The 72,089-nt window shown below is 34.0% G+C and overlaps 1 long non-coding RNA gene across 1 annotated transcript; it reads right to left on the bottom strand.

Moving 5' to 3' along the window:
- Positions 1–14,617: 14,617 nt before the first annotated feature.
- On the bottom strand, positions 14,618–50,366 carry LOC141576342 (uncharacterized). Its single transcript, XR_012504699.1, has 4 exons — positions 50,258–50,366; positions 30,794–30,854; positions 22,897–23,021; positions 14,618–17,317 (listed from the first exon to the last, which is right to left on the bottom strand). It is a non-coding gene; the product is annotated as an uncharacterized LOC141576342 (long non-coding RNA).
- Positions 50,367–72,089: the final 21,723 nt, after the last annotated feature.

Raw genomic sequence — 72,089 nt, forward strand, 5'->3', positions numbered from 1 at the left:
ATCACAACCAAAGTAATTTTTGCTCACATTTTATGTTGGTTGTAGGTAACATTGATCCCTATTTCTTTTTCCCACACTCAATGTGCCTGATCAGCCCCTATCTGGAAAATGTTTAGTAACATGTCATTATGGAAAATGGAAAATAAAAGGAAGCAGATCTGGCAAAAACATTCAGTGGCTTTTAAAGCAACTAGTTATACATCATGTCCGCTCATGTTTCATTGCTCAAACATCAATTAGGTGAGGAAACAGACTCCTCCCTCAGGAGTCATTGTAGTACCCATGGCAATGGATATAGATCCTCTAGATCCTCTTACAGGAAGAGAGATTACATAAAGTCTACTTGTTAGAAAAGCTTATGAAAACTAAGTATTTTTAATACAAAGAAGAGAAGAGTGAATCAACATCCACTTTAAAATTACTTCTATCTTCTTAAAGGTCCTTACTAACCTCTCATTTTGAATACAAAGGAGTGTCAATAGATGTAAGCATATCTTTGTCGATTTTAGATTTTGCATAAATTCAATAGGCTGTTGAGACCAATTGTCAACTCTTTCTGGCTATTGATGAAAATGTATAATATTGAAACGCGGGGTAGAGAACAAAGATTTTTTTTCACTAACTTGAACTAATTGGAAAACAAGATTCCAGAAGACTAGATAGTGAGATGGAGGAGGGAGAGTGTAAAGGAGACAGATAAAAGAAAGTAAATGTATCACAGGGAGTGAAACTGACAATCTGATCCTGCAGAAGGGGACTGACTAATATTGAATGCCTTACTCTATGCTAGTCACTGTACTTGGCATTTTGCATAATGCTTCTTAACCAATTCTCAAAGTAGGGTATAATTACTTCCAATCTGTCAATGATTGAAGTCATGATTGAAAAGTATAATTTGTACAATTTTGGAGCTAAGTTTCCAACCCAGGCTTGTCTCTTCTTCTCATATCTCCTGCTGTATATCTCAAGCATATTTTCATTGTGGGAATATTTGTGCTTTTATGGATATGGAAAGAATTTATTATGACATTTCTGGTGATCTTGAGTCACACTTGCCTTAATAATTTCCTGGATCTAGGGTATGGCAATCACCTCAGCACTATAAAAGAGCTCTGAACTAGAGATATCTTTCAAACCAGTAAGAGGGATTTACTGTGAAGACTGACAAGGGAGTTCCAGCTTTCAGTTCAATTTAACATGTATTATCTACTATATTATAGTTATTGATGAAATGAGTAAGACATAGTCTCTGACCTCAAGTTATTTAGAGACCTTGGAACAGAAAGAGAGAGAATTCTTCTTGGATATGTTGATGAACTTCCTAGTACTTACATAAAGACACAAAACTATCTAGCACATTGATTCATAATGGAAGCCTATAGAGTTAATCTCCAAAAGCCAACCACCATATCTACTTGAAATACTCAACTGTTTCATACTTTATCAGAACCTAGAGCATAAATTAAGAAACGTCTAAAAAAGGCATGAAAAGGCTAGTCTCATGTCATTTATGTTTCAATAAAAAAGGAAAATTAGTAATTAGTAAAGTTTTAAGGAACTGTAAATTCATTTATGTTAAGTCCAAAATAATATTATGCATGGGAGCATTTGGACTAGCTATAAGTAGCAGACATGCTTGACATAATTTTGTTCTAATGTTTAGTTTTTTTATAAAGCATTTCAAGTTAAAATATCAAAAATAGAGAAATTTCTGTATCAAATGAAAGACTGAGAATAAAAAAGCAGAAATCACAAAATTATTGTGTATACTTATAACAACAAAAAACTTTTAAAACATTTTATTACAAAACAAAAAGCTTTTTTTTTAAATAATAAGAAATTGCTTTGCTTGTTTCAGAACAATGGGCTCTAAAACTTCAGGTACTAAAATATTAACTATTAAAAAAAAAAAACTGAGGAAGCTGTAATCTCATGCTGAACCTGTCTGAAAAGAGAAACTGAAGCAGACCATAGGGTGTATGTAGTGGCTGGTGGGACTTTCTCCAACCTGAAGATAGGACAAAAAAAATAAGACAATTGGGTAAAATAATCCGAAAGATATTATGAGAAGAAATTGAGTAAGCATGGCCCTGACCTAATATATTGTAATTAATTGATGATATTTTAGTGCAAGCCTAAATCCCTGGAAATGTAAGAATGATAAGATTCATTTCACTGATCTAAATTCAGCATTCAGAATGATTTAGTCAATAATGGTTTTAGTCATTCCATTTCTCTATGGGCCATACAGAGTATGACTCTAAAGCACCAGTAACTTAGATGCTGTAAAGAAACTAGTTATTTCTTTATAGTCATACCTAACTACTGTGGGTAAGCGTTAGACACCCTACAGCTCACTCTCTTTATCAAACCTGTTGATTCATTTAATTACAAGAATATGTGGGTTGCAACTTTGAGCTTTAGCCAGTCACTAAGACCAGAAAGAGAATTCTCAGAATGGCTCATCCTAGCCACTGATAAAAATACATAATCTGCTCAGTTATATCTTGACTGTCATATATATAATAAATAGTATTTATAAATATCCCATTATAAAATAATTATCTCTTCCTTGGCTTTCATGTTAACACACTTTCCTGACTTTCCTCTTGTTTGTGGCTATTCCTTTAAGTTTCATTTTAGACTCAAGCATTGCTCTTTGGTCACGAAATGCTGGCATTCATTAAGTAAATTTATGTACATTTCTTCTTACTCTATATTTTTTCCCAAGCAAATCACATCCATGCAGTTGGCATCAATAACTATTGTTGACTCCCAAAATCATATCTCTAGCCTAGACCTCTCTTCTGATACTCCAGACCCTTATAATTCAACTACTTTTTTTAACACTTACATTTGGATAGCTCAAAAGAACCTGAAATTCAAAAGGCCCCAAATTGTACTCATAAGCAGACCGCCATCTGCATAGGGAGCAGAGGAACAGATCCTCTTCCAATGTTCCCTATCCCTACCACTATTCATCCAGTGTAAAACTCAGCACTAATTCTTGACACTTCCTTCCTCACTTCCTATATGTATATAATCCAGCAATAAATGGAATTGATTTTATTTCTTGTCTCTCATATCTATCTAGTTTCCTTTAAATATCCACTGTCTTTCTTTATCTGAAGCTACCACGAAGATTCTTGCCCTCTTCCAGGCTGTTTCAGATTCCGAAGCTAGCTAGGGCAAGCCATTTGAAACCTCTCTTCCTTAAATCATGATAGGGCACATGTCAAACAGAGCAAAGGCTGGTATAAAACCCATTTTTTTAAAGTGTCAGGACCACTGTTGCAAAAATTTTTTTATCTCCCTAGATTCATATTTTATTTTACTTTTCCCCTAGGCAAGACCACCCCATGTTACTGGTTAGCAGGACAAACTTATCAGAGAAGTAAGATGAAATAGTAAATAAAATCTTTTTTTTACAGTGTTGCACTGGCAATTTAATATGCAAATTCTGTTCACAACACCACTGCCCACTACCATGCCCCTTTAAATATTTCAATATTTCAACTTTAACTTCCTGAAATAGTATTGTAAATATTATTCCATTAGGATAATGACTAACATCTATAACATAGTCTATCAAAATTTGAATGTTCTGGCCTCTGCCTATCTTTCCAGCTTCATCTTGAACCATGATCACCCTCATTCTGTATTTTAGCCACACTCTCTTTCAGTTCTTCAAAGTTACCACATTCCTTTTGTAAAGAAGTTTTTATAGTGTTCCTATTGCCTGGAAGACTTAGCCTTTTTTGACATACCCCAGGATAATTTAACTATTTCTTCTCTTTATGATCTCAGTTCAAAAGTTACTTACTCAGGGAAGGAAGCCTTCTCTGACCACTTGATCTGGTAGACATTTTATTGCTATACAGTCACCAAGCACTGTGCACTATTTATCCCTAGAATTTATCAGAGTTGTAATTTAATATTTATTTGATTATTTGATTCATGTCAGCATCCCTTACTAACCTCTAAATTTCAAGACAGCATGGATTTTTTTCCTGTTTTGTCCACAGCTGTTTCCCAGGTACGTAGGATAGTACCTGGCAATACAGTAAACGTTCAACACAAATCTGTTGAATAAACGTTTGAAAAAAGTAGATATGAGACTAACGAGTTTCACATTTATAATACCTATAAAACTTGTTTTGTTTTATTTCATTTTTCTAAAAACTTTGTAATAATATTTCTTTTTAAAATGACTGTAAGGGTATAGCTGTAAAACCTTAACAGCATTAAACAAATCCAACATTGAACACATCTGGCTTTTCCAGTCATTCCACTTCTCTATGGACAGCACAAAGTATGACTTCAGAATACCACTAACATAGTTATTTCTTTATAGTCACACCTGATCTACTTTGTAAGTGATAGAGACCCACATCCTACCTTGCCCTATCAACACCAGAATGCACTATTCCTTACACATTCTTATCAACTTTAAGACCCATTATTATGGGGGAAAAAAGACAAAATCATTTAAGTGGTCTTTGCTGTCATTTCAACACTTTTTTTTAATGACTATGCTGATGGTTCCCAATCACAGTCTTCTATAAAAGGAAAATTATTCTAACATTTATTTTAAAAAATAAGGAAGACTTTATTCAAAACAATTGCAATAGGGGTCAAGACTACTGCAATAGAGGACACAGATTGAACTCAGCTCCAAATACAGCAAAGAGAGCTGTAGATTTATAGTTCAAGAACAGAGTGAGGGGGGCAGTGGATGGAAAATTACTAAAGAGAACTGGATTAGACATTGAGTAGAGGGAATCTTGCTAAATTTGTCTAGTAGGATTCTTGCAAAAAGAAGGCCAAGGGCTTAGATATTAAGGATGGAGGTGGTGAAGAATTTGGTCAGATATCTCACTAAACTGACTTAGCAGAATTTTTTGCTAAAACTGGGCTGACTCAGTTAAGATCAAGACCTAGTTGAGAAGAGGGCTCAGAGGAGCCCGAATAAAGATTGGTGACTAAAGATTGGTCAGGAATGGAGTCTGTTTTTCATAACAAATGTTCAGCTCACATATTCAAATCTCATTCCACACTAATTAATTGTATTACATTCATCTTATATTATGAAAACTTGCAGTCTTAGGAAAGTACATGAATGTACCTGAATATATTGTTTCTTGTTTAAAAATCTATTTTTAATTTTAGCCTTAAAATGTTTAATCATCCACTCATATAGATAAGTACAATAAAATAACCCAAAATGAAACTGATAAAAGGCTGCATTAGACCAGGATCTCTTGGAGGATCTGGTCAGAGGCAAGTCACACTATGTAAATTTTAAAATCTCCCAACATAATGATGGAATGGGTTGTTTCTTCATGTGGTTATATCATGTTTTGCATCATATATTTCAGTCTATGCAATTAAATGCATGCAAGTTCAATTATGATGTGTGTGTGTGTGTGTGTGTGTGTGTGTGTGTGTGTGTATGTTTGTGAATTATATCTTTATGTAGTATCTCCATCAATCTATTTTGGCCCTGAAGTCTATAAGTCTATATTGATTGATATTAAAATAAATGCATACACTTCTGTTTTGTTTATATATGCTTATTATACATATGTGATATATGTATGATGTATTTTTTCATCTACTTTTAATTTTTCTTTATTCTCATGTTTATTATGTGTCACTCGAACAGCATACAGCTGGATCTTGTTTTATTATGTTTTATTTTTATCCAGACTAACAAAGTTTGTCTTTTAATTGGAATATTTTGTCCACTTACACTTACTTGAATTACTGATATATTTTTATTTTGATTATCTGATTTTATGTTTTCTATTTATCCTGAACTATTTTTTCTATTACTTTCTTCTCTTCATTTAGATGACTTACCATTTTATTTTCTTTCTAATATGTAAAAAAATTTATTCACTGTAATTTTTTATTTTTTAAGCATTAACCCCAAAAGCCCTAACGCAGCTCCTTGAGTTAGTTTCTTTTTAACATCCTTTTTATTTGATTTATTAAATTATGTTACTTCCAGGTGTATGGCATAGTGATTCAGTATATTTGCAGATTATATTCCATTATAGGTTATTATAAGATAATGGCTATAATTACCTGTGCTACAGAGTATATTCTTATTGCTTATCTATTTTATATATACAAGTTTGTATCTGTTAGTCCCATACCCGAAATTTGTCTTTCTCTCCTTCCTGCTCCCCTTTTGTAATTGCAAGTTTATTTTCTGTATCTGTGAGTCTGTTTCTGTTTTGCATATACATTCATTATACTATTTTTAGATTCCACATATAAGTGATAGCATGCAGTATTTGTCTCTCTTTCTGACTTATTTCAGTAAGCATAATCTCTAAGTCCATCCACATTGCTGCAAATGGCAGTATTTCATTCATTTTTATAGATGAGCAATATTCTGTTGTATATATATATATATATAGTTGTATATATAAATATATATATATATTTCTTTTTAATCCACTTTGCTGTTGATGAGCACTTGGGTTGCCTCCATTTCTTGCCTATTCTAAATACTGATGCTATGAACATTGGGGTGCATGTCTATTTTTGAATAAGTGTTTCCATTTTTTTCCAGATATACACCCAGGAGTGGAATTGCTGGATCATATGGTAACTTCAATTTTTAGTATTTTGAGGAAACTCTATATTGTTTTCCAAGGTGGCTGTACCAGCTTACATTCCCAGAAACAGTGTACAAGGGTTCCCTTTTCTTCACATCCTCTTCAATATTTGTTATTTGTAGACTTTTTGATGATAGCCATTCCGCCAAGCGTGAGATACCTCACTTTTGTTTTAATTTGCATTTGTCTAATAATTAATGATGTTCAGCTTTTTTTTGTGTGCCTGTTAACCATCTGAATGTCTTCCTTGTAAAAATGTTTATTCAGGTCTTCTTCCCATAAATTTATTGGGTTTTTTTTTTTTGATATTGAGTTGTATGAGCTATTTGTATATTTTGGATATTAACTCTTTTTCAGTCACATCATTTGCAAATACTTTCTCCCATTCCCTAGGTTGTCTTCTTGTTTTCTCAAAAGTTTTCCTTGATGTGTAAAAGCTTTTAAATTTAATTAGGTCCCATTTGTTAATTTTTAACTTTCTTTCTTTTGCCTTAGAAGACTGATTCAAGAAAATATTGCTATGACTTATGTAAAAGAGTGTTCTACCTATGTTCTCTTGTAGTTTTATGGTTTCCATCTGTATATTTAGATCATTAAGTTGTTTTGAATTTATTTTTATATATGGTGTGAGGGAATGTTCTTATTTCAGTTTCACATGTGACTGTGCAGTTTTCCTAGCACCATCTGTTGAAAAGACTGTCTTTTCTGCATTGTATATTCCTGCCTCTTTTGTTGTAGACTAGTTGACCATGGATGTGTCGGTTTATTTCTGGGCTCTCTATTCTGTTCCATTGATCTATATGTCTGCTTCTGTGCCAATACCATACTGTTTTGAGTGCAGTAGCTTTGGAGTATAGTCTGAAGTCAGGGCACATGATACTCCCAGCATTGTTTTTTGTTTTTTGCTTTTTTTTTTTTAAATTAGAATTCCTTTGGCATTTGGAAGTCTTTTGTGGTTCCATATGAATAATAGAATTATCCATTCTGGTTCTTTTAAAAATATCAAAATACTTTGATAAGGGTTGCATTAAATCTGTAGGTCGCTTTGTGTGGTATGGCCATTTTAGCAATATATAATTCTTCCATTCTAAGAGTATGGGATATCTTTCTATTTCTTTGTTATCATCTTCAATTTTCTTCATCAGTGTTTTATAGTTTCCATAGTATAAGACTTTCCCCTCTTTGGTTAAGTTTATGCCTGGGTATTTTATTCTTTTTTGATGCCATTTGAAATAGTTTTTGTTTTTACTTTATCTTTCTAATGTTTATTATTAGTATATGGAAACACAACAGATTTCTGTATACTAATCTTTTATCCTGCAACTTACTGAATTCATTTATTAATTCTAATAGTTTTGGGGTAGATATTTTAGGGTTTTCTATATAAAGTATCATGTCATCTGCAAATAGTGAGTTTTACTTCTTCCCTTCCAATTTGGATACCTTTTATTTCTTTTTCTTTTCTGATTACTGTGTCTAGGACTAATTTTTGTTGAATAAAAGTGGCAAGAGTGCATCCTTGTCTTGTTCCTGAATTTAGAGGAAAGGCTTTCAGCTTTTCACCTTTGAGTATCATGTTGGCTCTGGGTTTGTTGTAAATGTCATATATCATATTGAGATTATGTTCCCCCTATACCCACTTTGATAACTGTATCATGAATGGATGTTGAATCTTGTCAAACAGTTTTTCTGCTCCTGTTGAGATGATCATGTGATTTTTATCCTTCTGTTTGTTAATGTGGTTTATTATATTGATTGATTTGTGAGTGTCAAACCACCCTTCTGACCCTAGAATAAATCCAGCTTGATCATAGTGTATGATCCTTTTTATATATTGTTGGATTCAGTTTACTAATATTTTGAGGATTTTTGCATCTATAGTAATCAAAGATACTGACATGTACTTTTTTTTCTTTGGTAGTGTTTTTGTCTGGTTTTGGTATCAGGGTAATGGTGGCACCATATCACTGTAAAGAGTTGGAGTTTTATTCTAAAACCTCTTACAAATAATTATACGTATATTACTTAAATATCCTCAAAGCAAGAAATTCTTAGTTCTTATGTATTGAAATTATCCATAGAGATAGCAGAAACCAGTGGTCACAAATCTGTCACTGAAACTCAGCTGTTCTAAATGTCACTCCTTGTATACTATTAAAGTAGAAACTTTTGATGGGGTAATTTTGATGGGCTGTGCATTTTAAATTAATACCCAGCATAAGATATCAGCAGCAATGAAATGGTCTATTCTTCAACTATTATTTTAAGAAGACAAAGCGGGACATTGACTGTGATGTTTATTCTGATCTAATTTTTGTTCTAGGAAGCAAACCTTGAATTAAAACTTAAGATAGAAGGATTCAAATTGCAGCATATTTCCCAGATAATACATTAAAGTACGCTCACACAGCCCACTGCTGCCACCACTTATCCACAAGGTGGCATTGCAGGCCTTCAAATCAACCAGCTTCATCCACTAGGACATAAGTGATTGTGTTGAGATTTTGATCAGATTCTAAAGGGAGAGAGAGATGGATATAAAGGAAGGTCTACTTGCTCCTTCACAAATTTTCTCAGAAGTGGTCGGTCAATTACAAGAAATACTAAGGAATGAAACTGTAAGTTGTGAAATCATTGTAAGAACCAAGGGAACAGTAAGGCAGATCATCTCAAGTCATTTAGATTCCTTTTTAAAAAAAATGTTTAGATGACCCCCTTCCTGATTATATTTGGCAAAATGTTATCTTATGGGCATTTCCTGTGTAGATAGTAGTGGCAACTAACTGAAAATACTATGATGTATCAAGGAGGTTAGCCAATCTGGGATTTGCAAGCATGCATTTGATAATACACAAATCCTGACCCTACAGGGTATAATTATGAGAATCTCTCAAGGGACTGTTGACAAATAAGAATTTATTTTCTCATTCTCAATTTGTCTAGGGGCTTAATTTCTTTGCCTACACTGAAAGGAGAAGCAGAACCTTAACAGGATTTTAGAACTGAAAGATTCTTAAAGACTACATAATCCAACATTTTCTTTTTACAATTTAGAGAACTGAAATCAACATAGGTTAACTAACTTTTTCAAGATGACATGCCTTATCAGGATTATAGTTGTTCCCTCAGCTGTGGCATTTAGTAAACACAAATTCTCAAAGAAAGCACAATGGTGATGTGAGACTTTTGAGAAAAACAATCAGTTATTGCACCCAGGGATTAAAAATAAAGCTATGTCTAAATGACGCTAGAAAAATAACTGATTGTAACCTTCCAAAATCACACAGCTATTAATTGGCATAACAGGCACTCAAACAATAAAGCTGGTGGTCTTAACTAAGCTGAGATAGCTTTTATTTCCAATGCTTAAATAAGGGCCTGGGTAGTAAATAGTAGGCACACATTAAGTATTTGTCAAACTGGAAACTTAAACAGAATAGACATTATTTCCAAAAGCTTTTGTGGAAGTGGTTAGAGCCAGAGTGCAGAACTAAATTTGGTTCCCCCATACCTGGCCTCCAAGAAAATAGAAGTTGTCAAGGGAAATCTGGGCTATAAGGACAAGATTATCAGATATCAGACATAATGGATAGGTGGATTGTTATTATTATTATTATTACACAAATAATACACAAGCAGATCTTTAGGATAACTAGATATCTAATTATGTAAAAATACATAAAATGGGAGTGTAAGAAAACCACAAACTCTTCACATAGAAATAACCAGGTGATATTTGAGATTGCTCCTGACTTTGTCTATGAATCCATATACTTTTTTTAAGAATTAGTATAATATTGTACATAACTTTGTTACCTGCTTTTCTCAATAAAATATAAGCATTTTTCTATGTCAATCAATATACCCTTGCATATATGTTTAGTGACTTTAACTCAACCTTTTCTCTATTGTTGGATGTTTAGATTAGCTTTTTGCCATTTTAAACATTGTAATAAATCTTACATAAAAAAAGAAGAAAAGTGGTTGATGAAGCAATGCAGAAGATGAACCTCCCATGGGGGGCAAAAATCAAGCTAGTTGCCTAGTACGGAATTAATCACTGGTTGATTGATACAATTTGTAAAATTAATCTTTGGCATTGCTTCTCACTGAATAAACACAGGTTACCTATCTTTGACTCAGGTTCTATCTACTTTTTCAACCTGCTTGTTTATGAACTCTTTAATGACAGCTCTGTATTCGCATCATAGCACATGCTAGCACATAGTAGGTGCATTTCATATTATTAAATTTGTATATTTCCTATTAACTTGTGAAATAATTGACTGATTTTGACCAAAATGTGGCATTACTAAAGAACATCAACTATTGATTGTATCTGCTTTGTAGTTAGTATAACCAGAAATAAAAGGTTGCATTATACAGTGTTCAAATGTATTAATATTTGGTTTTTACTTAATTGAGACCTATGTCTTATAGAACCACTAATCTTATTAGGCCTAGGCGAGTTTACAAATAATTCTTACCTCCTTCTTTGTCTATTATACCACAGTTACTCTGTCAAAAAATTCTCTTGAAAAATCAACTTATTTGTTGACAGTATTTGTTTAACACCTCCAGTTGCAGGGTGAAAATCTGCAAAGGTTGTAGAAAACATCATGTTCCTTTTAAGAGATGTACAGTTTAGCATGGGAGGCAGCAATGGAATTGATAGGCTAGACTATGCTGCGATACCAAACAAGTCCCCAAACTCAGTGCGCTAACACTGTAAGTGTTTATTGTTCACTCATGCTACATGTCTATTGGGTAGCAGCAGTCACATGCTGTTCATGGTAACACCTCAGAGACTCAAGGTGACAGAATAGCCTTCATTTTGACTTTTCTAGCCATGCAAAAGAGAAAAATATTTGTGGAGGGTTTCACACTAGCAAATGGATGCTCTGGCCCAGAAGTGATATATACCACTTCTGCTTACCTAAACTTTTACAGAAGTTCTAATTTACAAGAGCTAGTCACAGAGTTCCACTCATCTACAGTGGTGCCAGAAAAAGCCCAGAATATAGGGCACCAGGAATCCTTGGTGATCAGCGATAATGACTACCACAGTAGAAAACTCACAAATTACAGAATTGCCATATGGCGGAGCGAAGAGTGACCTATGAAATCATCCTCAAATTCCTCATTTTACAGATAAGGAATGAGGTCCAAAAAGGAAGAAGTGATTGATAAGAGACACATAGCTAGTAATCAACAAAACTAGGTCAAAACTCAGTTCCCAACTTAGGGCTATGTCCTTTCCACTAACTAAAATTCAACAAGCAGACATCCTCCACTAGTCAATCTCAGTGTTTTGTCAATTTTGCTAGCAAAATCCACTTTAAATAGTAGTCTTCCTGCTTCAAGAATTGGATAACTCCATTTCCACCTCTAAATAAAGACTTCATTTATCCAACCCCAAATATTTAACTCCTTCAAATTTTCTGTTCAAACTTATAATCCCTTAATCATTCTACTGTTCTTTTAACTTCTGCTAAGCAGTTTGCAAATTTAAAGTGTTGTGAAAATGATCACTGATTTTTTTTCTTCCCTCCCACTGAAGTGAAATATTAGAAGGATCTTAAAGCAAAAGCAGGTCTCTGCATGGAACAGAAATTCCTACAGTGAAGTGCTGGCTACTTCATTTCCCTCACTGAACAACAGGAGCTACAAAGGCAAAGGGTCGCACTGTATGGATTCGGATGCTGAGCCCACAGCAGGAAAAGCCAGCTAGGGGTCACAAGTAATAAGGCGAACTCTTGGCTATGCAGTAGTTTGTCTGAATGTGAATATAATCTCTGCACATCTCAAGGGTTGGTGTTTGGGACTGAAATAAATTCAAAGGAACTCTTTGTTTTAATTGACCACTCATATGGAGAGAAATAAAAAGGTAGATTCTCCTGGGCTTAAAAGGTACAGCTGGGAAGTACATCAGGCATTCTCGTATTCGGGTTCTCAGGGTAGGACTTATTAAACACATGTCAGCAGAGCTTGGAGGCCTGAAAAAGTAAATGCTTAATGTACCACCCACCTAGGAAGAGCTTAGGCCTTGGGAGAAGCTGGTTCAGCATGTTTCAGAGCTGGGCTCAGGAGTTGTTTTTCCATCACCTGACTCTACCAAAAAATAAAATGGAGCAAATCAAGCTCAAAAGACCAGTTACCCTTAGAGGAAATCCTCCTCCCCGAAAAGAATAGGCTGGCTTTTGGATATGTTTCCATCTAAGAGACAGATAGTTGTCACAGCACTGTCCATTGTACTTTTACTGGGCAGAGACTGCACAGAGCAGTCAGTGATTTTCATTTCACCTATTCCTCTTGAGTGCTACTGGAGAAACACTCTCTGGGGCAAAGTTATGAGAGTCACTCTTTTTAACTGAGAACTTGAGAGCATATTGTTTTGGATTTCATGGGATGGTCATAGGTGGATAAATAACACTTAGAACAGGTACAGGCATAGCATTTGCTGCAGATTCTCTCATGACCATAGTAACTGTGTTTTTGCATAAGTGTCAAAAGAACAGGCAGACTGAGTTGGCCTTGTCTGCTCTATGGTAATCAACCCTTACACAGCAAGCTTCAGGAAACATCCTTTTGATAGATGGTGCTCCTGTGAGAGTGGCTGCAACTGTGGAGGCAAAATGTCTTCCTACCTCAGGCTTTCCTGATGAACCATAGCAACCTGGCAGAGCTGGCGTGGGATCCCCAGGCCTAATCATAGCCAACTGGCTCCTTTGTGATTTGCTTCATTTTTATTTTGTTTGACAGTTCTGAAGCTGTGCTTTCTTACAGCTGAGTGGCCTGTGGCAGCTGGCTGCTGAGAGTAGTTTTCACTCATGTAGAGACCACACAAGCGCACGCACGCGAGCACACACACACACACACACACACATACACAAGGAGAGAGAGAAAGAAAGCAAGAGTGAGAGTAAGAGCAAGCACACGTGCGAGAGAGAGGAAACGTGTGAAAAATTGAAATGGCAAGGACTGTTACAGAAAGAAAATGTGTGAAAATTGAAATGACAAAGACTGTTAGTGGCTAGTCTCATCGTCACAGACAAACTGAAATGGCTACTGGCAATGAGAGCACTTGAAAGGTGACAGGGCAAAAGACGTGGCTGTCAAGATTCCCTCTCCCCACTGGAATCCTGCAAGGGTCAGATTCAAAGGAATTCAGGTTCACTTCTAAATTCATAGGGCTTGAGATATCACAGTAAGGATACTATGAAAGGATGTGTTTTTCACTGTTTGACAAATTGAAAATTATTTAACTCTTCAGAATTGACTTTGTGTAATTATAAGTTTGGTCACTTGTGATGGTAGCTTCATAGATTTAGAAAAACGCCAGAAGAGTACTCAGAAAGAGTAGCTCTTCAACTTCTCGTTGAACAAGATTCGATGAAATAAATGTTTTTGGGAGTGGGGCGTGAATTCAGAATCTAAATGAGGTAGCTGAAGTAAATCCTTTACAGAAAATGATAAATAAACAAGAACACATTGAAAGGAAGATATAGATGCCAATAATAATCGAAAAGGAGGGCAGATAAATCTTCACCATTATCACATATCACAGTAAAAACTCCATTGTAATACAGGATCATGGATGAAGAAATTTCCCACCTTATGTACTTACATACATTACAGCCATGGGAAATTTTTTGAGGAAGAACTGTAACCCGCCCATTTTCATTTCAGTGGTAGCTGAAATAATGATACAGGGAATATGGCAGTCAGCACATCTGAGATTTCTTTCTTTTTTTTAAACATTTTTTTATTTAGTTATAGTCATTTTACAATGTTGTGTCAAATTCCAGTGTAGAGCACAATTTTTTAGTTATACATGAACATACATATATTCATTGTCACATTTTTTTGTCGCTGTGAGCTCCCACAAGATCTTGTATATATTTCCCTGTGCTATACAGTATAATCTTGTTTATCTATTCTACATTTTAAAATCCCAGTCTGTCCCTTCCCACCCCCACCCCCTTGGCAACCACAAGTTTGTATTCTATGTCTATGAGTCTGTTTCTGTTTTGTATTTATTTATTTTTTTTAATTAATTTATTTATTTAATTTATTTTTAGATTCCACATGTGAATGATCTCATATGGTATTTTACTTTCTCTTTCTGGCTTACTTCACTTAGAATGACATTCTCCAGAAACATCCATGTTGCTGCAAATGGCATTATGTTGTCTGTTTTTGTGGCTGAATAGTATTCCATTGTATAAATGTAGCACATCATCTTTATTCAGTCATCTGTTGATAGACATTTAGGCTGTTTCCATGTCTTGGCTATTGTAAATAGTGCTGCTATGAACATTGGGGTGCAGGTGTCATTTTGAAGTAGGGTTCCTTCTGGATATATGCCCAGGAGCGGGATTCCTGGGTCATACAATAAGTCTATTCCTAGTCTTTTGAGGAATCTCCATACTGTTTTCCACAGTGGCTTTCCTTGCTTCCCTTTCCCACTCTTAATGATTTAGATGTCTTCTTTTACAATTTTGTGTTTATTCTATTTGTAATTCATAGTAGTTATCTCCTTTCCAGTTACGAGTTTCTCATTTTTGTAGCATCCTGCTTCTTTTCTATTTAGAGTAGACCTGTGAATATTTCTTTTAGCATGGGTTTAGTGTTGCTAAACTCTTGTAATTTTTACTTGTCTGTGAAGTTCTTTATCTCTCTTTCTATTCTAAAGGATAGCCTTGCTGGATAGAGTATCCTAGGCTGCATCTTTTTTTTTTTTCGTTCAGGACTTTGAATATATATCTTGCCACTCCCTTCTGGCCTGTAGTGTTTGTGTAGAGAAATCAGCTGAGAGCCTTATGGGGGGGGTTCCCTTGTAACTGACTCTTTGTTTTTCTCTTGCTGCCTTTAGGATCATTTCTTTATCCTTGACTCTGGCCATCTTGATTATGATATGTCTTGGTGTGGGTCTGTTTGGGTTCTTCCTGTTTGGGACCCTTTGAGCCTCCTGTACATGGATATCTGATACCTTCTTTAGGTTTGGGAAGTTTTCAGTCATGATTTCTTCAAATACCTTTTCAATCCCCTTTGTTCTCTCTTCCCCTTCTGGAACCCCTATTATGCATAGATTGGCACGCTTTATATTATCCCATAGGTCCCTTATATTGTTTTCATTATTTTTCTCTCAGCTGTTCTGATTGGGTGTTTTCTGTTGTCCTGTCTTCAAGGTCACTTATTCATTCCTCTGCATTATCTAGCCTGCTTTGCACAGCCTTTAGGTCAGCTCTCATCTCAGCAAATGAGTTTACTAATCCTACTTGGTTCTTCTTTATAGCTTCTATTTCATTTTTGACATATTTTATATCTCTAAACACTGTTTCTTTTAGTTCCTTCAGTACTTTGATCACTCCTTTTTTGAAATCTTGAACTAGTAGGCCATCAATGTCTATTTCCTTGATCATGCTTTCAGGGGATTTCTCTTGATCTTTTAATTGGGAGTGGTTCCTCTGCTTCTTCATCTTGCTCATGTCTCTCTGGCACTGTGGCCGGTGGGTGGGTGGGTCACTCCCCCTCCCCCTCCCGATGCCACAGTCAGATGCTGCACTCAGAAGAGGCAGGTGTACAGATCACGCCCTCTCCAAGCACTGTGGTCAGGTGCTGCGTTCCTGCTAGGAAGGCAGGTGGCTGCCCACCCTCTCCTGGTGCCGGTCACTCTGCTGCTCTGTGCAGCTGCCTGCTCTGCCTCCGATCGGCGCTCAGTAGGCGGGCTTGGGGAAGACCGCGGAACAGCCCCGCTCCTGCTCTGTGCCAAATCTTAGCTCCTTGTTTGTCTTGGTGGCATGAGCTCTCTGAGGTGCCAGGACAGAAAAATCCTATCTGCCTTGGGCTGTAAACAAGTCTCAGTCTTGCCCAGGAGGTTGTGGAGGCCCCACCCCTGCCCGGGTGCTGCGTGCAGGAGGGTATGATGGCTATGGCTGAGCCCTGCCTCTCTTCTAGCGAGAAGCGCCAGTAATGGCGCTGCAGGTCTGAGGAGACAAAGGCTACAGTGCCCCTCCCCCCAGGGCACACCAGCCTTGTTGCTTTGCTTTTTCTGCAGTTTATGGGGACTGAGGTTGTTCTGCTCCATATCCCCTCCCACCACAGTGCACAGCACCCTGCAGTTCCCCGGGGCTGCCTCAGTGTAGCTGCCCCAGTCCTCTGCCTGGCTTGGGCAGCCTGTCCCGGCCCCCAGCTGCCGGCTCTTGTCTCAGGCTGGGTGTCATGGGGACCCTTTGTGCCTGTTTAACTTAGTTCTGTCAGTCAAGGGTGATCGGGGCAGATCAGAGCCTCAGAGGCTCCCCCTCCGTCCCATTGGCCTCTCAGTTGGAGAGGGGGAGACCCAGTGAATAAGCACTATTCCTCCTTTGCCGCTCCCTCCCTGCGGGACCAGTCCTGCACTGTTCTGTTTTTTCTCCTTTCTTTTTTCCTTTTCTCCTACCAGATGTTTGGCGTCCTTGTCTTTCTAAGAGGGTGATGTTCTGTCAGAGTTCAGCAGGTGCTCTGGTTGGCTGAGTGGATCCGTAGATGTGAGTTTTGGTGTATTTGTGGGAGAGGGTGAGCTACAAGCGTCCTTCTACTCTGCCATCTTGCTTCTTTCTCAACACATCTGAGATTTCAGTTATACCATTAGCAGGTACACCAAAGATGTCCTGGTGCAAAGAAACATTACCAACCTCTACTTCATTCTGTTAGGTATGGGAAGAGAAATTTGAGATGTAATAAATACAAACTATTGATCAGAGATCAATGTCTACACTGATACTCTTCATAATAATATCAACAGTAATAACAAAAACAAATAAACCACCACCACTGCTTACTGAGTTCGTACTATGTACCAGGCAGTTATTTTATATACATTACCTTATAAAAACCTTCAATAAAAGGATTTATCCTTGTTTTCAAGGGTTAAGAAAGTGAATCTCAAAGAGGTTAAGTAGGTTAAGTACCTTTCCCAGAGTCTCACCGAGGTAGCAAAATCAGAATATAGAATGCCCAGTGTTCTTTCCAATAAGTCATTTTTCCCAAACTTGAATTTTATAAGATATTTTCTGGGAGATGTTTCATAAGTATCCCACAAAAGAAAAGATTGTGGAGGAAAATAGCTATGGGGAAAGAAAGACACACCATTTCATGACTATTGAGAAAGTTCATTGCATACTGAGTAGTGATAGTTCAGAGAAGTACCACAGTAACTGGCTTAACTTACAATTTCAAACTGATTTGAACATAGAATTCCTTTCTTAAGAACATTTATTAATATCCTTGAAATCATGCTCTGAGGTGACCAGTTTAGGAAATCTCACTAATAAAGTGAAACCAAAGATACAAACTGACTACATCATGAGTTTATATTTATAGTGCAATACATACTTTTCAAAGTACTTTCAAAGTAATTACTAATTTAATCCTTATAACAATCTAAGGCATATTTGGTGGTGTTAGCTTCATTTTACCAGTCAAACTACATCAAGTTCAATGAGGTTATCTGTTGATCAAGGTTACAACTAAAGTTGCAAAGTTTGTACAAGAATTTTTGCCTTCCAACTCCTAGTCCAGTTTTCTTTACGCTATACTACACAACATTGCTAAACTGCTCTTTCCTTTAGGTCTCAAAATAAGGTTAATTTACATGTCTGAATGTATACTGAATCAAAGGTTGATGATAAGATTTGAAACAATGCATGAATGTAAAAAACAAACAAATAAAAGTCCTATTATTTCTGTAGCCTAAGGATAAAGAAAAACATCTTAAGACCACACATACACAAAAACAATTGTAAGACAAAATTTGATGGGTTAGCTATATTAAGATTGAGGGTTTCTATGTGGTGAATGATTCCAGTCAACCTACTGATAGAAGATATTTGCAATGTCTATAACTGATGAGGGACTAATATCTAAAGTAAGTAATTAAATCACATATAAAACAATGAGAAAAATAAAACAAAAATGGTCAAAGATAAGAACAGACAAGTCAGGGAAAGGAAACTTCAATGACTAAGTGACTAAGTATTTGAAAACATGCTCAAAATCATTAGTAATCAGAGAAATGTACACTAAAACCATGCTATGCCACTTTATATTCATATCTGCAGAAATTTTAAAAAATTATAATGTTATAAATTGGCAAGGATGGGGGAAATGTATTTTTTATTCACTATTGGTGGGCATGTAGACATTTGCAGCCATTCTGGAGAGCAGTGTGGTAGCATTGGCCAAATTAACCACACACATATACTATGACTCAGTAATCTCTCTACTGGGTCTATAACCCAGGAGAATTCTCATATACTACCATAGAGGAATATATAAGAGGACATTTATTACAGCATTGTTTGAAATCGAGGGGTCTCTCACTAGAAATATAGATAAGAAAAATGTGGTGGCTGCCACTTCTGGTTTCTGCTCTGAGACATAGAGAGCTGAAGAGAGCATCACTCTCATGCTTACAAAAAGACAATGTTGGAGAAACTGAATATTCAGAACTTTCTTGAAACAATCGAAGAACTAAAGCCAAAGCAAACAATTATCCTAAAATCTAGGGAGAGACTGTCACCGGCAACAAGAAACTAGGCTCTAGCATTGACTGACTTGGAAAAGTTGCTGCTGAATTCCATATGAGACAGTAAGAAGATCCAGATCAAAATACTAACAAATTGCTAAAGGTTGAGAGTATGGGCTAGGGTGAGAATGTGAAGACTTCAGGAGTGGCAGGTATATATTTGGGTTAGTATTCTCTGGAAAATTCTTCCTCAGTAAACCCCACCAGGTGCTCACAAGGAAGGTGGAAGGAATCCTGATAAAATTTTCTTCATGGTGCTGACTAGGGGAAGGGAAAAGCATACTCAGATAAAATTCCACACAGATTAATCTCCTCAAACTCTCCTATGGAAGAAAAGCCTTACTCTGCAGGGAAGAATAACAAAAACTGTACCCTTAGGACTTCAGAACAAGGGATATTATCAGATATAAACAGGATATGAGATACTGATGAAAGAGTTAAGTCACCAAGAAGATATAACAATCCTAAATATCATACCTCAAACGAGAGCATAAAAATACATGAAGCAAAAACTTACAGGGCTGAAAAGAGAAAAAGGCAAATCCACAATTAAAATTGTACACTTCAGAAATTATTTCTAAGGTATTGATAGAATAAGTAGGCAAAACAAACAAACAAAAAACAGTAAGAGTATAGATGATCTGAACAATGCTATCATTGATGTTTATAGAACACTCTGCCCAACAACAGCAGAATATATATTCTTCTCAATGTACATAGAACACTCACATAGATCATATTCTGTACCATAAAAGAAACTTCAAGAAATTTGATGAAATAGAAACTATACGAGGAATATTCTAAGACCACAATTAAGCTAAAATCAATAACAGAAAGATATCTGTAAAGTACACAAACATTTGTAAATTAACAGATTTCTAAATGATCCATCATCAAAGAGGAAGTTTCAGGGGAAATTAAAAGTATTTCGAACTCAATGAAAATAAAAATACAGCATATCAAAATTTGAGGGATGCTGCTAAAGTGGTGCTTAGGGAAAATTTAAAGCAATTAATGCTTGTAATAGAAAAGAAAAATCTAATATCAGTAATCATTCAAGAAGAGGGGAAAATTAAACTAAAGGTGAACAGAACAAAGTGAAAATAAATGTTACAGCACCAATCAATTGAAAACAGAGAGACTAGAAAGAAAATGAATGAACATAAAAGATGTTTCTTTGAAAAGATCGGTAAAATTGAAAATCTCTAACCAGAGTGACCAAGATAAAAAGACAAGACACAATTACCACTATCAGTAATGAAAGAGTGGATAATACCTCTGATCCCACAGACGTTAAAGGATAATAAGGGAATACTGTGAGCAACTTTATAATAATAAATTTGATAACCCAGATGAAATGGATCAATTCCTCTAAATATACTGTGGTAGGTAGAATAATGCCTCACAAGAAATGTCCATTCTGTAATCCCAAGGACTTATGAATATGTTATTCTACTTGATAAAAACACTTTGAAGTTGTTGTAATATGTTTTGAAATCAGGAAATATGATGCCTCCAGCCTTTTTTTTTTTTTTTTGCCGTCTCAAGATTTTTTTAGACTATTCCTGGTATTTTGTGGTTCTGTATGAATTTTAGAATTGTTTTTTCTATTTTTGTAAAAAATGCCAATGGGATTTTGATAGGGATTGCATCAAGTCTGCAGATCACTTCAGTTACTGTGGACATTTTAACAATATTAAGGCTTCCAATCCTTGAACATTGAAAGTTTTCCCGTTTGTGTCTTGTTTAATTTCTTTCATCAATGTTTTATAGTTTTCAGTATACAAATCTTTCATGTCCATAGTTAAGTTTCTTTCTAAGTATTTTATTCTTTTCCAATGCTATTGTAAATGAGATTGTTTTCTTAATTTCTTTTTTTTTCAGATAGTTCATTGTTAGGATATATAAATGTAACTAATTTTTATTAGTTGATTGTATATCCTTCAATTTTACTGATTTTGTTTACTTGTTCTAACAACTTTTGTGGAGTCTTTAGGATTTTGAGGAATTTTCAAAATGTTGTTTGTAGTGGCTGCACCACTTTGCATTCCCATTAACAATTTCATCTGAAAACAGGACACATTTTACTACTTCCTTTCTGATTTGGATGTCTTTTTTCTTTTTCTTGCCAAGTTGCTCTGGCTAGGACTTCCAGTATTATGTTAAATAGAAGTGTTGCAAGTGAGCATCCTTGCTTTGCTACTGATCTTAGAGGAAAATAATACACAATGGGGAAAATGTAGTCTCTTCAGCGAATGGAAAAACTGGATATCCATATACAAAAGAATAAAATTGAAACCTTATCTTATACTATAAACCAACTCAAAATGGATTAAAGAGTTACACATAAGACCAGAAACTATAAAACTCTTAGAAGAAAACATAGGGGGAAATCTTAACATTGGTCTTAGCAATCATTTCATGGATGTGACATCAAAAGCACAGTCAACAAAAGTAAAAAAAAAGGTGGGACTACATCAAACTAAAAAGCTTCAGCATAGCAAAGGAAGCAATCAATAGAGTGAAAGTGTGACTTACAGAATGAGATAAAATATTTGCAAATATTTATCTGATAAGAGATTAATCTCCAAAATATATGAAACTTGTGCAACACAATTATTACTTTAAAAAAACTGATGATGCAATTAAAATGGGCTAAAAACTTGAATAGACATTTCCCAAAAAGAAGACATGAAATGGGCAATAATAATATGAAAACCAGTTCAGTGTCACCAATCATCAGGGAAATGCAAATCAAAGCACAGTGAGATATCACCTCACTCCTATCAGGATGTCAGTTACTAAAAACAAACAAACAAAAACAAAACCGGGAAAACACGTATTGGTGAGGATGTGGGAGATTGAAACTCTTGCTCATTGTTGGTGGGAATGCAAACTGGTACAACCACTATGGACAACACCATGGAAGCTCCTCAAAAATAAAAAATAGAACGATTAAAGATCCAGCAATCCCACTTCTGGGTATATGTCCAAAAGAATTGAAATCAGGATAACGAAGATATTTGCAATGCCATGGTCACTGCAACACTATTTATAATAGCCAAGATATGGAAACTACGTAAATGTCCATCAAAAAATAAACGGATAAAGTAAATCTGATATATACATACAATGGAATATAAGTTATCCTTTAAAAAGAACAAAATATGCAATATGCAATATGCAACAACATGGATGAACCTTGAGGACATTATGTTAAGTTAATCTAGTCAAAGAAGGACACATACTGCATGGTTCCAATTATATGAAGTATTTAAAATAATGAAATTCCTAGAATCAAAAAATAAAAAAGAGGTTGCTAGGGGCTTCAAGGAGGGGCAAATTGGGAGTAATTAATCAACAGGCCTAAAGTTTCAGTTAAGCAAGATGAATAAGTTCTAGAGATCTGTTGTACATTGCACCTATAGTCAACAATAATGTATTGTACACTTGAAAATGTTCTATGTGGGTAGATCTCATGTTATGTATTCTTAGTGACAATCGAATAAAATTTTTTAAAGAAACAAAAGGCATCTAAGTATTGAGAGAGTGGCGTCAGCATCATGGTGGTGTTAAGACATTTCTCCTTTTGACCCCCCTTTTCAAACAATGATTAGATATCCATCCATGAACAAAATACCCTTGTGGCTGTTGTGGAATCTAGCACTATATGCCAAGGGATCCAGGCATCTTGCCCACCTGTGCATCCGGTAATAGGCAGACCCTCGGTATGGGCTGAACCAATGGAGCCAGCCTACTTGCACAGACTCATCTCACCATAGTCGGGAAACAATCTGCAGGGTACTGACCTGGGGAGATCCAAACTGAAAAAAAAGAAGTAAATGATCTTTCTTCACACACAACATGATCTCTTATGTAGAGAATCCTAAAGATTCCATGCAAAAAAATCTGTTAGAACTAATAAATTAAGCAAAGATACAGGATACAAAATCAATGGACAAAAATCAGTTGCATTTCCTACAATAACAACGGATGTCAAAAGCTAGCTATGCAGCTCTACAGTATTGCCACCTTGACATTCATATTTTTGGCCAAGCAGCCTGTAGGGACCTTAAACTGACACTAGCTCCCTCATGGAGGCACATGCTTTAGACAACAGCCCACAGAGCCACAAGCAAATGTAAGTTTTTGATATGACTTCCCAGTAGCCCTTGTGATCAAGTTTCCCCTGCCTCCCAGTGCCTTTACTCTTGTGTACGCCTTAGATAAGGTACCGGTAGGGCTTAGAAAATCCAATCCTTTTGTTGTGAATTGACCTATCCCAGCCTTAGCCTGGGAACCCCAAAGCACTCTGCCTTTGCACCCTAATAAAGACATGTGCCCCAAGTCCTATCTCTGTCTGCATTCTGTCTTGACCTCCCTGTGTGACCCCCGAGTCATGCTGGTACTTTCTCCAGGACCTCTGAATCATAAACTTCTCTATTTCAATTTCTCTTGTGCTCTGTTATTGAACCGGCTCACCATCTGGCACCCTGTGCTCCACTTAACACATGTTAATTTGACAGATTCGTAACAATTGTTTTCACAAAAAGGATGGTAGAGTTGCACTCATAATCAGCCTTGGGGAATGACTTTTAGCTGTGAAATTGCTGATGGGCTGGTTCTCCCCAGGTGGGTAATTCTATCTGGAGTAGGTCCACCACTTGCTGGCATTGATGTGTATGTACTGGTTTGCACTGTAGTATACTGCCTTTGCAGAGTACTGTCAAAGTTTCCCACTCCAAACTGTAGTCTCCAGAAAAAAAATAGCATCCTCCCGAATTTCAGAGCACTGCTTATCAGAGCTAGTTTGAGGTCACACAGATATGTTTTCCACCTATTAACAGAGAGTAAGTTCCCCCTAATAGGTGTTAAACATTGGGTGTATGTTTTGACTCTATGCCTGGACACTGGTGTCAACTGTTAGCTGAATTGGCTAACATCTTCTCAAGATCCCATTGCATTAGTAAACAACTGAGACATTTGAAAATCAATTAATATAACTAACCACGTCAACAGAGTAAATAAAAATACATATGATGTTTTTAATAATGCAGAAAAAAATCCAGCCAACATGGAGAAAACCTATCAGCCTCTCTCCCCCACTGATTACAGCTAAAACTTTGCACAGAATACAGAAAGCAACTACCTGAAGATTCTTAAAAGTAGATAATTTCTATGATATTCTGGAAAAGGTAAAACTATAGGACCATAAAACAGATCAGTTGGTTGTCAGGGGCAGATAGTGGAAGGGGAAGCTGACTACAAAGCAGTTTGAAAGACCTTTTTGGTGTGATGAAACAGTTCTGTAACTTGACTACAGTAATGATTACATAACTTTTGTGGAAAGGCATTGAATTATGCACTAAAAAGGGTAACTTTTACTGTATATAAAGTGTACCTCAATAAATCTGACTCATAAAAGGAGTTATGGAGGTTCTCTTCAGTTGTATTGGAGGGAGTGAGTAGAAGATTGGTCTATAGTAAATCTTGAAGACCATTGCTATGACAATGTAAGGGACATTGGAAGGTTTTTAAAAAAGAATAAAAAATTCATGGCCATGTTTTAGGGAGAAAATAGTGGTATGAAAAATGAATTATTGTAAGGAGGGATTGGATTCAGAGAAACCAGTTTAAAAGTTCTTGCATTATCCAGGCCAAAGGTGTTAAATGTCCAAAGTAAGGAAATTCTCCAGTTAATGAAACACAACTTTCATCTCTCATTTCTCTGTTGTAGCATAGCATACTCTTTAAAAAGTGTATTATAACATATATTTATACTTAAAGACTTTCTCTGTATTTTATAAATTCACCTGAGATTGCATGTGTGTGTGTGTGCGTATGTGTGTGTGTGTGTATGTGCATGTACTGATTTTTAAAAGAAATTACCATTCAGGTCTTATTTGCTGTACTAGGGAGTCTCAAATTTAATACTAAGATATGACTTAATCCATCTTTCTTGTGCCTTTTTGGGGAGGATGCGGCTGAAATAAGCATATCAATGAAGAATTAAGATAACCTCCAGGAATGTTAAGTTAATGTCATGCCTACTACAATAATGCGCAGTATTGCGTATTGCCAAGCTGTGCCGGTATCAATTAGTAAGCTGTATTTGTGTAGGTGATTCTTGTTGATCTCAGTCAAGCCATAGGTTTTCTAATTTCCCTCCTATTTCAACGCCATGCCATTTCTAATTGTCCATGTCATATCATTAACACCCATGCACAATTATGTGGAGACTGCTCTCCGTTAGAATAAAGTGATTAATGCCAAGAAAGAAAGAAAGAAAATTAGTTTCAAGACACTTTTTCAAAATCTTTAAATTATTAAGTTTAACAGATTTTCACAGAAATTTTTATCAGGACATTAATTGACAATCTGTTAGCCTTGGTAATTAATTAATCCTCTGGCTTTTGAGGGATGCAACAATTAGATATTGATCTCTAGAATCATTATGCTTGCATGACAAAGATGTGAATAATCTTGTGACATCAACTACAATAAAATGTGAATATTTCTTAATTTGTAGAATATAGTAACTGTCATGAGTAAAATCAACTGTGTAGCATATTTCCTTAATATATGCCTACTTATGTATTATATCCTCTTACATTTTTTTAAGTACAGTTCTTAATAGATTTAAAATAGTTCTCTCTTTATAAACTATTCCTAAGAGATTTTATTTGAAAGCTTTGAAGTATAAGCTATGATATCAGGCTCTGGCTATGTCTGCAAACACCACTCTAACTGGATATTTTACCAAAATATTTTAACAGAATCCTTTTTTTAGTGATTGTAGAAAGCAATGATATTATGGGAAAATTCCAGGACCTGTGCTCTAACCTGGTTTAAAATAGTAGCTTTACTACTTAGTAACTAGGTGACTTTGGGCAATTCACATAATTTTTCTGAGACGTGGATTTTTCCTCTGCTAAATAGAGGTAATTGCACATCACAGAGTTGTTGATGAACTAAGATAATGTATATAGAAGAGTCTAACAAAGTGATACTTAGTGTTTAAATATTAGTTAAATCCCAAACTATACAAGTCTGGTTGTTACCATAATTTTTGGGAAAGTATTCAGATGACTAAATTCACTTTTCATTGGTATATATAAATTAGTTCAAATTGGAATTTTAGCTCTACAATGACTTTGTTGTAGCTCTAAGGTAATAAAACTGTGCCTTGACTGATTTGTAAAATAGGGTAATGCTGCTCCCTATTATAACTTCATATGGGAATGAAAGCGTAAATCTAATCACTCTTCAAAAGTGGATACAAGTTAAATATTTATAAATTATACCAATAAAAGCTACTATTTTTGTGAATTACACACTTTTGGTTTAGGATAATTTAATTTATATTTCTCCTATTTCCAAAAAGGACATAATATATCTTATAGTGTTAAAGTGTATAAGGTGAACAGTTAAATTATCTATAACCTAATTGGTTTCCTTGGTAAAAAAAAAAAAAAAACTATTGTTAAAATGTGAAGTGAATAAAATTTTTCTTCACTCTTTGAATACATATTAACATTTTCAGAGTACAGCTCTTCTTAATGTTTACTTTAAGGTCCTTATATGAATATTTATTTTGCTAGATAATGTTAAATAGCCAAGACATGAATCAACCTTGTGTCAAAAGACCTTGTTTATAGCAAAACTATTCTGGCCTAATGTCTACTTAAATCACTGTTACATGTAACTATAGAATCTCAAGTTAAACAAAAACCAAAATATTGGGACAGGAAGCAGTATCATTTGGCATTAAAAACATCCTTTCTTCTTTGACTAATATAATCATTTAACCAGTAAGTGGTATAATATCCAACTGTATTTCGCTGTACCAGATACCTTATTCAGAGATACTTATAGTTTTGTTATTTCTTATGTTACCATTAGATGTTAGATTAAAATTGTCCACTGATTCACTACAATCTGTTTCATTAGATGCTAAATTTCTTTGAGCTTATTCCTCCTTTAAAGTAAAAGACGTGTTTCTTGCTTTAAATAAATTGGCTTAGTGGCTATATAGAGATAGAATGAAATCAACTTCCCCTTATAAGATCATAGTTTCTTTGGATATAATTTCAGAAGTATGGTGGCAACTTTCTCTAGTGTACCTGTTCTAATGGTACAAACACCCTGTATATAAATCTTAACACTGTGAATCAGTTCTTTCTCAAAAGACTTTTTAACAGAAGCCCCCAAATTGTACTTTTGAAGCATCACTTTCTAGGAATAAATTGTGGTGTTTAAGAGTGGTAAAGGGCCTTGTGAGAAAATATAATGGGATTTATATTTAACAGATGCTTCTGCACACTCCCCCAGGTTTATTTCTGTTGTAAACTTATAGGCATGAGAAAACCTCTGGAAAATGTAACATTATCCTGAGTTCTATTTAGAAACTAATGATGATATTAATATACATTCCATTCTCATGTAAAGAATCATGATCACCTAATTCCCCCTCCTTGCAATTTCATCAGATGAAATTTGAATAACATATTCTATCCATGGGTGCCTAACTTTTGAAGACTATTTAAAGTCCTTGATTCTACAAGCAGAATTTACATAAAAACACTCCACCAGAGAAGTTGACATTCTTGACTTATCTAATATTGTAAATCAACTATTCTTCAATAAAAAAGATATTCTAGAGAATAAATGTGTATGACAAGAGTTCTCTGCTGAGATATAGCATCACCTTTCAGTAAAATCTACTTCTTTAAAGTCTGTGGTATGTTTTGGGACAGCCTCACTGATTAAACATTACTTTTTCCTTGGGCAATTTTAAATGCCAAATTTAGTTCAGTCAGATGGTGCTACAAAAATAAAAATAAGTAGACTTTTTTTTAATATGAAGGAATTGGGGAAGGGCATTTTAGGCAGAGAGAATATATATTTTGGGGATTGGTGAGTAGCTTGTTGTGGCTCAAGCATAAGATAAAATAGGGTTAATAGCAGGAAATAAAGTTAATAAGGTAAGCTGGAATTTTAATTTTTAGGCAATAAGAAGATAGATTTTTTAAAGAGGGTGATATGATCAGATATGTATCTTGAGATTCTAGCAAACTGCAGTATGAGTTGTGATAGCCACACCAGACTGTTAATTTGTGAAACTGAAATCTCTGGACAGTGACTGATGTGTTAGTGAGAAGTGTAACTTCAATAATTCAATTGAAAATGCTAGAGCTAGGTGAAGCAAGGATGGTGAGAGACTTTAATATAGGTAGTGATTTTAGTTCCATTTATGTAAATAAATACCTCTTGAAACCCCAAAGTTCTTCAATAAAGATCTTAGAATAAAAATTTTAACCTAATCTTTGGAAAATATAACTCTAAAATAACCTCAAATTGACTCCTGTAGTATATCTAATTTTAAGTAGTACTGACTTTTGAAAAGACTACCAGAATGAGAAAGCAACAAAACTGAAAATCTCAACTTCCTAGATAAATTTGCTTAAAATCATCTATAGAACAATAGGAAGTTTTTAAACAGTTACTTTGGTTTGGGCAGAAGTCATATCAAGCTGTTCTTCTTGGTAGTCATTAGACACGGGGATGGTTGCTTTCCTAAGAGTGTAGCCAGTTTATGATTTAAAAAAAGAAAAGGAAAATAAGTCATCAGTTAAGAGCCATGCCCATATTAGGTCAGCAGGCTGTTTTTTGCAAGATCCACTAGCTAAGAATGTGTTGTTGTTTTTCTTACATTATTGAGGTTTAGAATAAGAATGAAAAGGTGGAGGAGAAGGGGAGGGGGAGATGGAATAAAACCTTTTTTTCCTAATATGTGGTAGTCATTTTATGATCAGAATATTAAACCATAATCTCTCCCCTCAAAAAAAATGCACACTTTTACTTGAATATGTTTTCATCCATATTTTATCTATATTTCTTATCCATCAAAAATTGAAATACATATCCTGACAAGTTACAAAGTCACTTTTAACAAACTTTTAGCCACTGCTTCATTCTAAAAGCAATGCAGTGCTTTTGAAAATGCAGTGCTTTTGTATTTTCTATTATATTATGATTTTATATGCATGAGTTTCAATGAGGCCATTTTAGAAATGTCACAGAAATTATCTAGTGAAGGTTGAGAGGTAAAAACAGTGATGTAAGATTAAGATGAATACTAAAATTACAAGTACCTTGCATTTTATAACATTATTACTAGAGAGTCCAATTTTCTAAGGATATTCTTCTTCTGAAATCAACTTCTACTATAGTTTACTGACAACTTGCCAAGCCCCAATAAAATTCTTAATGAGTAACTAAATCCAGTGTCCGCTACTGTATCCTTTATTTTCCTACCCTGTGTCTAAGCAAACTCTAATAATATAGGGCATGCTTTTGTAACCCCATCTGTCATGCAATATTATTCTTTACTTTAGAATGGAGTATAAGGTCCATATCTTCCTCACAGTTTTTCAAGATTAACACCATTTGTTCTAGAAACTGCCAAGCAAGAAAAACATTGTCCTATTCATAATATTTATAATTATTTTATCCATCTTGGTCTTCTGAAATGGATTGAATGTTCAGCAGTTTTCTCCACCGGAATTATAAAAAACTTAAGGGCAGGCATCAAGCCCTAAGCCATGTGTGAGCTGTTTTTCGTTTGTTTGTTTGTTTGAGAGACTATCTGAATATTTTCAAAGATATGGCCTCCTAACATGTATGAATTTAACAGACAATACTACTATCCATTACAAATCAAAGCAATATTTGACTTAACCAACTGATACACTTCATAGATTTATTATATTCTATCTTTGGTGATTCACAGAGTAGCATTAGAAGTTGTAGTATATGTTTAAAAAGCAATTTGAAGATATAAACTGCTCTGATTGTTTTTAGGAAATCTTTATGATTTTTCCCATTTCTAATTCATTTAGCAATGAATACATTTATACCAACCTAGTTTTGTGTTTCCTATCATTAAAAAATAGTTTCATGTTTTATATATTTAAAATATATTTCTTTCATGTTTGGAATTTTGCCACTCAATTATACAGATTTAAGGATCACTGTGGACATTGGTCAAATATGCTCCTACAATCTAAATAGGGCCAACACATAATGGACAGCGCCAGAAAGACTTTATATTAAAAATATATATAAAATCCTCCTCCCATCATAAAATTTCATCTCCTACTATGATAAGGTGTGCTATTTTATTTATTGTACTTCTGCACCCAAAACATGATGAAGTAGGAACAGATATCAAAGGTATAGCACAGATGTGAGATAAGAACAAACATGTTATTGGTACTGGTTTTCATGAAAAGACCCAATAAGTATTTCTTAAATTGAATTGAAGTTTACAACAATCGCAGAGTTATGAATAAGGTTAACAAGTCATGAATAGGAAAAATTAATCCACAGAAATCAGAACAGTGGAGAGGGGGATTAATTGGAAATGGCACAGAAAATTTGGGGTAGAAAGAAAATGCTTTAGTGGGGTGTTGGTAATGTGGGTGTATACATTTACCAGGGCTTGTTAAACAAAGTATCTGTGCATTTTACTGTATGTAATTTTGCCTCCTAAGCAATCAAAAAGGAAATGCTGAATAGACTAACACATACTTACCAAATGTAAATATTCCAGGACATTAGATCATTCTCTTGAAACTTTATTGAACAATGATTTTCTAGACAAACAAAAGAAAGCACAGCTACATATGAGCTAGAAAACATACATAGGGCATGTGGCATGATATATAATAGAGTTTTGAAATAAAAACATTCTTCACTAAACTTTCAAAGATCTGGATCTATTTTGCCATGGAGAGGAGAACACATTGATATTGAAAGCAATTTATTTTGTTAGATTCAATTAGCATTTTGCTAGATCCTTCAAAGTTTCTCACCTTTTCCACAAGGTATTCTCCACATATAAGGTTATTATGCAATCTATTTCCCCACAAACACTATTTAGAACTTCTGGTAGAGTTTACAACTAAATGCTAAGCATGTAATTCCAGAAAGACTGGGTTTAATCATTTTGTGAAATTCTACACAAACAGAAGCTTAAAAAAAGAAATGTATAGATTTGAAAATTGTCCAGGAAATAGCTACCACAATGACTAAAACAACGGAGAATAATCCTTATTGGTAAGACTTTATGTTCTGAATATTCTTAACTGTAACATAAAATGATGAAGCTAGGGTACAATTTTCTGAAGCATTAAGTTTTTTGATCAAATTTTTCTGAAGAGTTGCCCTGAATTAGAACAAAATCCTGAATATGACGACTGTGACACTTCACACAATGCAACTACCAAGGAAGAGCAATTATCAAAGCAGATAGAAAATAGGGGAAAAAGGTAAATATACAATTAAGACAAAAAGATGTAAAACTGCTCTTAAATATATAAAAACATGCTCAAGTTCACTCGTATTTAGAGAAATGCAAATTAAAATAAGACTGAAGTATCATTTATTACATATCAGATCGAGAATTCCCATATACTCCCTGTTTCCACACATGTTCCCATTATCAACATCCCCCACCAGAGTGGTACATTCTTTACAGTTGATGAACCTACATTGACCAACCATATTTACCCAAAGTCCATAGTTTACAATAGGGTTCACTCAGGTATTGTACATTCTATGGGTTTGTACAAATTTATAGTGACATGTTATCCACCATTATGGTATCATGCAAAATATATTCACTGCCCTTAAAGTCCCCTTCTCCACCTAGTCATCCTTCCACCCCTCCATCCCCTGACAAACGCTGATACTTTTATTCTCTCCATAGCTTTTCCTTTTACAGAATGTCATATAGTTGGAATAATACAGTATGTAGCTTTTCCAGTTTGTCTACTTTTATTTTATAATATGCATTTAAAGTTCCTCAATGTTTTTTGTATATATATTCTTTATTGAAGTAGAGTCAGTTTACAACGTTGTGTCAATTTCTGGTGTACAGCACAATGCTCCAGTCATACATGAACATACATATATTCATTTTCATATTCTTTTTTGCCATAAGTTACTACAAGATAATGAATATAGTTCCCTGTGCTGTACAGTATAAACTTGTTGTTTATCTGTTTTATATATATTAGCTAGTATCTGCAAATCTCGAACTCCCAATTTCTTCCTTCCTACCCCTTTCCCCACCTTGGTAACCATAAATTTGTTTTATGTATCTGTGAGTCTGTTTCTGTTTTGTAAATAAGTTCATTTATCTTTTTTTTTAAGATTCCACATATAAGTGATATCAAAATGGACAAGTTTCTAGAAACATACAGTCCACCAAAACTGAATCAAGAAGAAATAGATCATTTGAACAGACGAATCACTAGAAGTGAAATAGAATCAGCAATAAAAAACCTCCCTGCAAACAAAAGTCCAGGACCAGATGGCTTCACTGGGGAATTCTACAAATACACAAAGAAGAACTCATACCAATCCTTCTCAAACTCTTCCAAAAGATTGAAAAGGATGGAATACTCCCAAACTCCTTCTATGAAGCCATCACCCTGATACTAAAGCCACACAAAGACACTACCAAAAAAGAAAATTATAGGCCAATATCGTTGATGAACATAGGTGCAAAAATCCTCAACAAAATGTTAGCAAATAGAATCAAACAACTCATAAGAAAGATTATACACCATGATCAAATGGGGTTCATCCCAGAGACACAAGGGTGGTTCAACATATGCAAATCAACTAACATAATACACCACATCAACAAGAGAAAGGACAAAAATCACATTGTCATCTCAATAGATGCAGAAAAAGCATTTGATAAAATTCAGCACTCATTTATGATAAAAACTCTACTCAATGTTTTTTTTCATAACTTACTAGCTCATTTCTTTTTATCACTGAATAATATTCCATTGTCTGGATGTACTACAATTTATTTATCCATTCACCTACTGAAGGATATTTTGGTTGCCTCCAAGACTTGGCAATTAAAAATAAAGCTGGTATAAACATTGGTGTGCAGGTTTTTCTATGGATATAAGTTTTCAGATCCTTTGAGTAAATACCAAGGAGCATGACTGCTGGATCATATGGTAAGAGTACTTTATTTTTGTAAGAAACCACCAAACTGTCTTCCAAAGTGGCTGTACCATTTTGCATTCTGGCCGGCAGTTAATGAGAATCCCTGTTACTCTACATCATCCCAGCATTTGGTGTTGTCAGTGTTTGGGATTTAACATTTTTCTTGGATTTATAGTGGTATCTCAGTGTTGTTTTAATTTGCATTTCCGTTATGACATGTGATGTTTAGAATATTTTTATGTGCTTATTTTCCACCTCTTTATCATCTCTGGTGAGGTGCCTCTTAAGGTTTTTGGCTCATTTTAAAACCAGGTTGTTATCTTATTGTTGAGTTTTAAGATTTCATATATTTTGGATAACAGTTCTTTATAGATATGTCTTTTGTAAATATTTTCTCTATTTGTGGTGTCTTCTTATTCTCTTGATTTTGACTCTCACAGAGCAGAAGTTTTTAATTTTAGTGAAGTCTGGCTTATCTATTGTTTTCTTTCATGATTGTGCCTTTGGATTTGTATCTAAAAAGTCATTGCCACACTAAAGGTCATCTAAGACTTTCTTCTATATTGTCATTTAAGAGTTTAATAGTTTTACATTTTGTATTTTGGTCTGTGATCTAATATGAGTCAACTTATGTGTTGGATTTGTTTATTTCTGACAGAGGGGTGTTGAGGTTTCCACACATTATAGTAGATTCATCTATTTCTACTTGTAGTTCTAAGTTTTTCCTCACCTTGTTTGTGCTCTGTGGTTAGGTGCATTCACAGTGATTATTATGTCTGATTGAAGAATTGATCTCTTTATCATTATGTAATATCCTTCTTTATCCCTGACAACTTTCCTTATTTAGAAGCCTTCTCTGCATGAAATTAATACAGCTATTCGTTCTTTCTTTTGATTAGCATGGTATATTTTTATCCATTCCTTTACTTTTAATGTATAAATGTCTTGGTATTTAAAGTGAGTTTCTTTTAGTTCTTGCTTTTTGAACCACCCTACCAATCTCTGCCTTAATTGGTGCATTTAGACCATTCACATTCAAAGCAAATGCAGATATAGATGGATTAATAACTGTCATATACATTACTGTTTTGTATATGTTGTCCTTGTTCTTTGTTTCTATTTTTATCCTCCACTTTTTTCTGCCTTTTGTCATAGTAATTGAGCATTTTATAAGTTCCACTTTCTCTTTTATTAGCATGTCAGTTATAATACATTCTTTTGGTGGTTGCCCTCATGTTTGAAATACACATTGACAGCTAATCTAAGTCCACTTTCAAATAACACTATATAATTTCATAGGTAGTATGATTGCCTTATAATAACAAATAATTCTAATTCCGTCCTCTTATCCCTGGTATAATTGATGTCATTACTTTTACTTATATATAGGTACATATAATCAAATATATTGTTGCTATTATTATTTGAACGAATGGTTATCTGTTAGATCAGTTAAGAATAAGAAAAATAAAAATTTTTGTTTTACCTTCATTTGTTCCTTCTTTAATGCTTTTTCTTATTTTATATAGACCCAAGTTCCTGATCTATATTACTTTCCTTCTCTCTAAAGAACTTATTTGACATTCCTTGCAAGGCTGGGATACCAGCAACAAATTCCCTCAATTTTTGTTTGTTCAAGAAAGTATTTCTCCTTCACTTTTGAAAGGTAATTTCACAGGGTACAGAATTCTAAGTTGGTGGTTTATTTCTCTCAACAGTTCAAATATTTCAGTCACTCTCTTACTTGCATGATCTCTGAAGAGAAATCGGATATAAATCTTATCTTTGTTTCTCTATAGGTAAGGTGTTTTTTTTGACTCTGCCTCCTTTTTCTGGTAGTATCAGGGTATTTTTCAGTGACATTTACTGTGAGAATCTGGTCGAGCTCTAGGAGGTAAATTGCACAATATTGTACAGTCCCTCTTATGACTGAGCCCCCATGTAATTTTTAACTTTCAGAATTGTCTACACAGAACCTCCGAATTCTGTCAATTACAGTTCAAGTTTTCCTACTTTAAAACTGGTTTTTGTGGTGGTTTCTGTTTGTGTGTTTCTGCTCTGGTAAGCTGTGACTACCTCTTTTGTTTCTTTGTCCCTTAAATCTTGAGGGCAGTGGTTTGCCCTTTATCCTTCCCTCCCTTAGAGATCAATGAATCTTGTTGATTTTTAAGTCTGTTTAGCTTTTTACTTGTTGTAAGGACAGATTGGTGACTTCCAAATTCCTTACTTGTGGAACTAGAAACTGGAAGTCCTGGGTGCCTTTACTTTTTTGATAGTGTCTTTTGATGCAAAAATTTTAAATTTTTTTGTGAAGTTCAATCTGTCTTATTTTTTTTTTTCTTGGCCTATGCTTTGTTGTTACATCCAGAAAAATCTTTCCAAATTCAGTGCCATAAAGATTTTGCCTTATGTTTTCTTCTAAGAGATTTATAGTTTTAGATCTTACATTTAGGTCATGGAGCCACTATTGAAAGTATATTATTGATGTCTCACCCTATTGTATTTCTGTTTATTTCTGCCTTGACCTCTGTCAATATTTGATTTATATATTTAGGTGCTTTGATATTGGGTGCCTATATATTATAGTTGTTACACCTCTCAGGGGATTTGAACTTTTTATCATTCTGTAGTGTTCTTCTTTGTTTCCCGAGATAGTTTTTGACTTAAAATCTATTTTTTCTATATCACCACCTCTAGTCTTTTTTATTTTCCATTTGTGTGGAATACCTTTTTATACCTTCATTTTCAGCCTGTATGTTCTTAAATCTAAAGTGAGTCTCTTGTAGACAGCATATTGTTAGATCTTGGTTTTTTGTTTGTTTTTGTTTTGCTTTAGTCTTTTGATTTCTTTTTTCGGAGATTTGTAGTTCCCTTCACATAGATCTGGTACATATTTTATTAGATTTATACCTAGGTATTTCATTTTTGAGGGATGTTAATGTAAATAATTTTCTGTTTGTTTTAATTTCAAATTCCACTTGTTCATTGCTGGAATATAGGAAAATAATTGAATTTTGTATATTAACTTTGTATCCTGCAATCTTGGTGTAATCACTTATTATTTTCAGTGCTTTTTAAAAAATTCTGTCAGATTTTCTAGATAGACAATCATGTCACCTACTAACAAAGACAGTTTTGTTTCTTCCTTCTCAATATGTATACTTTCTATTTCTTTTTCTTTTCTTATTGTATTAGCAAGACATCCTTGTATGATGTTGAAAAACAATAGTGAGGGAGACATCATTGCCTTGTTCCTGATCTTAGTAGAAAATCTTCATTTCTCACCATTCAATATGATGTTAACTGTAGGTTTCCTGTAGACATTCTTTATTAAGTTAAGGAAGTCCCCTTCTATTCCTAGTTTACTGAGTTTTTATCGTGAATAGGTGTTAGGTTTTGTCAAATGCTCTTTCCACAGCTATTGATATAATTATGTGATTTTTTTATTCTTTACCCTGGTGATATACTGGGTTACATTAATTGATTTTTGAATGCTGATCCAGCCACAATACTTGGGATAAATCTCACTTGGTTGTTGTCATTATTTCTTTGAATACTCTTCCTGGTCCTTTTTCTCTCTTTTCTCTTTCTGCATTTGCCATAATGTGCATATTAGTTCCATAGGCTATTTCAGCTTTCTATACTCTCTTCCATTTTTTAAATTTTTGCTCCTCTGACTGTATAATTTTCAGTGGCCTGTCTTCAAATTCACTTATTCTTTCTTCTGCTTGATCCAGTGTTTTGTTAAACCCTCTTTTATTAAGTTCAATTATTGTATTCTTCAGCTTCATGAATTCTGTTATCGTCTGGGTAGCTTCCACAAAAGCTGGGGCATTGAATGTATGATATACTTTTTTTCTCCCTAGGGAGGAGGTAGGAGCTGGGATTTTTGTCTGCTCACTGTGCTGAGCTACAGGGAGGGTCTGTAGGGCTGTGCTGACTGCCAGCTCAAACTGCTATCTCTTTTCTCACTGGCCCCATGTGGCTATTATGCATGGTGGCCTTAGTGTTCTGAGAAGGCCAGATGGAAGCCATTCCTCTTGGCTGACCTTGGAAAAGTTGGGGCATTGGACATTCAATCCACCACTTTCCATCCCCAGGGAGAAGCTTACAGATGAGGAATTTCTTACAAACTAAATGACATTGTGATAGGGCTAGAGATTATGACAAGGGTGTCTCAAGTTCCCCGATTGGCTTTATTGTTTGTAGTTTCATTCTCATCCAGGGTTCAGGAACCTCTCTACTAGTTCCTAAATTTCTCACAAAGGGAATTTGTTCATGAACTGCTGTTAAACTGGTGTGTTCATGGAAGGAACGAGGGTCTGGGGCTTCCTATTCCACCACCTTGCTGATGTCATTCAGAAACTCTCTGAACTTTCTTTTCAATGTTTCTATAAACCTAAAACTACTCTAAAAATTAGTCTATTAATTTAAAAATAGAGAGAAAAACAGTCATTTGATTACCATAAAGTTGTGGTTATGGGGAAAAGAGAAGGCTCAGTCCCTATAAAAAATTAATATGTTGCTTTTGCTTTTCTTTTCTTCACCATCATTAACATTAATCCTTTATCAGGACTGCTGAGTTTTGGCTGAAAAGTATCTTTTAAATATCAGCTTCATGCTGAGAATTTATTCATGATTTGGTCCTTGGTTATTGCCTACTTAGCTGCCGCTCAAAATCTCAGGAAGATAAAAGGCATATAGTGTCCAGTAGAAACAGGAAACCGAGGGATGAAAGGATACTAATATATCCATTTTCATAATTATCTGAGTTGAATTTAAGGTCATTCTATAAGAAGTGTGATCAGAGATAAAGTAGTTGAAGTAACTCCAGAGCCAGTGAATTTTAGGTAATTTGCACAAGCCAGCAAGCAGAGTTATCTTATTCATTCATTTTCAGTAGGTTTCAGAATAATGACTAAAACCTTACAGTACCTTTTTCTCTTGAGGCAGTCAATAAGCTTAAGGACAGTATTCTTGGCAATTTACTGTAAGACAGGTAAGTCATAAGGGACCAGCTGACTAACTTATCTAAGGACATCCAGTTACAGGAAAACCTCTCATAACTAGAATCTAATTCAATTCATTTTCTTTACTTTTTTTAACTTTGAGCTGAAAGTAAATAACATGACACAGCAAATCAAAGTTGTTTTAAAAATCCAACTTCTAGTTTTGCCCTACAATCGATAATTTAGTCTAATGTACACTATTTTCAGAGTGTACAATACTTCATCCTCAGAGTGGTGGGCTCTTAAAGCATTTAGTGACTCTATCACAAAAAAAAAAGTAAAAATAAGGTACACAATAACAGTAAGTATAGTGCATGAAAATGCAGATATCTTTTCTTGAAAGATATTAGAAGATTTCAAAAATGTGGGATTTTATAATTTTCTGTCAGTAGTCTATTATGCATGTATTTCAGTATGTTGCATCCTGTCATTCAACATATGCATATGACATATGACATGTAAACCTATTAAACTGGACATGCACTCAAAAAGCAAACACAGAAATGATTTCATTTTAACCTGTCAGTAGGCATATTTCCCAATAATCCAGAAAACAGTGTTCACATGTCACAGACATTTTGTAAATAAATTTTAACAAAGGTTAATAAAAAATCTGTATTGTAATGGTGTCAACATGCTGGGCATTCCGTGTAGATGGTGTTAATTGTTTATTTTAAAAGTTTAGCCAAGTGGAAAAATTGGGGAAAATTTTCCAAAAGAATTGAACTCTACTCTTAATCCAATTTATCATCATTATTAAGGAAATATAGGAAAAAAATAAAATGGAGTTTTAAAAGGCTCTACTTATTTTACCTAGCACCAAAAAGTAAAACTGAAAAAATAAGAGGAAAATGGTTATTTGCCAAATAATTTACCAATATCAACTGAAATTTACTACGTTTAACTTTCCATTGGCTGTGCAAGTCTTAATTCATACTGTAATTTTAACTCTCTGGAGTTCACAGTTATATTAATCTTTGAATCTCTACATACATTATTATTAGTTCTTACAGTATAAATTACACCTAGAGTACGAAATAGAAAAAAACATAGGGAATACAATATTTAGGTTCCAGTACAGTTCTGCCTCTTCTATTCACCCTGGACAAGTCACTTCTCTGGCAGTCAGTTTCCTCAATAGTAAATGTGGTGCTCAGATTAAGGTTATAACCAAGGTTAAATCCATTTATCCTTCTATGAAAAAAACCTCCTAAATTTCTAAGGTATATTCTAAAACAGTGTGATAGAATCTTGTATTTGACAAAGTCTCATAAGTTTAAACTATTTTCCTTAGTTTATTAATACATTTTATCACAAAGGCTCAATTAGAATTTTGAGAAGGAATTTTGGAATTATGTGCAAAATAAGATAAATGTGATTTTCCCTTCACTTTCATAGCCACAAATAGGTGACTAAAAACTAAATCAGAACATCTCGGAATATCTCAGGAGGTGTCACTAGGACTAAAAAAAACATAGGTAAATAAAAAACTGCTCAAATTCAGGCTCAAAACTATCATTTGCCCCATATATCTGTCAAGGTTTATGTCTAAAGACAGAAGATTTACCAAAAGAGGAGCTTTATTTCCAGTAGCATGTAATGGGGGTATGTTTTACCCCAGTAACTTTGGCGCCAGAAGAAGGAGATTCTGAGAAATGGAATGTATTGGCATTTCCTTAAATCCACATTAGTATGAGAAATGCTAGAACAATCCTTATGGTAATTCTAATTTTTTTTTAGTGCGGGGAGCATGTGTTTTTTAAAGGCTTTATATTTTTATAGCAGTTTTTTTTTTTGTTTTTTTGTTTTTGTTTTGCTTCTTCAAGCTCTTTTACTGAGAATGTCTTTTAACCCAAAATAATCAGGTCTTCCTGTATGAGTGCAAACTAGTTCTTGATTATTAGAGCAGTTTTAAGTTCACAGGAAAATTGAGAGGAAAGTAATGAGATTTCCCACATACCTCCTGCCTCCACATATACATAACCTCTCCCATTATCAACAGCCCCCACCAGAGTGGTACATTTGTTTCAACTAATGAACCTACATTGATCAACCATATTACCTAAAGTCCATAGTTCATATTAGTGTTCACTCTCAGCATTGTACATTGTATGCATTTGAACAAATGTATAATGACGTGTGTCTACCATTATGGTATCATACAGAGTAGTTTCACAGCCCTAAGAATTCTTTTGTAAAAGATGCAATTGGGATTTTGATAGAGTGTATTGAATCTATAGAATGCTTTGAATAGTATGGATATTTTAACAAAAATCAACTCAAAATGGAGTAAAGACAAGTGTAGAACATGAAACTCTAAAACTTCTAGAAGAAAACATAATGGAAAAGCTTCTTGACATTGGCCTTGATAATGATTCCTTGGATTTGACACCAAAAGCACAAGCAAAATAAATAAATAAATAAATAAGACTACATCAAACTGAAAATCTTCTGCATGGCAAAGGAAACAACAGAGTAAAAAGGCAACCTATGAAATGGGAGAAAATATTTGCAAACCATATATCTAATAAGGGGTTAATTTCCAAAAAATATAAGAATCTCCTACAACTGAATTGCAAAAAACAAACAAACAAAAAACCCCCAAATAACCCAATTTAAAAATGGGCAAATTACTTGACTAGACATTTATTCAAAAGGAAATTAAATGGCCACCAGATACTACATGAAAAGATTCTAAACATCACTAATAGTTAGCGAAATGCAAATCAAGAAATCAAGACCACAATGAGATATCGCGTCACATCTTTTAGGATGGCTGTTATCAAAAGGAAAAAAAAAGGATAACAAGTGTTGATGAAGATGTGGAAATATCGGAACTCTTACACATTTTTGGTAGTAATGTAAAATGGTGCAACCATGTTATGAAATAGTATGGAAGTTCTTCAAAAATTAAGTATAAAACTATGATATTATCTAGCAATCTGCCTTCTGGGTATTAGAGGGATTAAAATCAGGATCCTGAAGAGATATCTGCACTCCCATGTTCACTACAGCATTGGTCTCAGTATCCAAGATGTGGAAACAACCTAAATATCCATCAACAGATGAATGGATAAAGAAAGTGTGGAACTTATACACAAAGGAATGTTACTTAAAAATTTTTTTTAAATAAGGAAATTTTACAATTTGCAACAATATGAACATAGAAGATATTGTGCTCATATAATAAGCCAGTCACAGAAAGACAACTATTACATGATTCCACTTATCTGAGGTATCCAAAATAGTCAAAGTCATAGAAGCAGAGAATACAATTGTAGTTGCCAGGGGCTGGGGAGGTGGAAATGGAAAATTACTGCTCAATGGGCATAAAGTTTGTTATGCAAGATGAATCAGTTTTAGAGACACAGTTAGCAACATGGTATTGTGCACTTTAAAATGTGTTAAAATATGTTAAGAGGGTAAATTCCATATTAGTTGTTCTTAACACACAACTGCAAAGGAACACAAGAAAATTTTTGGAAGTGGTGTATATATTTAGTATCTTGATTGTGGTGATGATATCACAGGTGCATGCATATGTCCAGATTCATCAAGATGTATATATTAAATGTGTATAATTATTTGTATATAAACTAAGCCTCAATAAAGTTTTAAAAAAAAGGAAATCAATGCTAAACACAACACATAGGACATTTATTCTAAGGAGGAGGCAAGAGGAGCAGATAGAGGCATAGCATAGAAGCAGATGTACGCTATTGGTTCTTGGTTGGATGGCAAGTTCATGGGCAAATTAACAAAAAGACCATGAACCAATCCAGTTCTAAGCACCTGAAGGCCAACAACAAATACATAAATAAATCACACACACACATACATTCAGAGAGACAGATAGAAGGAACATAGTTTCCCAAATCAGAGTCGTTATGATGGAAGTATCATCTTACAGAGTGTTTCTCAGACTTTCATACCTATGTATTAATATTGGAAGATTAAACTGTTGAAATCAGACAGCCTGGCTTGAAGTACAAGCGCAAGAACAGCAGTTTCAAGTTTTATATTAAAAATACATGTGAACTACTATGTATAAAATAGAATAAATAATAAGTTTCTACTGTATAGCACAAGGAACTATAGTCAATGTCTTGTAGTAACCTATAATGAAAAAGAATATGAAAAGGAATATGTGTATGTATATATATGACTGAAACATTATGCTGGACACCAGAAATTGACACATTGTAAATGACTATGCTTCAGCTTAAAAGAATGAGTGTGAAAACAGCAATGAGATACCAGAGCACTGACAACACCAAATTTCTGTGAAGTTGTGGAGTAACAGGAACTTTCATTCATTGCTGGTGGGAATGAAAAATGGTACAGTCACTTTGGAAGACAATTTGGGTTTTTTTAATAAAACTAAACATACTCTTATCATATGATCCAGCAATCATACTCCTTGATATTTGGCTGAAGGAGTTGAAAACATGTCCACACAAAAAACCTGCACACAGATGTTCACAGCAGGTTTATTCATAATTGCCAAAACTTGGAAGCAACCAAAATGTCCTTGGGTGGTGAATAGATAAATAAACTGTGGCACATTCAGGCAATGGCATATTATTTAGTGACAAAAGGAAATGAGTTATCGAGCCATGAAAAGACATGAAGGAATCTTAAAGGTGTATTACTAAGTGAAAGAAGCCAATCTGAAAAGGCTACATACTGTATGATTCCAACCTTATGACATTGTGGAAAAGGCAAAACTATAGGGATGTATTTCTAGGTGTATGGAAAAAAGGGATGAATAGGCAAAGCACAGTGGATTTTTAGAGCAGTGAAACTATTCTGTATGTTACTATACTGGTGGATACATGTCATTATAAATTTGTCCAAACCCATAGAATGTACAATACCAAGAGTGAAACTTAATGTAAACTATGGACTTTGGGTGAGTACGGTTGGTCAATGTAATTTCATCATTTGAAACAAATGTACCAGTCTGGTGCGGGATGTTGATAATGGGAGAGGCTATGCATGTGTGGAGGCAGCAGGCATTTGAGACTAGAAAAGACCCTGAAGAGCTTAAGCCAAGAGCTTAAGAACTAAGAACAAACCTGGAAGTATAACACTGTCTGATTTCAAAATATACTACAAAGTTAGAGTAATTAAAACCATATAATGTTGGCAAAAGGACAGATATATGCAACAATTGAATAGAATTGAGAGCCCAGAAATAAATCCACTTATTACAGCCAACTGATCTTCAACAAGGGTGACAGGAACACAAAATAGGGAAAGGGTGGTACTTTCTACAAAACTAGAAAATATAAGCAACCTCTGGAATATGTTATTTTATTTAAAGAGTGTGTTGGTTGATGGCAACTTTAGAATTAGGCCAGATTCTTAGAATAACGCTTATGCTTTGAGCATTGTTACTTCACCAAGACCATGAAAATAAAATCTATTTTATTAGGTCAATTTTTACCAATTAGGTGATCCTGATGTAAACTTTTACTTCTCCTAAGCTCTTCCTTAATTTTGCTTTGTTTATTTTTCCAGAAACTCTAGTAGAGAAGAAAGTTTCTACTGCTCTGTGCTTTAGACCAGTGCACATGAACACTGATATATATATTAGCAGTCTCAAAAAACACATGTACACACACACACACACACACACACACACACACACACACTCACACTCACACTTACACAGGGACTTAACTCTAAGTTTCATCCACTCCCCAACTCCTAGGGTGATCTGAAGGATTTTGGAAAAAAGAACAAAAACAAGATCCATTTTGAAATAAAAAGGTTGAAGATTCCTGCAGTAAGTAAAAGCTAAGAAGTTAGCAAACAACAAAAACTACTTTAAATAGTATTATATTATAAGACCAGAGTTCTATTAAATTGCAGCCATAAAATTTCAGCATATCATTTAGTTTACTCTATCTGCTTGGCTCTATGTTTGTGAAAATATAACATATTTCTTCAAAGTTTTAGATATGATTTATGATTAGGTATTTTCTTTTCACCTTTTGTGAAAACATTATGGACCTTATCAGAAACTATAGAGAAGTGTACATAGAAAATTCAGATACTTAATACTCATCTGTTCTCAGGAGTTTATCCACCATCTTTCTTTTTCCCTCTTAATCTAATTCTGACCATTTGCCTGTGGTGCTGTAAGTGAGACAACCAGAAGTCACTGAATCCTAAACATTTTTTTGGTAATAATAGCTTCCAAATTAGAACAGTGGTTGGCATGAATAATACATTATAAGAATATAAAGTCAAAAAATGGATATAATTATCATGTGCAATTTTAATAATTTAAAATCCTAACTTTATTTCAAATCTTTTATTTTTCATTGTCAAACTTACAGAAAATTTAACTTACCCTAAAGTACAACAAGCCCATAAAGAAATATTTGATCAACCCCTGAGGTTTTCAAACGATTTTAAAATCACAGTGTTTTGGGGGATTTTTCAGCTTATTTGTTTTCCATATTCTAGGCTTATATTAAACATAATATCCCATACAATATAATGTACTTTGTTATTTTATCCCCTAGAAGATCATTAATGTAAGGAAAACCTAATTATATTTAAGGAAAAACAGAACAATCTCTGATGACTAAAGCTCATGGAAATTTCTGTTTTTGTGGATGAGTACAAAAGAAAATTTGACTTTTATATGTGGTTATCTTACAGAGGCAATATATTCAGAAAAGCAACTTATTTGAAAAATAATACCAAACAAATAAATGGAGAATTACTTGAGTCTCTGACTAAAAGTTGAAATCAAGTATCATCAGTGTAGACACAACACCCAAATCAATTTCACTCATGAAGTTTTCCTAGAAATACTATTATGTATGTATTTAATTAAATGGTCTTAGGGATATTGCTTCCCTAAGATGAAAAATGTGACTGGTACAGAAGGTATTATGAATAATTCTGGACAGAAAAATGAGTAATATATGTCTCTTTCTTAAGTCATATTAATTAAAATGTGAAGATACATTTTATATATGTGTATGTATGTCTACATATTCATGTGTGTATATTATGTATGTGTATGCGTGTGTATAACCTTGGAGGTGCCATTCAGTGCAGTATGGAATATTTTACGTTATTTCAATAATTTAAAAAATTATCCTATTATGACCAAAGGCAAGCAGAGCGTTTGATAGCAATCTAACTAAAATTAGCATATTTGGATGCTAGTGATGTTCCTTTGTGGTCATTTAAAACTTAGTACTCAACTAATAGTACTGTAAACTAAATCAAGAATCTTTAATGTGAGTCAAAACTTCTAAAGTTGAAGTAATGATGTGTTATCACAGTCACTTTGAAAATGAAATGATTTATCTGTTCCGTGATTTAATCAAGCAGCAGCTTAAAGTGTTCTTACATTAGGGACCAACAACCCCTTCCAGGCTCATCGTATTCCTGTAGAACTTTGTCAAAGTATTAAAACCACCACATTTGGTCACTCTTTCAGCTTTTATCAGAAATTTAGGTCTCACTTTAGAGCCACCAAAGACAGACTACTATATGGAGTCCTTTATTTATTTGTTTGTTTTAGCTGGCTTCCTTCCAACCTCCCTTGCACATTTTTGGTTCATTAGATATTGGCTCCATGTAGCTTTACCAAAATGGTGTCTATGCCATTTTGTAGTTTTACCAAAATGATGTCTTCACGATAGTCTCATGACATACCTATCTTTGGAGAAAATGCTCTTTTGCTGGATTGTTGCCAATTCACTGCCTAGATCTCTGAGAATATAAAACTACTTACTCTCCCAGCTCCCCTCCATACACACCCACCAAAAATAAAGATAAAAAAGAGAAGAAAAAAGAAAAATTGCCCCCTTTATCCCCAAACTTAGGTCCACAGCATTTTGCTATATGCGTATTATTTCAAATAGCACTACAAAATTGTGGCATTATAGGTGAGAAGCTGCCAACAAATCTGGGTAATTCCCTGAAAATCAGTCCCTGAGGATCATAGTGACCTTGTGGTTTCATAAATATTATATGCAATAGTAGATTACACCTCAAATTAGTCTTTCTTTTTCAGTCTCTAACAAATAATTTGCAGGGATAAGGAAAGATCTTTTACTTTTACATCTTTGAAAATTCATCTAGACACTTTTTACTATTTTTGGCAATGATTACTTAGCTGAAAGTGAATACTTTGCCACATTATCCTCAGTGACCTTGATTTTCTCCATGAAGAAGTGAGGGCTTTTTTTTTCTCTTTCTTTCTTTCCTCTGTACACTGAGTTCTTTACTTCACTTCTGAGACCTTCTGCAGAGGGGTCAGTTCATACTGTTGTTTGATACTTTTATTCATTTATTCCTTACACTCCCCTGAGTCATACTCCTTGATAAAAATTGCATTTAACATTTCTCATTGATACTCAAAGGCTGTTCACTGAAGCAGAGGATTTTGCATCTTATAATGAGTTGTATATTATAAAGTAAAAGTCTAAAATGGAGTTTGGGACTTGGGAGATGAAGTTCAGTATCAAAAAAATGAGAGCAGCATAGACAAGGAACGTTTTTAAAATTAGATTTCCACTCATAATTCGGTTTGAGCTGCTTTCTCATGTGTAAACTTTTGCCTTCAATTCAACAAAGTTGCAAAATATCAATTTAGCACTCTGGCCATGGAATATGATTAAGATCTTGCACTTAGGTGTGATGCTTTTTATCTCAAAAGACTGCAAAGAACTTTAAATTTATAAAATGAGCATTGGATATCTTAGAGTTGGGACCTCAACAGTTTGGTCAAAATAGTGATATATGCATAACACTTAATGCCACTACACTAAAACCTTAAGCTGTGCAATTCACATTTTGAGAATTGCGGGGGGTCATTACACTGTATAAAACAAGTTTTCTGAATTCATCTCCCCCCCTCTTCCTAAAGTCATTAAATGCAAATCAAAGCTGAGGCAATGATCCTTTTTTAGGAGGCAATGAAAATTTCTGTTGTTTAACTACGTAATCTTTGCAATGGGGCCTGAAAATCAAGGTAACTAAAGACACAGAAGGTGACCATCCCAGCCAGGGCAATGAAACAATCTACAAGATAATCAAAAGGGCCATAAAAATTCAGGTAAAAGTTGAGGTAAGCCAGTGTTCACAAAGGAAGGGGGTAAGCAGGGACTTAGAGACTGTACATGACCTTATTTTTGTGCCCTCTTATAATATCGGTGCCACAAATTACCTTTTGCCTTCCCCTTTGCCATAGGCCCAAACGTAGAGCTTGAGGTGTCCCCATGTACCTTAAGGACAAATACTTTAGTGACACATTCCCAAAATTCAGTAAGTCTGTAAATTTTATGAGGGCAGAAACTGTCATTACAAAGATTAATAACTAGTAGACACTGGCATATAGTAGGTGCTTAATCAATATCTTTTAATTGAATGAAATTAACAACTGCATCCAAAACATTAATTTCTCAGGGGATTTCCTAAAGTAGTCTTTTCAGGTACTTTTCTCTCAACTCCAGAGCTGACTTGTTGATCAGTAGTGTCATGTTTGAATAGTAATACCGATGTTACATTTACATCAGATATAGAGAAGAAAATTGAAGTATATCCTACATGATATATGTAATAATGCTGCTTATAAAATGAAAGTATATAGACTATAAAACTGAACTTTGATTTTGTTTTAAAACATTGATATAGATTATATAAAACAAAACCTTAAGTACATCTGCTATGAGTTTCTGCTTTATTGATGAACTATTCTATTTCTTCACTAAATACCCTCAAACATCACTACCCACCTCTCTTTTTCTCCTCAATGCCATTTATTTACCTCTGGCTTCAGGTTAAATCAGAGATGATAAATACATCATTAACATCTTTCTGCCACTCTCTCTGAGCCCCAAATATCGTCAAAACTTTATTTAGCATTATTTTATTTTCTATTGTCTTGTGGTTCCAAAGCTGCTGTATTATTTGATTTCCCCCTTTAATTAATGAGAGGGGTCACAATCCCAACAGTACCTAATGTACTCTTTCCAAGTTAGCCCTCAAGGATACAATACCACTTAGCTATTTAAGGGGGCACATCTCATTTTTTCTGTACATGTAAATGAAACAAAGTATCTTGAAAATTATGAATAGGCTTCTTCACAATTTATAAGAACTATAGTCCCCTTTGACAATGGCAAAGTGTTTGAAAGTCTCATATTTTTTGGTGGTGCTAGAAGTACAAGTGACAAACTAAAATAGTCTTCATATTGCTGGCTCAACCGCAGTGGGCATTAATATGTCATATACAAACATTTGTTTTGATGGTATGGCATTTTCTGTCTTATGAGAAAAACTTAACCCCTTTTTTTTTTCAAAGTGTTGGCCCTACAGTCTGAAAATTTTCAAAATACTTTCTGATCTCAGCAAGCCCAATAATGGGTATTGAAGATATCAAGGGAAATGGCATTTTGCAGGAAATCATTTTTTTAACTCCTTTTCAACTAAATCACATAGCAGATGGGGGTGGGGGTATCTGTACTCGTAGAGAAAATAATAGAAATGAGCACAGAAAATAAAAGGTGGATGACTTATCAGGAGCCTATACAATATTTTAGATTTCCAAATCAACAAATAAAAGGGAGAACCCTAAACTTCCAAATGGTATGCTTATACAGCAGTAAGAAAATTATCTAAAAATAGTGTTTTCCAGAGTTTTACCAGGAGAGCCCCTTTAACTAACATAAATTAGTGTTAAGAATCCAGCGTATAAACCTCTTCCAAAAAAAGTTCTGCTCTAATTAAAGTGAAGATGAGAAGCTGTCCTCCTATCCGCGTTATTTTACCCAGAATGGCGCACCTGTATCTCTTCCTAAGAACTCAGAAGCTCAGAAGGGCACGTCAGCCGGAACTTCCACAATTTCACCATAGATATACTTTTGGTGAATGAACAAATTGAGATTTATATTTCACTGTGACCATTTTGTTACTGCACATTTCTTTGTCTATCATTTATATAATTTTTTAAAGAGAACTGATACTAAACATGTTTAGCACATATCTCAGTTTGATTTGTATTATTTAGTCTATTTTACAAAAAATCCCCAACAATGTATGTTTAATTTAGATTTTCTTTTTAAATTTTATCAAAGTTAATGAAGCACATAGTTTAGGGTATCAATTAGGTAATAAGGTTTGTCTAAAAAAGCAATCCCCCTGCCACTTCCATCCCCAAACACATCTCACTTTCAACTATTTGGCTGATTCTTTTGGTATTTAAATGAATACGTGAAAAGAACATGTTTATATTACTCCTTTTTGATTTTTCAGTTTTAAACACTTAAAAAAAATGTTTGCACTAAAGATAATTTTAATTCTCTTCCTCCTCTCTCTTCCCAAACACAAATGTTCAGTTACTATTATTATATTTTCCTATTGAAGTTACAAGAAAATTTGGTTAAGATCAATATTTGTGGTTTATATCACCGTGACTACTATGCATCAGATTATTCACAACTGAGCCACATACTTTACTATGCATGCATTTTATTTCATGCCTCACTTTTTATTTTCCTTGGCGTTAGTCATTATTTTGGATTTTTTTTTTTGCTTAATTTCCTATGTTATTATTACTGATTCAACCCCCAACCCTCCCCCATTTCATAATTATCCTCCTAGTGTATTGAAAAATATTAGATGTTCTTATAATTTATTCTCTTAAACTCTCGCTGAAGGTTTCTGGCCTATTACAAGCTAGAATGGTTGCTCTCTAAGCCTGCTGCCAACTCTTGTCTGGTAATCTCCCTTCACCCTCATTCTAGGTATTCCTTTCAGTTCTTTCTTATATTGGATCCCTTGCTTCCTAGATCCCTGGTCTTCCATGTCTTAGTAGAACACATTTATGAGTAGTTTATTGGAAAGAGTGCGTAGAAAAGTTCATTTGCAGATACAGTGCATATCTGCAAGTAACTTTAATCTACCCTCACATTTGACTAATAGTTAATATTTAGAATTCTAGATTAGCAATTATTTTTCATCATAATTTTGAGAATACTCACCAGGTATTTTCCAGTTTCCCATATTGCTGTTGAGAAATCCAGACACCTTTAGATTATATATATTTTAAACTGAATAAAGTCTTTTTGTTTCTGTTTTCCAAGTCTCTGGATGTTTGTAGAATCTTATCTTTGTCCTTAGTTTAATGAAATTTCATAATCGTGGTTAAGGGTCCTTGGAATCAAATTACAGCTCTGTGTAATCTTGGACTATTTACTTAACCGTTGTAAAGGTCTCGTATGTAAATTAATCTTGTCTTTAAAAATAAGGATGATAAAAACACACACTTCTTGGGGGTGTTGGGAGCATTAAAATGGATTAATTCATGAAAAGTATTTAAAACAGTGACTGGAATGGGGTAAGCACTCAGTAACTGTTAACTGTTTCTATTGGTCTGGGTCGATTTTTGAAAGTTGTGCTAGAAACTTGATTGACCCTACTAATCTGGAAACTCATGTACTTTAGAACTTATAAAATTTCTTGAATTTTTAAAATGATTTTTCTCCACTCTATTTTCTCCATTATTTCTCTATAGAAATTGGACTCTTTTAAAATTGAAGTAGAGTCAGTTTACAATGTTGTGTTAATTTCTGCTGTACAGCATAATAGTTCAGTCATACATATACATGCATATATTCCTTTTCATATTCTTTTTCCTTATAGGTCACTAGAAGATATTGAATATAGTTCCCTGTGCTACATAGTAAAAATTTGTTGTTTATCTATTTTATATATAGTAGTTAGTATCTGCAAATCTCAAACTCCCAATTTATCCCTTCCCACCCTCTTTTTTCCCAGTAACCATAGTTTGTTTTCTTTGTCTGTTAGTCTGTTTCTATTTTGTAATTAAGTTCATTTGTCTTTTTTTTAAGATTCCACATGTAAGTGATGTCATAAGGCATTTTTCTTTCTCTTTCTGGCTTCCTTCACTTAGAATGACAATCTTCAGGTCCATCCATTATTTCATTCTTTTTATGGCTGAGTAGTATTCCATTGTATAAATATAATACAACTTTATCCAGTCATCTGTCAATGGACATTTAGGTTGCTTCCATGTCTTGGCTATTGTAAATAGTGCTGCTATGAACATTGGGATGCATGTATCTTTTCAGATTAAAGTTCCCTCTGGATATATGCCCAGGAATGGGATTGCTGGATCATATCGTAATTCTATTTTTAGTTTTTTGAGGTCTCTCCATACTATTTTCCATAACAGCTGCACCAAACTGCATTCCCACCAACAGTGTAGGAGGGTTGCCTTTTCTCCACACCCTCTCCAGCATTTATTGTTCATGAACTTTTGAATGATGGCCTTTCTGACTGGTGTGAAGTAATATCTTACTGTAGTTTTGATTTGCATTTCTTTGATAATTAGTGATATTAAGCATTTTTTCATTTGCCTATTGGCCATTTTTATATGTCTTCATTGGAGAATTCCTTGGACTAACTCTTAATCAACTTACATTCTTCTCCCATTTTCCATCTCTTTGCTCTATTTTCTGAGCCACATGTTCAATTTTATGTCCCAACCACTTACTTTAGTTACTGTTTTTCATTCCTTATAACACAATTTCAATTTCCAGGAGTTACTTTATTTTCTAGATATTTCAATCTTATCTAATGTGTTCTTATTTCATACCTGCACACACACACATGTGTGTGCATTTTTCTCCATTCACCGTCTCTGTTTCTACCAGTTTGCTTGTTTTCTGTTTGTTTGCTCTCACACTTTCAACCCCTGCCCTTCTTGAATGTCTGTTAATGCTCACTGCATGCTTATACATGAGTGAAGCACTGAAAAACTGATTAGAAGTTCTATATCCAAGAATGGGAGTTTTAGACTGTGTTCTCCAGTGTGGGGTCTTCTGTTTGAGCCAATTTTCTGTAGGAAAACCCAGTTTTTATATCTACAAGTCTCTTTTCTTGGTCAAATCCTCCAGGGAAGTATATTCAGTCTTTGTCATGGTGTTAGCCCAATTGCCATCATTCTGAGGGAAGAAAACTGGAGGTCTCGACATTCAGTCAGTATATGCCTCTCTATTCAAAATTATACCAATTCAACTTTGCTAGGTGTACTTCAGTCCAAAGACCCTCTGTTTCATCCTTTATAAAGAATAAAACTTCAGTCTTCTGCTGGACATGTAGAGAGGAAGTTTCTGCCTGTGGAAGTAGGGATGGGGATTGTTTGTTTGTTTTAATTTTCCGATCTACACTTTTATTTTTTAGCTCAGATTTTCTCTTCTCTGCCAGGGGTACCTGATGTTAGCAACTCCTAAACTTTTGGAAGATATCTCAACTTTTCCTACTTCCACCTTAGGATTCAGATTTCTTGTGCTGCTAAGTTAGTTATCAATCACCCATCTGATACTCCGTTTCCAAAAGTTGTCACTCTTTAGTCCTCTCCGATTCTCTTTGACTATGGATGTATGACTTAAAAATCCCCAAAATACTATAGTGAGGTTTTAGGAGGAAGTAGAAATAAATTCATATGTCCTGTTCACCATCTTTATTTGTAGGTCCCTCAATATGATTTTCATAAAAATATTTCTCCTGTGATTTTGTTTTCAATTGTATTTGAATATATCAAATATAATCAAATAGATGTTTAAGGACATATTTCATATAGGAAAGTATGATTCAGCATATCATCTAAACACAAAATGAGCCCAGTTGCTGTGACATATGGTAGGTAAAAACTATCGTTTTTCTTAATTGATCTGTGTAATGAATTGTATTGCTCAAAACTGAGAACTCTAGTTCATAGTAACAATATTGTAGAGAACTATTCACGTAGGTAAAACAGTACTAGATTTAAGAAATTAAACATAATCAGTGCTCAACGATCTCTTTAGCATAAATGCTTTGCAGGCAGAAGTGTTAGCACCATGACTTTTTAAAATTATATTTTCTTTTGCTTATTAAGTTTTGCACATTAACTACTATAATAATATTCTAATATTGTTCTTATGTTTTGAATTTTTGATAAGTAAAAGAAAATCATGGAAAGATGAACAGATTATTGAAAGGCGGATGCATGGTAAAGTGTGTATTTACATGATTAATAATGTTATAATCTCTTAAAAGGACAAATGAAGTGACCAGGTAAAGAAAAGAATTTGTAAGAAGATTAGAAGATATATTGCAATAGCCATTAAATTATTATCATTCCACTATTTATTTTAAAGTAACCAATTTCTCCAAAGCTCTTTGATAAAAATACTATTCCATTAATCACTCAGAGACTTCAGAAGGCATGAAAAATATAACATTAATTCAACTCTCTACAAATCAAATATTAAATTGAATCAAATATTAAAACCAGATTTTTTCAGTATCTTAATTCTCTCCATATTAAATTTTCTTTAAAAGCAATCCTACTAAATAAGTTTCTTTTTGCTAATATCTAATAACATTCAGAAAAATAGAAGTTTTCTCAAGTCAAAATTTTAAAAGTCACTGATTTGTGGCCAGTAATAGAGACTGTTTACCTGTAATGAGTTATCATGATTAAGCATTAGCTATGTGTAGATAATAATAACCATCATTACATTTGTTATCAGTATTAATGATAAGATCACTAACAAAGAGTAAAAATCTGAAATAGTTATTACTAATATAGGACAAATTTTCATGATGTAATCCATTATAAGGATTTAATAATTTTGTGCAAATAATATATTAACTTACTAATAATAAGAGCTATGAGGTTAATTTTTGTAATTGTACAAAAACTCAGCCCTTTTAAGCTCACTTTGGTTTAAAAATGAAATTTATTATCACTTATAACCTGTTGGAGGCATTGCCACTGCTGTATAACCAAGTAGTAAATGTGTTGAAATAATGGATAATATTCTCTCTCATTCTCTTTCTCTAATTGTCAGAGTTTCAAATTTGCACATTTTCTGTAAATATATAGGAATTTATAGAGAGACTGTTTTAGGGCCTTTGTATTCTGTAACAGATTATGGCTTAGATATTTTAATAGCTTAACTATAACTAACTTATTATCAATTAGCTGAGAACTCTATTTGTATTTCAAAAGTGAGGACAATAGATTATATCACTGACTTCCTTTGAACATTTCCTTACCTCTAGTTTTCAGATATTAGTGTTTTTTCACTGGCTTTATTATTGGTTAAAGGAGGCTTGGGTTTGAGGAGATGTTTCATTCTTTTATTTATTTAATTATTTTTCAACACTTTTTTTGCTGTGTTCAGGAGGTACTTTTATGGAAAAATATCCTGGTTTATGCACTTTGGCTTATCCACTTATGCCCCAAACTCTTCCAACCTCCCAACCTAAGCAATCAAGGGCTCTGGTGGAAAATTATTTTGTCTCCTCTCAAAAAATACAACTTGAAACATCCAAGGAGTAATTCTGATATTTGGGTAGATATTATGTAGATTTACTTGTTTTCATAATGAAAAAGTTTTACATGAGTTAGGTCGTTGGTTAAAGTACCCTAATTTAGTCTTGTGTAATTTTAAGCTCTTTACTAGTAGTAACAGAGGAGATTCATAGGTGGAAGGGGGAAGAAAAGGATAACAAAAAAATTAGAAGATTAGGGAACTGGGATAGATTTCTAATTCATAATATGAACTAAATTAGAGAAAAGCCTAGAGCCAAGAAAAAAACTATGTATATTTCAACTCACCAATAACTTTTCTCAGTGCATCCCTATGCTTTTCTTGCCTTTCTCTCATTCTCCAGGACACCAACACTTTTCAAACATAATGCTTGATGTCCGCTCCCAGGGGCCTCTTCTCTTAACCCCTGAAAAATGTAGAAGAGGTTTTCGATTGCAATGGTTATGTTTGCTTACCATACGGAACTAAAAAATAAACTAATCTACTAAGGCCATAATCTACTAAGACAATATTCCATGCCACTTAGTAATGAAAGGAAGTGGAACCATGGAGTCCTGAATACAATCATTTTTACTGGAAGTTGTATGCATCTACCAGTTTCAGAGCTTATTATCCTTCAGTATAGTGTAATAATTAGATAATAATCATAATTGATTAGGTTCTTTATATGCTAGGCAATAAGGTAAATGCTTTTAATGAATTATATCTTGAAATTTACTAATGAATTTCCCATTTCACACATAGGTGACTGAAATGTAGAGAAGGATAAGCAACTTGCCCTAGGCCACTCAACTGCTAAGTGACAGAGACAGGATTTGAACACAGTCTAATAAAAGAGTCCATGTTTTTAAAAACCTGACTAAATTATTTATAGATGACAATGCACTTTAAAGAGATAACATAATTTAATCTTCTAATGGAGTACATTGGTAATTGTATCAACGAAATGACTCTTTCATTAAAGGGATCTGAATGGAATGCCTTTAAGGTGAAAAATGTATGCTATAAAGAAACTTTAAATTTATTTGCTACATTTTTTTTTCTGTCAAAGTGAAATGAATTCAGTACATTCATCGGATTAATACAGTTTCAGCTATAAGTATTGCAAACAAGGGACTTCTTTGTCAATATAGCTGAAAGTAAAATGAAAATTAACAGTAATCAATCATTGTTTAAAGGATGAGATACACACACAGGGACCCTTAGACATGATTATATTGCTTAAAGAATTACCTAGAAATATTGGTTACTCATATTCCAGAAATCTTACTATTAAAATATTTTAAAATCAGAATTGTAAGTTTCCACAAATTCCTGGCAGGTAGAAAATAGGAAGGAGAGAGATTTGCAGTCAAACATTGTTTCATGCTGTTATTATCAATAGTGCTATTGTTTTCTGTTTTCTTCATATATACTTGTTCAGAAAGCCATTATTTAAAAATTAGTAGACTTGATTGCTTAGAGCAGTTGTAGGTTTATAGAAAATTTGAGGAGAAAGTTCAGAGAGTTCCCATTATGCCTCCTTTCCACCCCCCCCAGTTTCCCCTATTTTTAGCATATTGCAATGGTGTGATATATTTGTTACAAATTGATGAACCAATATTGATATATTATTATTAACTAAAGTTCATAGTTTATATTAGTATTCACTCTTTGTTTTCTACAGTTCTATGGCTTCTGGTAAATGCATAATGTCATGTGTTTATCATATAGAAATGTTTTACTGCCCTAAAAATCCCCTGTGCTCCATCAGTTCATCCCTGCCCTTCCTTCTTTCTCCCAAACACAACCCCCTAGCAACTACTGATTATTTTATTGTCTATAGTTTTGCCTTTTCCAGATTGTCATATAGCTGGAATCATACACCATGTAACCTTTTCAGACTGGCTTCTTTCACTCAGCAATATTCATTTAAGGTTTTCCATCTCTTTTTGTGGCTTGATAGGTCATTTATTTTTGTTGCTGAATAATATTTCATCATAAGGATGTACCATAGTGTGTTTAACTATTCACCTATTGAAGCACATTGGTGGCTTCTATGTTTTGGCAATTATATATAAAGCTATCAACTTTATGTGTAGGTATTTGTGTTGACGTGTTTTCAACATGTTTGGGTAAATAACAAGGAGCACAACTGTTGGACGGAACATTAGGACTATGTGTACCTTTGTAAGAAACCACCAACCTCTTCCAAAGGGATGCTATCACTTTGCATTCCCACCATAAATGAATGCAATCCTGTTGCTCCACATTCTCACTAACATTTAGTTGTCAGTGTTTGTGATTTTGACTCATAGGTGTGTAGTTGTATCTCAGTTTTGTTTTTGAAATTCCCCTATGACATATGATGTTTAGCATGTTTTAATATGCTTATTTTCCATTTGTGTATCTTCTTCAATGCAGTGTCTATTCATATATTTTGCCCACTTTTTAATTTGGTTTCATGTTTTCTTATCATTGAGTTATAAGAGCTCTTTGTACATTGCAAAGATACGTATTTTGCAAATATCTTATCCCAGTCAGTGGCTCTTCTTTTGTTTTAAAACAGTTTTATTGAAATATAATTGTTATATACAGAAAAAATGGATGTATTTTATGTATACAATTATATGAGTTTGAAAATTCATATACGCCCACAAAACCATCATCATAGACAAGGTAATAAACATACCTATCACTTCTCCAAGTTTGCTTCTTCCCCTTTGGGTTTAGATTGTGGGATTGTGTGTTTGTGTATGTTAAGAACACTTAATATGAGGTCTGTCTTTCTGACAAATTTTTAAGTGCACAATACTAATTTGTTACCTGTAAGCACTATGATGTAGAGTAGATTTCCATAACTGGTTATTCTTGTGTAACTAAAAATTTATACGTGTTAACAACAACTCCCCATTACTCCATCCCCTTAGAGCCTGGAAACCATCATTTTACTCTCTGTTTTTATGAGTATGAATATTTTAGATACCTCATGTAAGTGAAATAATGCAGTATTTGTCCTTCTGTGACTGGTTTATTTCACTTACCATAATGTCCTCCATATTCATTCATGCTGTCACAAAAGGCAGAATTTCTTTCCATTTATGGCTGAATTATATATATCACATGTTCCTTATCCATTTATCCTTTGGCAGATACTTAGGTCATTGACATATCTTGGCTATTGTGAATAATATTGCAATGAACATAAGGGTGCAGATATCTCCTTGAGATTCTGTTTTCCTTTCTTTTGAATATACACCCGGAAGTGAGATTGCTGGGATCATATGGTATTTCTATTTTTAATTTTTTGAGGAACCTCCATATTCTTTTCCATAATGGTTATACTAACTTACATTCCCACCAACAGTATACAAGGGTTTCCTTTTCTCCATACCCTGGCCAAAACTTATCTCCTGTCTTTTTATATTAACCATCCTAACAGATGTGAAGTAATATCTCATTGTGGTTTTGATTTACATTTCCCTAATGATTAGTGATGTTGAATACCTTTTTGTATACCTGTTTGTCATTTGTATGTCTTCTTTAAAAAAGTGTTTATTCTGGTCCTTTGTCCATTTTTAAATTTTGGTTTTTAGGGGATTTTATGTATGTTTTTTGTCATTGAGTTATAGGAGTTTCGTACATATTTGGACATTAACTCCTTATCAGATATATGATTTTCAAATATTTTCTCCCATTCTGTCTGTGGCCTTTTCATTTTGTTGATTGCAGAAGTGTTTTAGTTTGATGTAGTCCCATTTGTTTACTTTTGCCTTGTTGTCTGTGCTTTTGGTGTCATGTCCAAAAAAAATTACTGCCATGACCAATGTCAAGGAGCTTTTTCTCCATGTTTTCTTGAGGAATTTTACAGTTTCAAGAAAAACTTAATACTTACAATACAAGAAATTCTTAATACTTTTGACTGTTAACTTTTATAGCAAAATTTTAATCTATGTCAGATTAATTTGTGTGTATGATGTATTATAATTTATTCTTTTGCACATGGATATTGAGTTCTCCCAAAACTATTTACTGAAGAGACTTCTCTTTCCACACTATGTTTTCTTAATGCCCTTGTAAAAGATTAATTGTATGAGTGAATTCGTTTCTGAGCTCTCTATTCTGTTCCATTGGTTTATGTGTCTGTTTTTATGCCAATACCAAACTGTTTTGATTACAATAACTTTGTAATGTAGTTTGAAATCAGGACGTGTGATGCCTTCAGATTCATTCTTCTTTCTCCAGATTGTTTGGCTATTTGGGTTCTTTGTGTTTCCATATGAATTTAGGATTCTTTTCTATTTCTGGAAAAATGCCATTGGAATTTTGACAGGAGGAATTGCATTGGACCTGTAGATCACTTTGTGTAGTATGGACACTTTAATGATATCAATTCTTTCAGTCCATGAACACAGGAGATCTTTAAATTTATCTGTACCTACTTCAATTTATTTCATCAGTGTCATTGTTTTTAGTGTACAAGTCTTTAACTTTACTGGTTAAATTTATTCATAAGCATTTTATTCTTTTTGATGCTATTTTAATGGCCTTGTGTTATTGTTTGGGTATAGAAATGCAACTGATTTTGTATACTGATTTTGTATCCTGCAACTTTACTGAATTTGTTTATTAGTTTTAATAGTATTGTTTTTGTGGAGTCTTTAGGGTTTTCTACATAAAAGATGATGTCATCTGTAGAAAGAATTTCAATTCTTCTCTCATTTGAATTCCCTTTATTTCTTTTTCTTGTCTAGTTACTTTGGCTAGGACTTATAGTACTCTGTTTAATAGAATTGGTGAGAGTAGGCATTCTCATCCTGTTCCTGATCTAAAGGGAAAGTTTCAGCTTTTGATCATTGTGTATAATGTTAGCTGTCTGCTTGTCTATATGGTTTTATATGTTGAGGTATATTTGTTCTATAATAGTTTGTTAAACATTGTTATCATGAAAGGATAGTTGAATTTTGTTCATGCTTTTTCTGCATCTATTTAGATGGTTATATGGCTTTTATAATTCATTCTATTAATGGGATGTGTCATATTTTGTGATTATCATATGTTGAAACATTCTTGTATCCCAGAGATAAATTCCACTTGATCATAGCATGTAATCCTTTTAATGTGCTGTTGAATGTGGTTTGCTAGAATTTTATTGATGATTTTTGCATCCATGTTCATCAAGGATATTGTCTGTAATTTTCTTTTCTTATAATGTCTTTGTCTTTATTTGGTATCTAGATAATACTGGTCTCATAAATGAGTTTGAAAGTGTTTAGTTCTCTTCAGTTTTGGGAAGGTTTGAGAAGGATTGGTAATTTTTCATTAAATATCTGTTACAATTCACAAATAAAGCCATCTGGCCATGGGTTTTTCTTTTTGGGGAGGTTTTTGATTACAGGTTTAATCTCCTTACTCATTATTGATATGTTCATATTTTCTACTCATGATTCAGTACTGGTAGATTGTATATTTCTAGGAATTTATTAATTTCTTCTAGGTTATCATATTCATTGGCATACAATTGCTCATAGCGGTCTTTTATGATCCTTTTAATTCCTGTTGCACCAGTTGTAATGTCTCCTCTTTTATTTCTAATTTTATTTATTTGAGTTGTCTTTTTTCCTCACTTTAGCTAAAGGTTTGTCCATTTTGTTTATCTTTTGAAAAATCAGCTCTTAATTTTATCAATCATTTCTTTTCTTCTGTCTCTATTTCATTTATTTCTGCTTTGCTCTTTGTTATTTCCTTTTTTTCTGCTAACATTGGGCTTCATTTGTTTTTCTTTTTCTAGTTCCTTGAAGTGTAAAGTTATGTTGTTTAATTGACATATTTCATCTTCTGTAGTGTAGTTGTTTATTGCTATAAACCTCTCCCTTAGTGCTGTTTTTTCCAACCTGTAAGTTTAGCTGTTTTATATTTTAATTTTAATTTGTTTCAGGATTTTTTTTTATTTCTTTTTGACCAACTGGTTATTTAGAAATGTGTTGTTTAATTTCCACATATTTGTGAATTTTCCAATTTTCCTTCTGTCGATTTCTTTTCTTATACCATTGTGGTTGGAAAAGGTACTTAGTATGATTTCCATCATATTAATTAAAGAGTTGTTTTTATGTGTATTCTCTGCTTTTTTGTGGAATGCTATGTATATACCTATTAGGTCCATTTGGTCTATAGTGTGATTCAAGTCTACTGTTCCCTTACATTTTCTGTCTGGATGTTCTATCCATTATTAAAATTGAAGTGTTGAAGTCTTCTACTAAAATTGTATTGCTGTCTATTTCTCCCTTCAGATCTGTTAATATTTGCTTTATATATTTAGGTGCTTTGATGTGGGGTGCCTATTATTAGAATTTTTATATCTTCCTGGTGATTTGTCCCATTCACCATTATATAATATTCTTCTCTGTCTTTTGTGACCATTTTTGACTTGAAGTCTATTCTGTTATGATATGTGTATCACCTCTCCTACTCTCTTTTACCCTTTGCATGAAATCTTCTTTTCCCATACCTTCACTTTCAGCCAGTGTGTGTCCTTAAATTTAAAATAAATCTCCTGTACACAGAATTCAACTGGGTCTTGTTTTGTAATCCATTCAGCTACTCTGTCTTTTGATCAGATAGTCTAATCTATTTACCTTAGGGAAGGACCTACTGTTTCCATTTTGTTAATTGTTTTCTGTTTTTCAGTACTTTTGTCCTTTTTCTTTCTTGCTGTCTTCCATTGTGTTTCACTGTTTTTGTTTTTGTAGTGATATGCTCTTTATCTTTTTCTCTTGTGTATATTCTATATTTGTTTATTTATTTTGTGATTATCATGAGGCTTTCATAAAACATCTGACAGTATTAACAACTGATTTTAAGCTGATAACATCTTAACTTCAATTGCATATATAGTTCTACTTCTTTCCCCACACTTTATGTAATTGATATCAAATTTTACATCAATTTATATTGAATATCCATTAAAACATTTATAGTTATAGTTACTCTTAATACTTTTGACTGTTAACTTTTATAGCAAAATTAAAATAATTCATATACTGGCATTACAGTAACACAGCTCTGTATTTTTATATGTTTTAACTTTATAAAGTGAGTTTTACACTTTCATAAGCTTTTGTATTGTTGTTTAGTGTCCTTTCAACTTGAAAAACTCCCTCTAGTGTTTCTTGTATAGCAGGTCTGGTGGTGATGAACTTCCTCAGCTTTTGTTTATCTGGAAACATTTATATCTACTCATTTTTAAAAGGCAATTTGCCATGAATAATATATTTTGTTGGCATATTTTTCATTCAGCATTTTGAATATATCATCTCACTTACTTCTGGCCTGCAATGTTTATTATAAATCTGCTATTAGTCTTAGGAGGGCTCCCTCCTACGTGGCAAGTCATCTTTCTCTTGCTGCTTTCAAAATTTTCTCTTTGTCTCTGACTTTTGGCAATTTGATTATAATGTTCCTTTGTGTAGACTTATTTGTGTTTCTCTTCATCATGTTCTTTGGGCTTCATGATCTGGATGTCTATTTCTGTCTCTAGATTTGGGAAGTTTTCCATCATTATTTCCTTAAATAAGCTTTCTTCCCATTTCTCTCTCTCTTGTGGGAGAGACTTCCTTCTGGGACTCCCATAGTGTAGATATTAATTTATTTGATATAATCCTATAAGTACTTTAGGTTTCCTTTACCTTTTTTCATTCTTTTTACTTTTTGTTCTTCTGACTGGATAATTTCAAATGTCTCTTTGAGTAGGCTGGCTATTTCTTCTGCTTGATCAAGTTTGTTGTTAAAGTTTTCTGTTGAGTTTTTCAGTTCAATTATTGTGTTATTCAGCTCCAGGATTTATTTTTGTTCTTTGCTATGATTTCTATCTCTTTGTTGAAACTCTCATTTTGTTCATGTGTCATTTTCCTCATTTTGTTACATGTCTGTATTTTCTTATAATTCACTGAGCCTTTTAAAGAAAATTATTTTTTATTCTTTGTCAGGCAATTCTTAGATATCAATGTCTGTAGGCTCAGTTACTGGAGATTTACTTTGTTCCTTTGGTATTGCCATATTTCCCTGATTCTTCATGTTCCTTGTAGCTTTGCTTCAGTGTTTGCTCATTTGAAGAAGTTGCCATCTCTTACAGTTTTTACGGACTGGCTTTAACAGGCAAAGACCTTCAGTAATCAGTCCAGCTAGAGATTCTGGGTATCTCTCAAAACTTTGTTATTGATGTCCATATTCTATTTCTTCCACTCATTCCTGGGGGAGAAGTCTCAGGATTGTACACTTTCTCCTAATCCTGCAGAGCTATGCTGGGTGATGATAACCATCTACCCTCTTTCCAAGGACAGTGCACTAAAATTCTGGGACATTAGGTACAAAGCCTCACTTCTACCCCTCTTTCCAGAAGAAAAAAACTTAGGATTGTATACTTTCTCCCTAATCAATTATACTATGCCAGGTACTAACAACTGCCCTTCTTTCTTCCCTAGAGTAATGCACTGAGATTCCTGGATATTGGGTGCAAGATTTACTTTTCTCCTTATCTCCTGAAGGAGAAGTCTTAGGTTGGCTTTCTCCCAACCTTGCAGAGTCAAGCTGGATGCTGAGAGCCACCCCAGCTAATGAGAGCTGTAACATTTGTTGACATCTATACCATTGGCCAAGTTTCTTGCTAGCTGTCTACTGACTCTCTGGCCGCTGAGATTCACGTCATTTGCTGGGAACTTGAATTGTCTGCTGATAACCTTGCATTCTGTTGAAATCTTTCCTGGCCTCTGGGAGCTATACCAGATGCTGTGGGCAACTCTGGCCACTGTAGGCCATGCCATCTCTTGAGGGTCACATTAGCTGTTGTGATTAGTGCCTACTGCTACTAATCACATCAGCTGCTGTGATCCAAGTTAGCTGTTGAGCTCCGTGCTGGCTTCTGTGGGCCACACAGGAAAATAGAATCTGTGATAGCTGATGGGGGAGGTTCAGATCACTGGGAGCTGCTCCAGTCACTGGGGTTGCACCAGCTGATGCAGTACACACTGGCAGCTATAATTCACACTGGTTGTTGTGATCAGTGCAGGCAGCTACAAAGCCACCAGTAACTGATCTGCACTAGGTACTAGGGGCCACACTGACTGCCTGGCCTGCACGTACTGTTAAGAGTCACTCACTCTTCCTCTCCATTTTTAGCTTCCTCTAGGAATTCTAACTATGCTAGAACCCTAGTACTCTAGGTGAGGCAAGACAGAGTTCATCTCTTGAGCAGTCCCTGAAAAACTGAGCACATTGGGTATACCCCTTGCTCTCTCCTTCCCCTACAAGAGGAATTACAGGCCAAGGGTATCCTTCTCAGTATTGAACTGTACAGTCATGGAGGAGGAGGAGACATGGGCAAAGTGAAGCTGATATTCCTATCCAATTCAATGTGGCCATTCTTGGTCTTGAGCTCTTCTGAGGTGCTACAACTTCTTGAATGGATTCTGGAATTCTTTCAAAGGTGTTCTGGTCCATATATGTTTTTTAAATCAGTGTTTCTGGAGCAGTGAGAGCCAGGACCTCCTATTCTGCCATCTGTTGACATCATGCAGCCTATCAGATTTTGCTTCATGTACTTTGGCAGTTTGTTGTTAGGAGCATATAATTTAAGGATTGCTGTGTATTCCTAGAGTATTGACTGCTTTATCATTATGTAATTCCCCTCTTTATCCTTGAGAACTTTTCTTGCTCTGAAGTTTTCTCTGTCCCAAATTAATATAACTATTCCTGATTTATTTTTATTATCATTAGCATGTACTTTATTTCCGCATCCATTAACTTTTAATCTACATGTGTCTTTATATTTAAAGTGTGTTTCTTATAGACAAAATACAGTTGGGTACTATTTTTTGATCCACTCTGATAATCTCTGTCTTTTAATTAATGCATTTAGACTATTGTTATTCAAAATGATGATAGATAAAATTGATTTATATCTACCTCATTTGTTACTCTTTTCTATTTCTTGCCCTTGTTCTTTGTTCTTATTTTTGTCTTGTACTCTTTTTCAACGTTTTATGGTTTTAATTGAACACTTTATATGATTCTATTTTTCCTTCTTTCTTAGCATATCAGTTATACTTTTTTTTTAAACATTTCATAGTTACCCTAGAGTTTGCAATATTCATGTACAACTAATCCACTTTCAAGTATCACTCTATCACTTCACAGGTAGTGTGAGTACCTTATAATATCAAAATAATTTGTTCCTCTTATCCTTTGTATCATTGCTGTCATTCATTTCACTTATATGTAAGTGTACATAAGCATATATATATACACATATATATATAAGCACAATATGTAGATATATATGTATATGTACATATTTAAGTATATGTGTGTGTATATATATATGCATATACATATATATCACATATGTGAGTGTGTTACTGTCTATCTGACTATAACAAAATATCATAAACTGGGTGGCTTATAAACAGCAGTAATCTATCGCTGTCAGTTCTAGTGGCTGGAAGTCCAAGATTAGGCTGTCAGTATGGTCAGGTTCTGGTGAGGGCCCTCTTCCCAATTGCAGACTGCCAGCTTTTCATTGTATCTTCACCTGGTGGGAGGTGCTAAGGAACTCTGTGGGGTCTCTCTTATAAGGGCACTATATACAATCATGAAGGCTCTGTCCTCATGACTGTATCACCTCCCAAAGGCTTCAATTCCTAATACCATCACCTTGGGGGTTAAGATTTCAACATGAATTTTAAGTGTACACAAATGTTCAGACCATAGAAATATGCATACATAATCAAAAGCATTGTTACTATTACTCTTTTGAATAAACTATTATCTGTTAGATTAATTAAGAATAAATAAGTAGAAAAAAATTTTTACTTTTACTTATTCCTTCTCTAATTTTCTTCCTTTCTTTATGTAGAACCGAGATTTTTACCTATATGATTAATTTTAATATAAGATGGATGTGAAAATCTGACCATCATTAGAATTGAGATTTGTTTTGTTGTTTTTCTTCTTATTAACTAATACACAATACAGTATAAACTAAGGTACTATGCTCAAATATGAGATCTTCTTTCCAAAGAGAAAAAAAAATCACAGGTAGAGCCAAAGACCTCTAAGTTCTGCACAAATATTAGCTTGTCTGAAGTCAATGAAGCAGGGTAAAGTTTAGTCTTGAACAAAGCACAAAAACCTGTTTATTTACAAAATACCATTCAAGACAAAAGGATAATATATTTATTCACTAAACATTAAGCAAATAGTCATTATGGAGCAGAGACTAAATATGGAGGAAATACAATTATTACCACTAATAATAATAACTACATCAATAATGAGTGAAATTTACTGAGAATTTATTTACTATGTGTCAGACACTTTAATAAGTGTTTTACATGCATGATCTCACTCCTTATAATAATCTTATGCAATATGGTATTAATATTATCCCCAAATTAGATATAAAGACATTTTTGTTAATGAAATAACCTTTCTACTGCTGCAAGATAATAACGATGCAAATCAGGTATGCCTATGAAAATCAGTTCTACTGCTCAAATAAGTTCACAGATATGATAATGATAAATAGAAGGTGTTATAGCAGGAAAGTGGAGGGACACCTAACCTAGACTAGCCTAGAGAGAAATGGAAATAAGCTAATGAGATCAGTTTTGGAAAATAAAGAGAAACTGGCAAAAGCTGGTTGGGTTTGGGTTGAACAGAGAAGATATGTTCTCACAGAAGTAGCAGCTTGTGAAAAGACTCATGGGTGAAAGGACTGATAGGCATGAAAGACTCATACTTAGAAAAATAATAGAGATTTGAATGAGTATAAAATTAACATGGAGTGACAGGCGTAGAGCAAAGCCTATGGATGTTTAATGAACGTCAAGGAGTTTGTGTTTCTTCCTATGAGCAAAAGAGGGTCACTAAACTATTTTCAATAGGGGGCTAAAATGATCAGTCTTGAGTTTCATAAAGACTATTCAAGCATTATTTGTATGAACGTGATATTTGAAGGCTGAGATCTCCCAAATAGAAGATATATATATATATATATATATATATATATGTATGTATGTATATGTATCACATAATGTACATATATGTTATATATATCCTCTATTTTATATATATACCAGAAAAGAGTCAATGTGAACATTCTTTTAAATTTTATTGATTTCTGTTCTTATAATCATTTCCTTCTTTCTGCTCACTTTAGATTTATTTATTTTACTCTTCTTTTCCTTGTCTCTTAAGGTGGGAATTTAGATTACAGTTTGTAACTAATTTTTTTGTAATGTAAACATTTAGTGATATATATTTCCTTCTTAGTATTGCTTTTGTTACATTCCAAATTTTTGATATGTTACAATTTTATTATCATGGAGTTCAATGCAAATCTGATTTCTCTTAAGACTTCTTCTCTGACTGTACCCATTAATTATTTAAAAGCACATTGTTTAAGTGTGGTATTGGCACAAAAACAGACATATGGATCGATGGAACAGAATAGAGAACCCAGAAATCAACCCACACATCTATGGTCAATTAATTTTTGACAAATAGGCAAGAATATACAATGGAGAAAAGACAGCCTTTTCAATTAATGGTGTTGGGAAACCTGTACAGCTACAAGCAAAAGAACCAAACTAGACTACTTTATGATACCATATACAAAAATAAACTCAAAATGGAGTAAAATCTTGGGGCTATTTTTGTCTGTGCTTGTTAGTCTTTCCAGGTTTCCAACATCTCTACAACCCTTCCTAGGATATATGAGGCAAAACAAACAAACAAACACACACACAAGACAACCCGGAACTCATCACTGTACCAGTTCCTTAGCTCTAGTCTCCTTTTCCTCTCTTCAGAGAATTCATGTATTTGTTTCATGTATAATATCAATGATTTTTTAGTGCACATAGCAGGGAAGATAGATAAAGTTGTGTTTACTTCATCTTACTCTGCAATAGGAAGTCACTACAACCTTCTGGAATTTTATGAGCATTAAATGGGTTAATGTGCATTAAGCACTTTAGGACACTGTGCTGACATATATTAAGTGTTCAATTAACATTTTGTATTATTCTAAAAGTTGACAACCTGTAAAAGTTTGCCTTTTATCTTTGGAAGACTTATGTATTAAATAATAAATATCAACAGACACATTTTATATTCTGAATGGACATAAGAAGTAGAGAACACATTTTTGTAAGGCCTTCAAAGAGATGAGATATATTTGAAGGCAATTCAAAGTCACATGCAATCAAGCCCGTCAGGTATGCTGTACAAAAGGTCAGTCTTGATGTGATTTGAACCTATATTTACAGGGAATCTGGCTATTGAACAGCTGCTGCTAATGCCATTAATCTATCCTATCTAGCTCTATCACTTGCACTAGGGAGTTATATTTGTTATGGTCATTGATTACAAAACATTTTTCAGTCATTCATATCAATGTAAATACCACAGACACATATCCAAAGTCTCATATCCAAAATGAATAGATGGAGAGTGAAAGCCGATGTACATGAACATTGCAGTATTTATTAAGGTCATTTCCAAATCTTAGCCCACCAATACAGAACACTTTGTGGGGAAGGAATTTTTGTAATAAGTAGTAAAAATAAAATATGATCTCTTAGAAAATGGAAACTAAGGTACACAATTAATACATTTTTATGCTAGAATTATTAGCAAACAAGCCAATTCTTTGAGAACTGTGTTAGAAGTAGGGGCATGGAATTCTTCAGAGCCTTTATTCTGTCACAATGCAAATAGGAGAATTCAAGGACAGAATCATTAATAGCACTATCTTCAGACTTCAGTTACTTGGGTTGCATTAATTAACTAAAAAATAAACAAAATAAATCCCCTTGGGAAGAACAGAGTATAAATGAAAAGTGGGAATGCTGAAGAAAGGAACATATGTATAGGCTTCTATGTGAAACCTGACAAACAATGAGTTAAAAAGACAAAGTGCACACCCAAAGTATAAAAAGATCAAAAAGAGACCTCCACTGAAGTCATTTCAGTGCAGCAGTGCTTCTTTGATCATGCACACTCACCCCATCACCTCCCAGGGCAGGAAGGTCATCTACTAGAAAATCTAGACTGTGGATTAGACTATTATGACTGATTGAGGTCCTGACATTTTCCCTTCCAACAGGGTTTTAAAAATTAGATAGTATAAACTGATTGATCTCCTCAGTCATCAGAGCTGTCTTAATCTCACCCCACTTAGTTTAACAATGGCATAAAATGCTGCAAAAATCATGCAATTCACATGGAGTTCATTAGTAACTCCAGTACTGTCATTCAAGGTTAATTCCATGTCTAGAAGAGGAAGGCAGGGAGTCCCTAAATTCCTAAAGTGTTATAAATAGCCTCTTTTCCTGATCCTTCCATCTCCAAATCTCCTAGTTTTGTTGTTTATCATATTACCATAATAATGAGAGACTAAGTAATCTGCAATTATAGGTAAAACAGCATAGTACTGTGGACAAAGCACTGAATTACAAGTCAAAAGATTTGGATTTTAGCCTTGATGCTGTCATTAATTTGCTGTGTGCCCTTGGGTAAGTCATTTAAACTTGTCTGTATCTCAGTTTTCTTTCTACTTTTTTAAATCAATAATTTAAGGAAGAGAAAATATACCCTACATGATGGTATTGATGCATCAAATGAGATGATGGATATAAAAATGCTTTGAGAGAATAAAATATTGTATAATTCCTCCCCCCTTTAATGTATGCTGATTTTACAGAAAACAGAAATACATCTAAGATGTATTTCCATAGAAAAACAGATTTTACATTAGAAAAAAACCTTTTCCAGTAGTTAAAAAATAGTGTATATATAGAATATTTTGAGTAACCAAAATTTTGCCTTGATTATTAATTTAGCTTATTCAGAAATGGAGAGAAAAATTGGGCCACTTTAAGTAAAATTCTATCATTTGAAACCTTGATAAATTTAAATAATTTCAGTATCTCTTCAGGGACCACAGAAACTTTCTGAGTTAAGCACTTGAATTTTCAGAACACTGCATTTTTTCCCATTTAACCTAAACCACCGACATATGTAGAAGACAATCAATTGTATTTCTACAATACTAGATACAAACACTTGATCCATACCAAAAATCATAACATATTATTCTTAATATAATCTGTAGATGAAGTGCACATTTGGCTATCTTCTCCCTTAGAATATTAATCTACCCATGAATGAGATATTTTAATCAAAGATAATCAAGAGAAAACTAGGTGCACCATAACTGGACTATGCTTCCACATTCCCAGCAATATAGTGATATTCTAAAATACAATATCATTGAATTCTAATTTAAGCCATTAGAAATATAGTTTAGATTAACTGTGATTTCAATAGATTACACTTCAATCTAAGAATAGAAAATTCCAGGATTGTTTCTGTTGAGTTTGTTTTAATTTTGTTTTTGTTTTATTTTGTTTGATTGTTTTATATTTTTTTGAAAAAAAATTTTATAGTGAAATAAAGTACATATCATCTTTGGAGTTGCTCATATTCAGAGAAGGAAAGTCTATCTGATCTCATGCTTTAATCTGGTGGAGTGTAACAAAGTGAAGAGAAATGTAAGAGTGCTAATTCTGCCCTTCCCCACCAGAATTTAATGAGGTCCTCTAAGAGAGGTTACACTAATATAAACAACATAGCAAGGGGAGTACTGAAGTAGGAGTCAGGAGACAAGGGAGTTAGCTAGTGTTAATACAGCCATAAAGCAGATGACCTTATACCTGTTAGCTCATCTGTTCAATGGGAAAAAAAAGTTATATTGTCCTTCTTTACTCTATAGTCTATATTCCTAAAAGTCTCTAAGCTTCATGAATGTATCATGGCTGAAATGTTTTAAAATAATCTCGTCAAGGGTATCCATGTTTTAATGTTCATTGAAAGAATCTGGAATAAAATGCAGCTGGTAACCATTGGGGCTTACTGATGAGAATCAGCAAATAGAGAGAACCATAAGTGGGAGGAAGGCAGAACAGGGCCAACTTAAAGACTCTGTTTCTAGGAGACCCATATGCAGAAGAACACAGTCATGGCCATTTGTAGGACGAGTCACAAAATGCCATAATTTACCATGTCACCAAAGGCATCAATACCAAAAAAACTGTTCCACTGGTGTTTGGGTTACAAGTTATATTTAGCTCTCTGTCTTGGACAGCCACCAGTTATTGGTGGTATAAATGTGAGTTGATATTATGCAATAACTTAAAATAATGTGTGTAAATAACTCTAATGACATGGAAAAATACCTATACCATATATTATTAACCAAAAAGTCTAGAAACAAAACTATATAGTGTTATGTAATCTCAATTATGTCAAATGTGTTTGTGCGTGTGTGTGTGTGTGTGTATGTATAAATGTGCTTAACTGTCATATTTGATTGTTTTCTGAATGGTGAGATAACAGACAACTTTTATTTTCTTCATTATACTTTTCTGTATTTTATAAATTGTCTATAATGAATATGTACTACTTTTATAATCACACAAAAAACATTTAAAAAGCAAGTTGAAAAATTTGCAAACTAACAGAAACTAACAATTTCTGAACTGAACTCTGGAGATACCTCTAGAAGTAAGAGTAAACTTGAAGGATCTTAGAGTCTAGCACAAAGCCCGTGAGAAATAGTGGTGGCATGAGGAAATGGCAGCTTAGAGAATTTTTTCTGGGATATATATGTATAAAACAATAAAGAAGAGGCTGAGTAGGGCTTTCAAATTGTGTCTTTTCTGTCTGCAACTTTTTCAGAGGTGGATTTTCCCCTGCTGTGCCACTGTTCTGGGAAAGATAAAGAGCAACACTAGTCAGGCATTCACTGGAGTTGGAGGGGTTGCATAAGGGCAGCACAGAAAGTGAATTGGATGTGCAAGCAGATGGCCTGAATGTTATGGCACAAGGGTGTCGACTGAAATATGATGCATAACCTAAAAGTTAAGAGTTGTTTTATTCGGCAGATTTTCTTAGGACTTGAGCCTGGGACACAGCACTTCAGATCACTCTAAGATGCTGTTCCGAAGTGGCAAGGTAGAAGCCAGGATATGTGAGTTTTTACAACAAAAACCAGATAGCAAGAACATCAAAATATTATTGTTAATTAAAGAAAACCAGACATCTCAAGGAATTTACCGCTTTTCTATGTCTGGGAAGGTGCAAAGGTCTGGGCTCATTGAAATCATTCCTTTGATATGTATCTAGCTATCTAAGGCCAGTATCCTGTACTTTCCCAACCTGAGTTCCCTCAAGGTGCACTGCAGTGGGTGGCAGCAGAGGCCGGGCTACCTGCTTGTCTACATTCTGAGTTCACTCCACCCACTGTCGGAGGCGGCAGTAGTGGCTGATGACTTAATGGCCATAGCATCCTTTGTTTACTGATACAGCTGTCAGTATTTTTCATTCACAAGGGTTAGGCATTGGGCATCCCCACTTTCCCCCAAATCTT

The sequence above is a fragment of the Camelus bactrianus genome, chromosome X (genome assembly GCF_048773025.1).
Source record: "Camelus bactrianus isolate YW-2024 breed Bactrian camel chromosome X, ASM4877302v1, whole genome shotgun sequence".
NCBI lineage: Eukaryota > Metazoa > Chordata > Mammalia > Artiodactyla > Camelidae > Camelus > Camelus bactrianus.